This window comes from Coptis chinensis, chromosome 2 (assembly GCF_015680905.1).
Source record: "Coptis chinensis isolate HL-2020 chromosome 2, ASM1568090v1, whole genome shotgun sequence".
NCBI lineage: Eukaryota > Viridiplantae > Streptophyta > Magnoliopsida > Ranunculales > Ranunculaceae > Coptis > Coptis chinensis.
The window spans coordinates 93,159,549-93,230,030 of record NC_141457.1 but is presented as its reverse complement, the minus strand read 5'-3'; the positions used below and the strand labels follow the sequence as shown (position 1 = coordinate 93,230,030).

The window sequence follows — 70,482 nt, the reverse complement described above, 5'->3', positions numbered from 1 at the left end:
ATCTCTTATTTGAAACTTCTTTTTTGGTATTTTCAGTTCAGATTGTGGATTATTCATCATTATGTTCGTGAATGCTATAATATGTGGAAAAGCTATGCAAGATATAGCGGTAGAAGACGCGAGACAATTGAGGGTTGACCTGATATATGAGATTGTATCAAGCCAACAAGAAAAATGGGATCCAAAAGAAGAATGCAAGAAATGAAGAGCTGATTTTCCGTATTTCTAGTTGATTACGTTGTGTCTATTTGTGGTAAAATATTGGAACCATTCTAACTTGGGAGTGTTCGATTATGATGTACTATTACTGTTAATGTGTTGGAATTGTTTAGTATTCATGTTATGCATATTCAGTCTTTGCTGGATTATACTTTTTTGTATAATTACTTTGCCAAAACATTTTATTATGATGGATGAAATGTTTATAGCTTTTCTGGAAATATTATGTGTCCAGAGTCCCTTTCTCTATCAGGTTAAGCACCAATATAATTATCTATATTTGTGAATCCAAGATTACTTGAAAAATCACTTTTTGTCATAATAACATACTTCATTATGGTAGTTATTAAGAAGCTATTTATTGTCGTCGCAAACACATAATCTCCAAACAACCGATCACCATTTCATCCTCTATCGCTAAATTGGATAGCAAAGCTAGCTCAAACATCTACTAGTTGATGCTATGTAAATTTAACTAGTGTTTGATTTATATATATTGACTATGTAAAAATACATTTACATAGTTTCGCAATGGGAGTAATCCAGAAAATTAAAAAAATTATTATGTAAATTTAAGTTTTCATAGGTCAAGTTACTATGTAAATATAGATTTACATATATAATGACTATGTAAACATACATTTACATATATTCTGTCAGGTGTCACGACGCTAATTTAATTTCCAAAAGTTACTATGTAAATTTAAGTTTTCATAGCTTTAGTGACTATGCAAATATAGTTTTACATATATTTGCGTATGTAAAACTAAAGTTCAATTAAAACCTTAGGCACCCCACCAAAACTCACACTAGACTCCATTCATAGTCCATACCCGCCCATCAAAAGACATAAACACTTTACGACACATTGATACAAACACAACTACAAGTCATAACCAAGATCTTGCGAGAAATATCTTCACACATTAACATTCTCAGCCAGAAATTTCAACTGATTTCACTTCAGACTTCTTGACTTCTTCCTTGGGAACAGTAACAGTTAAAACTCCATTTTCCATACTAGCTTCACTTCATCAACCTTAGCATTTTCAGGCAACCTAAACCTCCTCAAGAAACTTCCACTTTTCCTTTTTCCTTGCAATGCCAAGTGTTATTTTTTTCTTCTTTCTCTTTATTTCTCTCTCCACTTATCTATAACACCCTTCCTTCTTCTACTTCCACTTTCACTTCTTCTTTCTTGAATCCAGGAAGATCTGCTTTGAATATATGTGTTTCTGGAGTTTCTTTCCAGTCAATACGAGTGTTCGCAAACTGGGTTGTCTTGTTTGAGCGAGGAAATGATAGTGATGATGAGTTGAATGGGAAGTTTTGGAAGGGGTCCCAAACATCAAGTGAGAATGGATCGTTTCTTCGACCACCAAAGAAGCTTGGAATTAGAGACATTGTGGTTTTTTGGGCTTGCAAGGAACTTTGTTTTGGATATAAAGAGTGTTTGAATTGAGATTACTTGACGATGAATTAATGGGATTTGAGGTGGGGTTTTTATAGAGAGTTGTGAAGTTGTGAGGAGCAGTTCAATTAGAAATCGGTGTGTTCTTTGTGTCATTGTTGATTAAAAATGGCGAGAATAAAACCCCAAAACAGAGTTGTGTCTTTGGAAAAGAAAAAAAGTAAAAAAAGGAAATAGATTTTGTTTGGAATTTAAAAGTAACCAAATTTTATTACTTTAGAAAAAAACAGGGAGTTTATTTCATAAAATCTTAAAAATAGGGGGGTTTAATGGGTTGGGCCGACACGGGGGAGGTTTTGAGTAATGGGTTAGGAAGGCAGGGGTGTGAGCCACATTTCTTGTTTTAACATAATTACAAAAGTCTATTTCTTTTATCCGAAATTAAATTATAATTGTGGGTTTCAGGCCCAATCTATCTGTAAAACAAACTGCTCGAAAGTCAGAATTACAAACCACAAAATCCAACTTATAATGACGTCAGCATTTATTTATCACTCGAAAGTCCCAATCAGAAAAAAGCAAGTGGTGCAAGTTTATTATCATTATGCTTTTCAAGTAGGACTGTTTTGATACCTCTTGTTAATCTGTCGGTAGTTGCTGCTTAGCTGTCAGCACTAAAGAATCTAGGAAAGACACATGGAAGATTCGAATTGGTTAACAATATTGCCAATTATTAATGCCAACAAGGTGTCCAAGAAGCAAATCAACCATATGTCAAACTGAAAATAAAGTGTCGGCAAGAAGTGCTATAGTTAATTCTGTTTCCCATTTATTTTTTCACACACACAAAAATGTTGAGGAGATCAAAGAACTCTAGTGATAGATTGAGTGAAAGTTCGACGAAAGAGGAAGAAATTGAATGGGAAATGAGACCTGGAGGAATGCTGGTGCAAAAGAGATGCGGCACTACATCTGATATTACTGCTCCTCCTCCTTTGAGTGTAAGGATTGTTTATGGTGCATTCAGATATGAGATCTCCATCAATTCTCAAGCGTCTTTCGGTAACTTACTCCTCATTGAATTCAATTATATTTTTTTTTTTTTTTGTTCAATTAAAATAAGGGGAGCTTTTGGACTTTTGAGCATTGTACATATGCTTCAGTAGAAAAAGAAAAGAAGTCGGGATCTTATTTCCACTGAAATGACAGTTGACTGATGTGATTTTGCCAGGTGAATTAAAGAAGCTTCTCTCAACTGAGAGTGGATTACAACCAGTAGAACAGAAGTTATTATTCCGTGGTAAAGAGAGAGATAATGGACATTATTTGGATAGATGTGGAGTTAAAAATAGATCGAAAATAGTTTTGGTTGAAGACCCGTCAAGCAAGGAAAAGAGATTTATTGAAATGCGGAGGAATGCAAAGATACAGAGTACCCATCGAGCTATTTCTGATATCACTTTGGAACTGGACAAGTTAGTAGAGCAGGTCAGTAAACCTCTGTATTTTCAAAGTCTCTACAAAACTGATCAAATTTAGCATTTAAAATACCATTACGGCCCAAGTTCTGGGCGGGATCCCCAAAGGTCAATTCGATAATGGGACACAAAAGCGCATTTTGATATTGGGATACAAAGGATCGTAGACCCTTATTTAGCAGACATTAAAGAGGACTGTTCAAGTGGGCACTTGGAACAAATACCATCTTCTTCTTGTGTCGGGTGCACAGTCAAGCTCCAAAGTGACATACCATCCTAATCACTTAACAGTTGATGTAATTTGTAGCCATGAACGTTACCAATCAGTCCTTAAACTTCTTGTACCGTCAGGGCCCAGCCCTCTCGCTACTTAATTTGCTTGCTAGTGTCATGTCATCCATCCGCATTATCTCAAATGTTTTCAACACTTTGGTCCGACATTCATACTATTGCCTACTTATAGTATAGTTATTAATTAGGTTTTTCTTTCCAGGTAACTTCCATTGAAAAATCCATATCCAGTGGGAAAAATGTACCAGAAGTGCAGATCACAATATTGACTGAGATGCTCATGAGACAAGCAATCAAACTAGATAGCATTTCTACAGAAGGGGAGGCTTCTTCACAGAAAAGTTTGCAGGTACTTAGTAATTCTTGGTTTTGATGACACCTTCTCCCATGCACACACCAGCATACTTAATGAATAGCACCAACTTAACTAATGAACAAAAAGCTGGTGTTAGCAAAATGAGGCGGGGCATGCATGAAAGACCTGCTCTGATGCTGCTGCTTTTGCTCTCATTGACGTACTAAGCGCACCCACATGCATGAAAAGACAAGAACATATGCAATGGATCACTGGTTTTGGAACTGTCCCTTAATGCCAACTAGAGCTGCATTGTTTTTTTGTGAACATGGTGACGTCCATTTAAGCCTCACGGCTTCACCAACCTTTAGTGTGTCATCTTCTTGTCTAATATGTTTTACCGCACCACTCAATTATATAGATTTATGAGGCATTCCTTGGGGAATTTGCGAGTAAAAACCCATTGCATCTAAGTCAACATGTAGGAAGCATGCATCTCTTGAAACAAGTACACCAGTGCAGTTCTTTAGAAGCGGTTGCCAAGAGACTGTGGCACGTAATAAAGTATTTATTAGAACTCTCTACTCAATAAGCTGGTGATCTTATGCAGGGAAAGAGAGTACAAAGGAGTGTTGAAACTCTGGATAAGCTGAAAAAATCAAATGAGAAGGCAAAGCCTGTGGTCGTCGTCACAGCTAACAAGTGGGAGACATTTGATCTTCCAAGTACAACAAATTGGGAACTTTTCGATTGATCATCCTTTTTTCTCTTTTGTATTGCCTTTTTATATTATTTATGATTTATGAACTACAATGAATGGCATAAATAAGCTACCGTAGTTGTAATTATAATCCCATATTTGAATACAATCATCAAATAAACGTAGTTTCTGTTGCACCTGATAAAATCATAGAACAAAATGCCTCAAAACTATGTTCACAATTTTGCAGTATCTTTCCAATTTTAGTTACTCCATGTGTTGAAATATTAAGTTTTTGAGGGTACCAAATATATCGACAGAAACAGCACTTTGTACCATAAGATATGAACGGGTGTCTTTATATTAAATTATTATAAAAAATATTTGTAACTATGTATAGCTATGAGATATGAAAATTATTTTAATCACTCGTTTAAATTTCTTGTACTATCTATAAAAAGGAAGTAGCAGACATTGATAAAACCCATTAGTTAATCTCTTATTTTAGTTTAATGCAGTTGCATCCAATTTATGATTTTCCGTTAATTATTCTTTGAAATTAGTTTAATGCAATTGCATCCAATTTCGATTTTATGTTAATTGTTTTTTATGGTGAATTCAATACATTTGCATTAAATTTCCGATTCAGTTCATTGTAATTGCATCCAGTTTCTGATTTCCCGTTAAATGTTTTTCTAGGTTAGTTCGATAGTTTACAATTTCTATACAATTTTCATACATGTAAGAGTATGTTTTTATAAACTCATTTTCGTTTTGGGTTCCTGCTTTCACTAAATTTTTTATGTGATTCCTATGAATATCATTAATCAGTATATCTCTCACGTTGAAGAAAGAGATGCTGAAATAACCTTAAGTTGAAATAGCTGTTATGTAATATTGCTTCAATATAATTATTAGAGAATGATACTGGGCTACACTATGAATAAATTATGATCGAGCATTTAATAATGTTTTGTTGCTTTTTAGCAAAAAAGTGTTAATCTTTTCAAGTTTACATCCATTATCAACTATATTTTGTGGGTTTATATGAAGGAATTGGGAAATAAGTGATTATGGACAGAGTAGAGGTGTAAATTGAAGGTGGCCGGAAACTGTAGGATTTGAGGAGAAAGGTTATCCTAGGTTGCATTATCCTACGACTTTTTTGTTGTACATAGAACTTGTTGTTGATTAGACATGATGTTATTTTTCAGTCTTTTAATGTAAATGGTGTAAATTCATAAAATTTTGTAATGGCAAAAAGTAAGAGCAACGAACAGCAGTTGCACGGAAGAAATGTTATTAATGCATCTCTGTTGCTATTTCTGATTATGTATTAATCTTATGGGATAACGCGTTGTAGAAGAGACAATAATTGATTTTCATATTTCACTTTTCAAGTGAATTGAAGCTTTCATTTCCTCTCTTTATGCATGTTTCATTGTTCGTTTCTATGATAAAATTAAATATGATGTAAGGAAACCAACATGAATATTTTGTGTCGTGGCACTTACCTTATAACCTTGCTGAAATCATTGGCCTCAATGTGTAGATGAACTTGGCTTGGGGTTTTATAAGGAATGGTGAATTTATAAGGAAGAGCGGGAATAATCTGATGCATTTTAGGCAAGTGTTAGCTCCTTGTGTTTTATAAACATAGTTTTTGGTGGTTCGATATACTTTACATCTATCTTTCTGCTTGCTTATGTTTGCCTATGGAGCAAAGAAGTATGCATTACTCGGTGTCATTTGCAAACAGGACAAAAATTTTGCACTTGGGAGCAGCATTACTATTTTCCTTTCTATATTGGTACTCAAGTACAATCTTGCAAGCATTGGGCCTAAGAGCATATATAGCTAATCAAACCCAGATGTTTGCGCGTGGCATGTTCCTTCAATTCTATGCTTCTGCTCTAATTTGGCAATGCAGAGGTTTCTTCAAGCACAGAACATTGTGAACCCCTTAGCTTACTACTTACATAGCTATTGGGATCTTTTTCTTGCATTTGCTTCTCACTTGTCTATGAGCTTTTAAATGGGTTATGATATATTGATTTGGTATCTGCTTACTTTCAATTTCGTTATGTTATACGAAACAGAAAAATGAGTTGTAACTTTTTATTTGCTCATTTTCATCAGTACTTCATCTTCTTCTCCCTATTATTCTTCTAAATTCTTCTTTTCTTCTTTTTTTTTCTAAACGATCTCCCTAAACTTTATTTTTCACTTCATCTGTCAATCATTTGTAGTCTTCATAATAAATAGTATTCCTGTGTATCCTATAGTAACAGAGTATGCTTTGCTCAATTATAATCCACAGATCACTTAATTTTTGAGTAATCATCATTCCATTGCAGTTGAAACTATTTTCGTCAACATCTATGCTATCCATGTGGTTTACATGCATTATTTTATAGAATTTTAGTCACAATTAATATAAAATTTGATTCATAAATAACATAAAATATGAATATGATATTAAACTATATTTTTCTTATTATTCGAATTAGGTTTTTGATCGTATTAGCTTGTAAAACATGCACTATTATTTCTATTGCTAATTAAGAACAAATACAGCGAATAAATACCATGGTAGATTATGAAATTACCTCGTAGATGATCTTATCTCTTATTAATAATCTGCAAAAGAAAATAAAAATTATATAAGTTTTAAAAAAATATTTATGATAAGCCTGTATAAAAATTGTTAGTATAAAAAGTTTTTTTTTACCTTTTGCTACTACATTGTGGTATACGGGAAGTTGTGTTGTTAAATTTATAAGGATCTATTATGATATGGTTTTAGAAGTTTAGCTAAACTCATCTTTATAGTGTTTCTCTTTTATGAAAACTCTAAGTAGGAGTCCATTTGATATGTGGGCTTTTATTGAAGTGACTTTCTAACTCTGTTCTTGCTCTCAAGTGGGCACTTCAAAGAGCCTTGCATGAAGGAATTAAAAAGTAATAGTATGTTCTGATTGCCACTCTTTGGTGAAAGGTGTAAATGGGTCTACCGAAGACACTTCATGGCTCGAGTCTTTTGTTAGAGTTGGTCACTATGCAACAATTTTTTTTTTTTTTTTTTTTTAGGGTTAAATTAAAGCAGACCCCACCCCCATGTATTAATATAATATATCCTTACATTTATAGTACCACTCGCATTCTCGTTTACAATGTTTTGTACAACAAATCACGAGGATACACAAGTGAACCGTGGAAAATTCAACATCTTGGTGCAATAGTCTTTTGAGTCTTGTAAAGTTGTCTTTTGTCCCTGAGAAATGATTCAGCATGCACACTTGCTAGCTGACTTAGGAAAGTCTAATATTGATCAGGGTTGTAATTTGGTTGTTCCCATGACTAGGGCTGTCAATGGATCGGTTTGGGTCGGGTTTTGGAAAATCCAAACCCAAACCGATAAGAAAGTTAGAAACCCAAAACCGAACCGAACCGATAAAAAAATTGAGAATCCAAAACCAAACCGAACCGATAAGAAATATTGCAAATCGAACTCGAACCGACCTGAACCAAAAACTATAAAATCAATTAAATTTTAAATTAAATCAATTAATTTCAATCACATAATTGATAAACATATACAAAATTAATTATAAATATTATTAAAATGTCATCTTATCGGTTCGGGTTCATATCGGTTCGGTGGAGTGCAAACCCGAAACCAAACCAATATCTTATTGGTTCGGTTTGATTTCGGGTTGGTAGAAAATAAATCAAATTACCCCAACCCAAACCATTTTTTATCGGTTTGGTTCGGATCGGTTATCGGGTTATCGAAACCCGTTGACAGCCCTACCCATGACAGTCCAAATCTCTTTGAGTCGAGTCCAGCACTCATTATATGAACTCCTTGCTATAAGCTAATAAATTATGTTTTTGGTAAAAAAAAAAAGAAAGAAAATGGGAGAGATCGGTCGAGATACCTTTAATACACATTACTTCTTTCTTTTATCAATCCTTATTCTTTCGGTTCCAATAAACATCATTTCCTTCATGAGCTCTGGCAGTCCAATTAACTCCCATCAGCCCATAGCCAGTATTACGTTTAGATCACGATGATGACCACGTATGGAAATAACACTGATAAACACCAAAACAGAGGACGTACCACTACTTTGAAAGTGATCTATGTTTGGCAATATCTATTAGCCTTGCCTTACCATGTTACAGATCATTTGCACAAAAAAACAGGTGAGCCCTGAAGTCAGAAGTTTAGGGCTTGTTTGTAATCAGAAGTTTAAATGTATGGAAGTTCCGCTAATTTTTGTTCAGGGTCATATTGGATTGAATCGTGGTTTCTAACAGATTTCTATGTTCGATATGTTCCAACTCCTTAAATAGACAAATAGGTGTAGCAAAGTTGGAACTGCGAAAAGTTTAAGATTGACTTATTATATGGATGTTGGCGAGCGAGCTTCCAAAGAGTAGAACCTTGGTTTAAAGACCCTTTAAACAATCCTAAATAAATTCAAAACAGAAAATTAAACCTATAATTCATTCTTTACACTCTGTTCTGTACTAAATAGAAGCTTGTGTAGAGTTTAGACTGCTTGTTAGCTCCAACATAGGCGATATTCTATCTTCTTGACACCAGAAATAGTGTGTTCTGCATAAAATTAAGTAGACCTTGTGAAAAATCTTACTATAAACATAAATAGTTATGTTTAGTGTGTGGTAGGGTTTTGCCGAACTTGAATACGGGATGTTGCGTTACATGGGAGCTATTGATGGCATAACTCTAGTTGTCACTTCTGCTAAGGATTCTGACTTGTAAGTTGTAATCCTTTCATGTATAGCTATTTCATTTTAGCAAATAAAATAAACTAAGGCAATCAATTATGCTGGAAACCTTTTGGTACTCGTCACACTACAAGTATAAGGTTACTCGTTACTGTTAACTTTCACTTCTTGAGCCACTTAGTTAATCAATAATATGAAAGACGCATCACATTTGCTTTCTCCGCTTGTATTATTGTTTCTTGTCTAACTGCTGGTATAGGTTCTTGATCAGGATGAGACACCTTTTCTTTACAGTAGGGTCTTTGGCGAAGGCGTTGGTAATGATGCCACATCAGTTAGCTTTTCAATGCAATCCAGAATTTCGATCTGACAAACATCAACTACAACACCGTCTTAAAGCTTGTTCTGAACTTTTTCTATTTATTTACTATGAGCACACTGTTGGGAGTATTTGTAAGTCCCTCTCTCTCTCTCTATTTCTCACACACACACACACAAACTTTTATCTCTTTCTTCCTGCAGGCTGGCCAGTGCTCAAAATTCTGAGGTGTCTCTTTCTAGGTATCTTACATTGATCTTGGCTCCACTTCCTACTGGTCTGTGGTCTGTTTATATATATATTCTTTTCTAAACCACTGTAGATCGCTATCAGTACTAAAATCTAACCTATCTCATAGAAAGAAAAAACATAAATAGAATAGAGAAAAGTACAAACCACATCCCATACTTAACTTAAACAAATAGAATCCTCTAACATATGTTGTCAAAAGCATGTTCGCGACACTCTCATAGAAAGACAAATATTTAATTTTGTTTATTCTTAATACACATATTTTACAGTAAGGTAAGTAAATGTAAGTTGAGGGAGCCTATCTCATAGAAAGAAAAAATAGAAATAGAACAGAGAAAAGTACAAACCACATCCCACACTTAACTTAAACAAATAGAATCCTCTAACATATGTTGTCAAAAGCATTTTCGCAGCACTCGAGCCACCAATGATTTATCAAGATTGTGCCAAAGGTACCCAAGGGGACTATTTTTTTATTTTATATATTTTTATCTATTTATTTATTTATTAACAGTTGAGTGTTGTTTTCGGAGGGGGTGGCAAGGTTCCCACTGTAGGAACCGTTATGGTTTCATGTAATGATCGACTACAAACCGTGAAAACCATGCGCAGCGGAATAAAGGTTCTCACAATTTTGTTTAGAATTCATACTTTTTTTATCAGCTGTGATTTCTCTGAGAATCCAAGCTCCACGAATCAGCAACCTCTTGATCTTCTATTGTATTCCTATGTTTAGAATGGACGTTGTGTGGGCAACGATCTTCCAGCCCCTTCTTTCTCTCTTAGCCTCTCTCACTCACAAAGTTGGAACCGAATTTAGGAACTAACTTTTCTTGAGCAAAACCTGAGTTTCTCTTAGTGTAAAACAACCAACAAAGAGGGGTTTCTTTTTATAGGCTACAACAGGGACTATGAGGAGAAATTAGGGTTAGGCCTCCTGACGGGCTTGGGTTTCCCATGTTCGCCCAGAACACACGGCCCAAGTCCGTCAACAAATGGCTTATGGGGTATTACATTTATGGGCTCCATATTACACACGACCCAAGTCCGTCAATAAAGGCCATTGTTGAACTACCGCCCTAATCCCAAATTACGTGTATTACATTTATGGGCTCCATATTATGTGCTCGTTGATCTCCCCGTGTTAAGATATCAAATGCCCGTTGATTAAATCAAGTTACTGACAACTACATTAATCAACTTCTTATGTCCTTGAGTAGTACCACTCAACCTCATTGTCATGTCGGATCAAATCTACCTGTAGGGTTTACATGACAATCTTTATGAGCTCCTCAAGGGGACATCATCAACCCTACTTTTTGCGGGTCACAGATTCCTTCTATAATCAACATCACACCTTACATACAATGTCATTACCCAATCCATCGAGTTTATTGATTCACAAATGAATCTCACTCATTGATGATTTAAAGCAATGTACAATACACGTAAGTGCCCGTTATTATATCCAGATTAAGAGGACAAACATCCATAATAACAGAGGTGTTTGTTCTTTTATATAGTCAGTATTCAGAGAAACAACCTCACTTGGTCATGTTCAATACACACAAAGTGTACTAGTGTAATCTTGTAGTCAAGATAGACTAATATCAGATTATACTACAACCATACCAATGGTTTGTCCAAATCCATCTAGGTTGTGAACGTTTACTTATACTTTATAAGGTATTGATGATATGATCTTCTGTGTGTCACCACACACCATATCATCTACAACATAAAGTATTAGACACATGCATATAACCAATAATATATATAATATGCATAATATTTGCCCATATGATTTTTATTCAAAATATAAAGAATTAGAGTTAATACAAAAGTAATGTTTTTAGTATATAACCCTATCACCCACTTGGGAAGCACAGTGCCTCGCCTTCCCCCTAACAGCATAGGCACCAGCTAAGTACAAAAGTCTGAAAAGAACCTCTTCCCATTCAATACATAACTTAGCCCAATTGAAGAGTGGTATTTAATTGCCAAATTCCAAAATGGGGTTCTTCACATCGGAAAAAATCAATTTGATTTTCTATTACTGACTCGAAGGTTAAGGCCACTGTAAGAAATTAGATAGATCCATAGTGGACTTCTCTCTCTTAACAAAAATCCCAGTTTCAATTTTCAAAAATAAAAAACTAATATGTATAGCAATGTGATGACAGCTTGGTTCCTATGACTATGTTTAACTTAGGGTACACTGCGACACAAACCAACATAATTACACCTGTGTCAGGTCCATTTGACTTAAAATAAACAAATAATGTCTATTAAAGCTATGTTTAATAAATTTAATAAGACAATATATAAATATAAAATTCATAATTAAATTAAACAGTCGAATGAGAATCGGTTTTTTCAGCTATGCATTGTTGTTGCTTTCTCAACTATGACTTGGTTTGCACAGTCAAATGAGAACCGGTTTTGCTGAGCTATGCCCTGCTATTCTAAAAATCATATACGCGGTCTCTTTGCTTAGTCAGTGCACCGTCTTTTCCTATTAACAATGTTAAAAAAAAAATCAGTGTCTAAAATATCAAAAATATAAGTCATTAGTTTTAGAAAATACCTTTAGTGTTAAAACCTTCAGATGGAATTGAACACTTCTTTATAGACAATGTTCTAAAAAATAGATTAAATTAATCTATTTTGTAATCACTAAAATAGTGATGTTATATTAAATTATTCTAAAAAATATTAGCAACTATGCATAGCTATGAGATATGAAAATTATTTTAATCACTCATTCAAATTTCTTGTACTATCTATAAAAAAAGAAGCAGCAGACATTGATAAAACCCATTAGTTAATCTCTGATTTTAGTTTAATTGCGGTTGCATATAGTTTATGATTTTTCGTTAATTATTCTTTGAGGTTAGTTTAATGCAGTTGCATCCAATTTCCGATTTTATGTTAATTGTTCTTTGTAGTGAATTCAATGCATTTGCATTAAGTTTCCGATTTAGTTCATTGCATTTGCATCCAATTTCCGATTTCCCGTTAAATGTTTTTCTAGGCTAGTTCAATAGTTTATAATTTCTATACAATTTTCATACATGTAAGAGTATGTTTTATAAACTCACTTTCGTTTTGGGTTCCTGCTTTCACTAAATTTTTGTAAACTCTAATACTAATTACAGGGGAAAAAAAATGAATTCCAAATTAGGAGTTTCCATTATCCACGTAACGTGGGTTCAATGAAGAGTCTCACAAAAACACTTTTTTTCCAATTTTTCTTTTAAATTATAAATTTTAGCTAGATAAATCCTAGAAAACCCACATAGAAAATAACCTCAAAGATTTCATTTTTTTGCACTAAAAATTGTTGTTAACAAAGTTGGATAAATTATAAACGAGTTTCGAGTACCCAACTTTTAAGTTCTAACAGTATTAGGTAATACGGTTATAGAAGTCAAGCAGTATGTTGGAGAGATATTCAACCCAGACAGTGTTCACTATTTAAATATTAAGGCCGAGTTCAACAAGGTAGATGATCATGTTTGTGACATGGTGATTTCACTGTCTTGATACTTATATTTTCAGTAGCAATATCATGCTTTATATCCTCAATGTTAAAGGAAAATGGCAATCACGTGTTTTTATATGATGACAACCGACACGATACTAATTAAAATGACTAATGATTTTTAGGAGAAAATTATAACTTCTACGACCTATAAACCTTGCAAAATCTATAGAAGGCCTAAATCTCTTTGTAATGTATAGACTATCGATACTAATCACTTGTTACTATGTATAGTGATAGTCCATAACCTATTAAAATATTATACCAAAAAGAGAACCATCACCTAATGCTCTAAGAATGTTCAGATTTACGTGTAAGGTGGAAGGGTTTCTTGGAAGATCAGTGAGAAAGGGAAGGGTTTCTTAGAAGATCACTCTATCAATGACATGAGCAAGCTAAGTAGGTGATGCAATTGCATTGAACTAATTAACTTCAAATCATAATTAATCGGAAATCATAAACTGGATGTGAATGCATCAATCTAACCTCTAATATAAGAATAATTAACAGGAAATCGAAAACTAAAAGCAAACGCATCGAACTAAACTAAAAGCATAATTAATGCCAAATCAGAAACTGAACCCAACTACTTTGAATTAACTTCAAAAAAATAATTAATGGAAAATCAGAAACTGAATGCAAATGTATTGAACTAACCTCAAAAAATAATTAACGGAAAATCAGAAATTGGATACAACTATGTTGAAATATCCTTATAGAATAATTAACGGTAAATAAAAAATTGGATGGAAATGCATTAAACTAACCTCAAAGAATAATTAACTGAATATCAGAAAATGGTTGGAACTACATCGAACTAACCTAAAAATAATAATTAATGTAAAATTGAAAATTATATACAAATGAATCGAACTAACCTCAAGGAATGATTAATAAAAAAATTGGCAACAAGATGCAAATGAATTGAACTAATCTCAAAGGATAATTAATGTGAAATCAGAAACTTAATATAACTGTGTTGAACTAACTTCAAAGAATAATTAACGGAAAATCAGAAACTTGATGCAGTTGCATTGAACTTACCTAAAAAATATTGGAAATTGGACGCAACTGCATGAAACTAACAACAAAGAATAATTAGCAGGAGATCAGAAACTGGATGTAAATACATTATACTAACCTAAAAAAATAATTAACGGAAAATCATAAATTGGATAATCTTTGATGATCACACTTAGTGAATCATGTATAATATATTTTTTTAATGTCAAGTTTGCAAGGAAACTAGATGTTGGTATTACACACTACCTTGAAATCTTGAATAACTAATAAGAAATCACAAATTGGATGCAAATATATCTAACTAACCTCAAAAAATAATTAACGGAAAATAAAAAAATTGATGCAACCACATTGAACAAACCTAAAAGAATGATTAACGATAAATAAAAAAAAAAAACTATGTGTAAATGCATTGAACTAACTTCAAAGAATAATTAATGAGAAATTAGAAACTTGATGCGAATGCATCAATTTAACCTAAAAGAATAATTAAAGAAAATTGTATGCAAATGCATCAAACTAACTTCAAAGCATAATTAACGGAAAATCAGAAACTATACATAATTGCATGGAACTAACCTCAATGAATAATTAATAGAAAATCAGAAACTAGATGCAAATGAATCGAACTATCCTAAAGAATAACTAACGGGGAATTGGCAATGTTATGTAAATGCATTGAACTAACCTCAAAGAATAATTAACGGAAAATTTGAAACAAGATGGAAATGTAATAAATTAACCTTAAAGAATAATTAACTGGAAATAAAAAATTGGACATTTTTTTATGATTCAACATAATGAATCATGTACTTGTATGTTGGTTATTTGACAAATATAACCCTGCTTTACATCACATTTAACTTGAATAGATTAATTTGAAACAAGCGTGATAGTTTGATTTTTGGTTTCAAACCAATTTTGATAATTAAAATATCAATTTTAGGAAACTACCTTAATTGGCGATGGTAGTGGTCTTAATAGCACGGTGGTGGTGGTGGTGGTGGTAGTGGTCTTAATATATAGTATAGTGGTGGTGGTGGTGGTGGTGGTAGTGGAGGTGATGATATTGATATTAATAGCACAGTGGTGGTGGTGGTAGTGGAAGTGGTGGATGTCTTAATAGTACGATGGTGGTGGTGGTGGTAATCTTAATAGTACTGTGGTAGTCGTAGTGGTGGTGGTGGTGGTGAAGGTGATGATATTGATCTTAATAGCACGGTGGTAGTGGTGGTGGTGGTGGTGGTGGTGGTAGTGGTGGTGGTGGTGGTGGTGATAGTCTTAATAGAATACGGTGGTAGTGGTGGTGGAGGTGATGATGATGGTGGTAGTTGTGGTGGTGATGATAGTGGTGGTAGTGGCGGCAGTGGTGGTGGTGGTTTTAATAGTTTGGTGGTGGTGGTGGTGGTGGCCGGTGGTGGCTAAGACAATGGAATTATTTGGAGAAGAAGATAATAAAATGAGAAGAAGAGAGAAATAAGGCTAGGGGTATATGGACGGGGGTGTTTGAGTCATTTTTTAAGTTATAAGACTTATAGAATTGAAGTAGATCCAATTTTGGTACTTATAAAATTAAAGCCTCTTATAGTCTTATAAGACATTTCTAGTAGAATGTCTATTAGAGCATCTTTAGGACTGATACCAACCTAGCATCAAACACCAAATTTTGAAAATTTGGTGTTTTTTTAACTTCAAGAGAGTCACATGTTGATGAAAATATCAAAAAAATACCAAACCAAACACCAAATCGGCCAATATTTGGTTTCAATTTTGGTGCTGTATCAAATTTCTCACGCAGTTTTGAAAAAACCGTGCGGTTTTTCTAACACCGCATAGGCTTGGGCTTCTAAGTGGGGTTCTATGGCGCAGTTTTGCCAAAACCGCGTGAGAGATTGGGAAAGAAAATAAAAAAGAAAGTTGATGTGCGACATATTGCGCGGTTTTCCCAAATTTGCGTGGGCTTGGGCTTTTGAGATGGGCTTCAGTGGCACAGTTTTGGGAAAACCGTGTGGGCTATATGGCGCGGTTTATCTAAAGTCGCGTCATTTGATGTCGAAAATTTGATATTGCTCCTAAAGATGGTTGGTATTTTTTTGGTTTGTGTTTGATTTGGTTCAAAATTTTAATATTTTTTTGGTTGCTCTCCTAAAAATGTTCTTATAAATTATAATAGGCAAAAAAACAAACCTAAAAAATGTCCTAAATCACTGGCCCATATCTTAAAGAGGTTATAAGAACTCAAGTTGTTATAAATTGAGGTATTATAAGAGGCAAAAACACGTTGCCCCTCTTTCTGTTACAAACACAGTTGGCAGATCTCTACTTCAAGTAGAGCAATAATGTAGTTTAAGAAACCAAGTAAAGTCTGTATGTTTAAATAGAACTATGGGGGGTTCGTAGATCACTGGCCACATCTCTCTTCCCTAAGCGTCGCATGTTGTTTATGAGAAAGCGAATTGATTTTCCCAAGAAGGTTGAAAAGCTTGGGTCGAAATGTTGTTTATGAGAAAGCGAATTGATTTTCCCCAAGAAGGTTGAAAATTGATTTTCCTTGGGAATATGAAATGGCGGAGAACTAGTTGCAATTTTGAGTACTTCACAGCTATAAAATGCACATAATTGAGTAGTTGAGTACGGGACCCATTGAGTAGGAACATCAACTAGACCTTAACAATTGCTAGCTATAAAGCTCCTTACTTTGTTTTACCTAATTTTACCATGTCTGATGCTGTAGAAGCCAGAAAGATTCTAGACACCTTTGCGGGGAATGCAGAACTGGTGAGTCATGGTGCTATAAACCCTAATTTTCAGAATTTATCAGATCCTATTATCGACATAACATCTCCGCTGGGATCCACTTCCGACACTATTGCGCATAGTATTACCAATGTTCCACCTATTCAGCGAAGGATGAGTTCTTCTGATATCCCTCAAGGGCAAGACAAAGCAGAAATAAAAAAGATAGCAACTCTATGTGCTGCCAACTTGGGGATGATACTTGACCCTGCTCTTATAGAGGATTTATATGTAGTATCCTCCATGTTTGGCATTCTAACTGACAGAGATATCTGGATGTATCTGGAAGGGGTATTACGAAATAGTCAGATATCAAATACTACCTCTCTGGCAAAACCGATTACTAGGGTGGAGTCAATACTTGCAAAAATACTGTGGGATAGTCACTTGGGATGAGTATAACCTTGTGTATCTGGTGCGGTTAGCTCTGCTGATATCAGGAAGATGATGTCATCCTGGAAGAAGAAGACCACACAGTAAGAGATTGAGATCATTGAGTATTATTTTCTTGTTGGTTTAAGTTGTTATCTTACATATTTTATCTTTTATGTTATCCCTGTTGTTGATTTAAGGACAGATTTGCTATCTAAATGATAGATATAAGAGTACGGGACCCATTGAGTACTAGTTCCATTGTAACTATGTAAGCATGAAAACCAGAACGGCTGGAATTGAAGTACTGCAATAGACCAGTACTTAATCCAAACCCAGGTTCTGATTTTATGGGTGTAATTTGCAAAAGAGGATCAATTATTACATTATTAAGAAGAAAAATGAAACTAAAATGTGTTCTGTGATTGTTCTGAGTCAGACTGTGGGTAGTTTCACTTCTGTTAAAGACTTTAAGTGAGGGCAGTTTGACTAAAGGAGGTATGTATATATTATCTGGGAATTGATCAGAACCAACTCGTGAACATGTATTATGGAAGCCAAAAAAACATCAGGTTTAAACCAACATACCTCAACCAAAACCAAATAACCAATTTCCATTTCTGAAATCTACACTAATGACTTTGCAGATGTTCCTCTTTTCCTGGCCATATACTATTCCAAGATACTTGTGATCAGCACAACTTTCGACTTCTCTAATATCCAACAAATCACTGAACGGGCATCTCTTGTCCTAAATTGCACTCAAGAAAACATAGAGGTAAAGTGAAAAAACGGTATTGGAAATTAATCTTCTACAATGTGTCATTCCATGGGTGGCCTGGTTTTCATAATAAATTGATTATGCCCGCCATACAGTAGTAGGATAAAAAATAGTATTCGGGCATCTAAATTCTATTTCCCGTTCCAAAATCCAATTAAAACACCAAAAATAGGATTGATTTGCCCAAATAGAGCGATTGGGAGACAACTAGAGTCAGTCTCATAGAGCGTGCACGGTGCATGCGTATATAGGCAGGGTTACTGAAACTGTTTTGGGCTGAAGCAGTTAGTACAGTAGCTTACTTGATTAACCGTGGGCCATCAGTTTCATTAGATCACAGGTTACCTGAGGAGGTCTGGGGCGACAAGCAAGTAAGTCTCTCTTATTTGCGAGTGTTTGGATGTAAGTTGTTGTGAATAAGACAATGCGGAAACAACGTTATCCACAACAAATAGATCAACCATACACAAGGATTGATCATTCTCTTTAGACAAGACTTCAACAATCTCTAAGTACTATCCCAACGCTTTTCATTAACAATTTAACAAGCATATAAAGTAAAGATAATAATGCAAAAGAGAACCAACCACAAGACAATGATATATCGTGGTTTGACAATTAGCCTACGTCCACACTGGCGAGATCCAAGCTTTACTAGATGTCTAGAGTAACATATTACAAGAGCTCTCAATTTACTCACAAAGAATGAACACTCAACTCACTAAGAATTTCTCTCTTGCAATTTCTCTCTTTATTTCTTTTTGGTTTAAGTTAGGTTTCTACAGAAAAAACATATATTTATACTGTTTCAGAAAAAACTTCCGAAATAGTCTTTTCAAGCTGAAATACGGTGGAGCGCGGGTCGCGCCCTCGGCCAGGCAAAATCGAGCGCGGGTCGCACCTTGTCCAAGTGTAATTCGAGTGCGGGTCGCGCCCTTCATACCAAAGAGAAAAAAATGTCCTTTATCTCTACATTCTCTACCTTGGTGAGGTTTTAACACATAAAACCGAGCTGAACACATCCAATAAGAACACATTCATCTAGAACTCGCAGTCAACCGCCCCGAACGTCCATGCCCACAAAGGCCCACCCACAAAGAGTGTCTTGCTCACAAAGAGCCACGCACAAAGAGTGTCATGCTCACGAAGAGCCACCCACAAAGAGTGTCTTGCTCACGAAGAGCCACCCACAAAGAGTCATGCCCACGAAGAGCACATCATGCCCACAAAGAACTATCTTCACAAAGAGTCGTGCTCACAAAGAGCAATCACACCCACAAAGAGCCATGCCTACGAAAGGCATCAATCAACAATGCATGAGCCTCCACCATTTGTGGAGCACCTCTAACCAATGTTGGTACTCAACTCCATAGAGAACTTTCTACAACGTAACCCAAAGCCCTTTTGCCCTTAGGCAATGAAACAAATTCCCAAGTACAAAATTTGTCACGAGCCTCCACCATTTTCTGCATATCCACCGACCAATCTCTGTAATGAGCATCTCTAACAGCTTCCTTGAAGCTATCTGGCTCATCATCTTCAATATTCAGTACTTAGGCAACCGAGTCCGGTTGACCATAATGCTTCACTGGCTTATCATGCCCATACTTCATAACTTGTTTCACACTTCTCTTAGGCTTTGATCTAGCCAAAGCTTGCTGCGGCTCAGGTTGTTGTAACTCTACTTCTTGTTGAATAGTTCTTTCACTAAGAACCTCACTCTCTTTAGCAGCCTCAGACGCTTCTATCTCAATCACTTGAGATTCTATAGAATCACCACTAATTCCAGCCTTCTCCAACCTGCTAAAATATAGCACCGAAGTCTCATCAAATATAACCTCACTGCTGACCAGGAACTTGAGGTTCTTTAGACACCACAATCCGTATCCCTTTCCTCCTTTTGCATATAGCCCAAGAATATTGCTTTCTTAGCTTTAGAATCAAGCTTACTATCCTTCATGTGGTAGTAAGCACTAGATCCAAACACGCGCAAAGTACCATAATCAGCTGGTTTCCCTGTCCACACCTCATAAGGTGTCTTATAGTTTATCGCCGGAACTGGTGATCTATTATACAAGTAGCACGCCATGGTCACTGCATCTGCCCAGAACTCTTTGGCAAGATTGGCATTGGAAAGCAAACACCTAGCTTTCTCAAGCAACGTGCGATTCATTCTCTCTGCTAACCCATTCTCACTGGGGTGCTCCCCATCGGTCCGGTGTTTGGCAATTCCCTGTTGCGCACAAAACTCTTGGAAAGGCCTATAGATATACTCAACACCATTGTCAGACCATAGAGTCTTCACCTTCCTATATGTGCAATTCTCAACCCTTGCCTTCCACTTCTTAAATGTCTCAAAAATTTCATCCTTGAACTTCAAGATATATACCCACACATAGCGTGTATAATCATCGATGAAAGAGACATAATACCGGTTACCTCCCTTAGAAGTCACTCTAGAAGGTCCCCAAACATCCGTATGCACATAATCCAGAATGCCTCTCGTCTTATGCTTGCGTGTACCGAACTTGACTCTGCACTGCTTGTCATAAACACAATGTTCGCAGAATTCCATACTTGGTTTCTCTAAGTCTTCCAGTAGCCCTCGCTTGCACAACTCAGACAATCTCTTTTGGCTCATATGCCCAAGGTGCATATGCTACAATTTTGTGCACTCAGAATCATCACTACATGTACCCACTACTACATCGCCTATCACTGTACTACCCAACAAAGTATACAAGTTTTCATGTCTTTGACCCTTCATAATGACTAAAGAGCCACTAAGGATCTTTAGGACTCTACCATTTCCCACAAACTTGTGGCCACTAGCCGCTTAGTTTGGGTGTACACTGTTACTTATTTTATTATTAGTTGATTGTCATCAATAGTTGTCTCTTCACTAAAAGGTTTTGGATAGAACTTAGTACACTTCTTCTCATCCATGCAAGGGGAAACTGGGTTTTCATCACCACACGGTTCGTGAATCATGAATTCTATAACTGATTCATATGCAATTTTGTCCTCAATTGGGTCGGGTAACTCAACATATATGAGCTTATTGATTTGAGAAGGAGTAGTAGGCTTTGAAGCGTTGTCCAAAAAGAGTAAAATGTGAGCATGTGGTAAACCTCTCTTATGGAATTCAATAGTGTATAATGCTGCAAAACATTACTAAAATTATATCCAAGTAAAATAAGTATTATTTTGTTTTGTTAAGTATAATTATACTTATTAAAAAAAAAGTAAATCTAGGATACCTGCCCAAGCTTTTCCAAATCGTTTGCGCTTTTGTAAGTCTGTCATCAGTTCATGCAATTTAATCTCAAAAACTCTTGCAACAATATCGGGGAAATCATCGGGTTTATAACCAGGAGCTATCATGTCTATACATCTTTGAATTTCTGGCCATTTGGGGTTGCATGTAAAAGTAATGAAAAGATCTGGTGCACTAGTGTGTTTGCATATTGCAATGACATCTTGATAGTTTTGTACCATATAACGGGGGGATCCTCCTGTGAAAGATGAAGGAAGAACTAATTGTTTCCCTACACAACCAGGCTTCGCATCGCCAGCAACAACAACATCTACTAATCCTTGATACAATTCTGCATGAATTGTTTGTTGATTATTTCGAACCCATTTCATTCTACTTTGTTCAGTAGCTATATAAGAATCTACACAAAACTGTTGTCTCAACTTCTTTCCATGAACCACAGTTTGGCCTTCATTGTGTCTCAGTTGCAATCTAAAAGCATAAAATTCTCTCATGCTAATATTTTTTCTTTTTCCAACTACTTTATTGTTTCTATATGGAATGTCAATTCTATATCCATCTTTAGCATGGGGGAACAAAAGTGGATATTGCATTGCCATGAAACTTGGAAGTAATTCATTGATTCTCTTCAATCCAAATCCTTTCTTGTCCACAATAACATCTCTGTGCTCATTAAATTCATCACCATTACCGACAATTAAACCAGCAACCTCTGTTGATAATGGTAAATTATAAAGTCTTCCATCTTTTTGTCTTCTATTAATCAATTTTATGCTGATGTCTGCTACATGACATTCTTTAAATCTATCCCTTGCCATTCTGTAAGTCTCAGTGAGTTTGTTGGTAACATTCAACATATCTATCAGTCCTTGAATAATGCTAGGATCTAACTCGTCTCTTGCCCTCTTCTTTACAATTTTCTTACTGAGTGAGTTCAACCTGTGTGAGACTTCATTTTCAGTATCATGTATGTACAACTGTGCAAACCTTTAACGCACTCCTTCGATCTGGTGGAAGCAAAGTCCTATTATATGGTGATTTTGTCCTTTTATTTTATAAACAAAGGGCCCCTTTCCATCGTTAATTGAACTCTGTACTGCACCACCAATGGATGCGAACGCAAACATGGAGTTGTAGATGCTGATGTTTTCCATGTAATTTGAAGATTTCTGTCCACCTTTGCAATCCAATAGATTTCTCAAAAATTAAGGAGTTTCTTTTAGAAGAGGCAATTGAACCTTGCCGTTCTGACAACATATTGAGAATTTAGGATTCGTAGGTTTTTTGCTCATATCATTCCTTTCTTCATACCAGACAATAGCTCCACAATGAGAACATATTGAAGTTGGACAACCAATATCTAAAGGCTCAAAACAACTTCGTGCAAAACAATTATTAGATTATTTTATTGCATACACTAAAATAGCAATACGGTATAATTTAGTGTCAGAACACTTACTTGTATGTGAAACTTCCAAATCACAAATACGTGGCACTTATGGATTCAATTCATTGACATCGTCATCTTCAAAATCAGTCCCACTAATCTGTGAGAGGTAATCGTCGTCATTTATATCAACATCATCCGATTGATATGAATGGAACTGATTTGGAGAAATACCAAGTCTCTCATTTCTTAATATTTGACTTCATTTAAACCGTCGTTCTCTAGCTCTTTCTTTAGTAATAACTGTTTAAAATTTTTAATCAGTCACGAATAATAAACTAAAAGGTAAATTATGTGATATTTTGATCATACCTTTTTTTTTTTTTTTTTTATGGATTAATCTTGCCAGATGGATTTATTTTCGTCTTCTTTCTAGCCTTTTCCTTCGTTGTGGTACCAAAAAAAAAATACCCCTTAATCAAAACAAGAGTCTGCAGCCCAATAAATGTAGAAACAATTTGTTTAATCTTCAAAATACACAGGGCTACTAATTTCAGTACATAGACAATTAAATATAAGTTGTATACTGATACTTTTTTAAGAAGTTCTAATGAGTGCAGTTGCACCCTTGGCAACCCCTGAGCTGGTTCCCCATCGCAATGACCGTCTTCCCACCTTGTTTCCAACACCACTGATCCCACACAACAGTGAAGGAAAAATGTTTAATGTATGATTTAGGGTAGTACAGATTGCTAATGTTTCCATTAAAGTCATGGTTTTAATTTAGGAAAGATGTGATGATTTAATCTCTTTACACCAAATGGCGCACTCATTTTGTCTTCCTTGGCTTGTTCTATGACTCTGTCACCTGCACTTACTGTTTGTTTAAGGTAATCTATTTGATGACTAATTTTCAAGTTAAGTTCATCTTCACCCTTATCATGTATATCTAAATCAATGACTTATCCTTAATAACATAAGGTAAAGTTTACTTTCAAGCTTTAGAATTATGTCTGTAAAAGCATACATATTTCACTTGTTTGGTTCTCCTGACACTGCAAAAAATTAAAAGTAAAATAAAATAAGAATAGGAAATAAGATATATATATATATATCAGTGAAAATAAATAAAAGAATACATACTTCGCTTGTTTGGTTCTTCTGGGCATGTGACCATATCTGTTTGTTTTCTTTTCAAATTAGTTCTCTTGTTTTTGAACCAATTATTTATTTGTTTTACAGAAATAGGACCATGTTGTATGAGATCATTGGTAATATTTTGTATTCTATCTTTACTTGGATTGCAGGTCTCTCCATCAAAGATTTCATTCAAAATTTTTTTTGTTTGAATTGGTTTTGGTGTCTAACGCTTCATGATGGACATGGAGGAAGAGAGGGATAAAGATGAAGAATGTGATGAAGATTTATTGTAAACTGCCGTGAACTGGAGATGAAGAATGATTGTATAGAATATTTTTGGTGTAAGAGTTTAGGAAAAAAGTTGACACTATATAAGTGCAAATTGAGTGTGTTTAGGAAATATTAGGTTTTGGGAAATATGTGACGCGACACTCTTTCTCGAAACTTTCAGTTTTTCGCTCTGATTTTTAATAATTAGTTGTATGACGTGGACACTCTCTAAAGGCTCAAAAAATAGAGCCATGAAGGTACCAACTATAATATGGATGCAAGTTGTCAAGAAGCCAGAGTAAATGAAGTGGTTGCTGCTGGAGAAAAGAACAACACAAAAAAAGCTGAAGACGCAAAGAAGGCATTAGAAAATAAAAGTCTGAGGGTGATGAGGTGGTTGTTGGCTGGAGAAAAGAACAACACAAAAAAAGCTGAAGACGCAAAGAAGGCATTAGAAAATAAAAGTCTGAGGGTGCTGAAGAAACTATATAAAGAGAAATTGGCAAATGCTAACAATGTTAAGATTGCAGCTATTGGTGGAGAATTTAAATATTTATGTACTATAATGTGCAGATTTTGTAGTTGTGAAAATATAAATACATCGCTGTTTTTTGTCTGTGCAGGAAGAGTTCTTGGAAAAGGCAAGACCAGCCCTACAAACCTTGACTGAAAACTGCTTGGACGGTAGAGATAATTGACTGCAGAGCTTTCGCACTACATTGATCACTACATACCAACCTTGACTGAAAACTGCTTGTGAACTGAATGCATAGCTTTCGCATTTTGTTGTTTGTGCTAAGTCAAGCATACGAGAATAGGAATAAGAAGTGGAGGGGGGGTTATGAAAGATAGGATCTGAATTGTGAGAATCTGATCAGAGATGACAGGCCAGGTTGCAGGAGGAAAAAAGGTGAATACCAATAAGGCTAAAAATGTTTATGGCAATATCAATTTGATGGGAGCCCTTGTTGCTCCAAACATTGTATCATCTAGGATTATTTTCAGCAATGCGGTCTTAATCATGTGATTCATCATTTGCTGTTGAATCCAGTTGGATTTGATCCACATGTATTGTGAGGTTTATGGATGTTCGGACTTCGAATGTTCTCAGTGATACTTTGGTGTAATCTTCCAGGTTGCCAAGGAAGCATCAGACCTGGTTCTCGCAGATGATAATTTCAGCACCATTGTTTCTGCTGTTGTCGAGGGTCGTGCGATATATAATAACATGAAAGCGTTCATTAGGTATGTTTCTGAGTTTTGTTATCTTTTGTTTCTCAACTCGGTTACATAAACATTGTGGTTTCCTATTGCAGGTACATGATATCGTCGAACGTGGGGGAGGTGATATCTATCTTTCTGACTGCAACCCTGGGCATACCAGAATACTTGATACCAGTTCAACTTCTCTTGGTCAATCTGGTTACTGACGGCCCACCTGCAACAGCTCTTGGTTTTAATCCTGCTGATGTTGATATAATGCGAAAACCACCTCCAGGTACATGATAGCGTCAAACGTGGGGGAGGTGATATCTATCTTCCTGACTGCATCCCTGGGCATACCGGAATGCTTGATACCAGTTCAACTTCTCTTGGTCAATCTGGTTACTGATGGCCCACCTGCAACAGTTCTTCGTTTTAATCATGCTGATGTTGATATAATGCGAAAACCACCTCGAAAAAGCAACGATGCTCTCATTAATTATTGGGTTTTCTTCAGATATTTGGTGAGTATTTTGTACAGTTGTCACTCCAACCATGCCATCTAATAGTAGTTATACTTGTTGCCACATTTAATGGCGTTCTGTTAACCAATATATGTGTTTTTTTAACCATATATGTTGTGTCTTTATGTGATGCATCTTGCAAGTGAATCCAATGAATTACATTGTTAGTGCGTTTAAGCAACAAATTTTGTTATTTAATGTTCCCTTTTAGTCGAAAATTGTCTTAAGGTACCAAAAACAGTTTTATGCACCGTTGTTCCCATGAGGAGGTTCTTTTTCATGAAGATCTTTCTTCCAGACAAATTGTTGGGCTCAGATCTTTCTTCAGTCATTCTGAAAAACTTTTTGTTTGCTTGGTGGGGACTGTAAATAAATATTTAATCGGGAGCTTTTGCTGGTAGAAATAGATAAAAGTCCATATTAGTCTCCTATTTTTTCGTAATTAGCCAAAGAGTTTTACAAATATTAGAGACTTTGTGAATACTCAAAAAATATAATCAAGAGGTACAACTATAATATATCAAGAAAATAGTCCAGAGGACCAATTTGGGGAAAAAATAACTATAGAGGACACTGTTTTTTGTAAGTAACTCATAAGGACAAATTTTGGGGAAAAGTAACTCACGAACCCACTATTTCAAAATTAGGAACCCTCAAGAACAAAATAAGTTGCCCGGCCTTTTTACATTTTTTTAAATACCTTTTTTACCCCTCCGTGTTATTATAGATATAAAGTATAGATTTTTTTTAAAAAAAAATACCAGTTTTACCCCTCCGTGCATGAACAATGATTATTCATACTCCAGCAGGCGTTCTTACTAATCATATATTATATTGAGGTATGAACAATGATTGTTCATACCCCAAATAGGTATGAACAATTAATGTTCATATGAACATTGATTGTTCATAGCTCAAACATAAGCTATGAAACTATGAATAATATTGATGTATGAACAGTGATTGTTCATACCCAAATATGGGTATGAACAATAATTGTTCATATTCATATTTGAATGTTCATACCCAATAAATGTTTATACCCAAGGACTATGAACATCGAATGTTCGTACCCAATCAATGTTCATACCCAAAGGACTATGAACATTCAATGTTCATACTAAATACACCGGGTTGTTTCAATGTTCATACCCTAATGTTAATACCTATCTATGTATTAATATTAGGGTATGAACATTGAATGTTCATAACTCAGTGTTCATACCCAAAGAACTATGAACATCGAATGTTCATACCCAATCAATGTTCATACCTATGGATTATATGAACATTCAATGTTTATACCCAAATGACTATAAATATTCAATGTTCATATCCAAAGACTATGAACATTCAATGTTCATACTAAATACACTGGGTCGTTTCGTCTGGGCCGGGCCGTTAATTATTTCGCGTTAGGAGTATACTTGACATTTCATCTACCCAATCCGTTTTTTATTTCGCGTCAAGAATATACTTGACCTTTCATCTACCCGGTCTTTGTGAGTTACGCGAAAAAAAAAGTATCCTTGAGAGTTATTTTTTCTACAGTTTTGTCCTTGAGAATCATTCCCTGATAATATATATCTAAGGATCCGGGGATTGCACTTTCGAGTTTCGACTAAACAGAATTTTCGATGAGCTTATGGGGCAGGCTATAACTGTGCGCCTGCTTGTGCTTTTATGGTTTTACTGCGGCTTTGGAACTAAAACATGACTCAGCCACTTCAGGTATAACTTTTCGCTCCGAAATCAAAAGCGTGATCTGTATCAATGCATGTATTCTTGTACCGTCTCCGATGACACTTTGGTGGTGCCAAGTGCACTACTACTCCGGTAGTCCCCTGTTTAGCACGTATTGTAACTTATAAATAGTTTTCAAATTCACAATATGAGATAATGTAAAATTTTAAAGTTAAAAACTTGTCCAGCTTATTCGGCACGATTGCTAAATGCTAACTATAGCTTATTGGAGACGCTGTGCACACTATTACATGGGTAGTTGCATGGTACAACGCGTGAAAACCACTCATTCGCCGCGAAAACACTCTAAAATTTTCAAACTTTTCAAATCTCCCGCCACAATCTTTTAATTTTATTAGCCAATTTAGATTATATTTTAGATTATATTTTTCACATTCTCACTTCCTTCGATCCAAACCCTATAACATTTCGATCATTGTATTCAAAATCAAATACAATAATTAAAATGGTGGATTCAGCAGCACATTTAGAGAAGATGGGTAGAGAGCTCAAATGCCCAATATGGTAATAATTATCTCTCCAATGGCCTTTTCAATTTTCTCTCAAGTATTTTGTTCTTGAATCTTGGGATATTCTTTTTTCTGTTGCAGTTTGAGTCTATTGAAATCGGCAGTATCGTTAACATGCAACCATGTCTTCTGCAAGTAAGTAGAAACAATCAATTTCCCTTTTTTTTGTTTCTGTTTTAAGATTCTGTTTGTTTTAATTTTCTTTCCTACTATTTTCAGTTTATGCATTACGGAATCCATGAAGTCAGATTCGCATTGCCCAGTGTGTAAAGTTCCGTATCGGCGAAGGGGTCAGTGTTTTTCTTCTTCAGTTTTTATAATTTACACTTTAGCTTTGATTAGGTTAACACAACCCAGAATGAATTTTTGTGCTTTGATACATGCATCACAGTATTATAAACTTGGAATGAATCTAAAAGATGGACTTTACACTTATGATGTGGTTCACTCTTTTGATGTTTGGACTCGAGACAGCTTCTCAAAAATTTGTCAACCTACTTAATGACATTATGCCTATGTTGATATACCACCTGTTAGAAAGGTCATTGCTGTTGATATATAGTTCACAAACAAATGCCTTACACAAAATCTTTGAGTTTTGCTTAAGGATGTGTGGTAAACCATTTATGAACCAAATTCAAAGATGCAGAAGAGGGTGTTTTTTGGCTTGTTTTCGTCCCTCAATGTAGATAGTTTAGCTGAATGACAGTGGTATGTCATTTGAAAGAACCACAGCATTTAGCTAGTCAAATTGTTGCTGCAAGGGTTAAATGGTGTTGTATGTACCAGTGTAGGATTTATAAACCGGCACAGAGATTTGGACACGGCATGGTCTAAAAAATCAGATTCGTGGATATGTCTAATGTATAATTTAATCTTATTACTTTTTATTGAAAAAATTATATAACTAGAAGGATATTGAAAAATATATGTAAAAGTTTATAGTTGCAGGAGTTCAATATTAATATTTGTTGTTTCTTTGGGTCATATCTTATTTAAGTTACATTTTCCTCCACCTTTTCACCAAGAAGTGTCGGTGTTGAATCTGAGTCGTGTGTTGGTGTCAGACACAAGACATGACACAAAATATGAAGTACCCATGCAACATACTGCAACCTTTTGCATTGTTCTTCCTCTCTGGATTTTCTAAATTTCAACGTATTTTTGTTTGGTTTTTCATTTCTGATAAGTGATAGAAATAATTGTTTCTCTTCAGAGATTCGGACTGCTCCTCACATGGATAACCTAGTAAGCATATACAGAAGTATGGAAGTTGATTCAGGACTCAATATCCATGTCACTCAGAATGCACCTTCTTCCAAAATATCAGGTAACACAGAAACCACTTCTATCTCCCACTCTATTTATCTGTCTGTTTGTCTCTCAGTCTCCTTCACTTCTGATTTTCAATACATTAGGAAAATACTTGGTTGGTAGCGCTTAGCTCACTTATAATTTGCAAAGTGTCCTCTAAAAGAGTGTTCTCAAGGTTCTCCCTCTCAGCAAGATGCTAAGAATGGGAGTAGCCTTACTTATTCTGTGAACAAATACACAGCACTCATATAGATTCCACACCCACCCATGTGAACATGAACTTTCTATAACCATATAGCTTTGCTTTCTTGCCCATTCCGTGTTACTATATTTTAATTGTATGTGCATCATTTCTTGTTTTATGACTTTCATCTTACTATGTATCACAACATGGAATCATGTTTGCATTATGAAGAACATCAGCATCTAACCCCATAGTTTGTTCTTAAGCAATTTCCACACCTGGTCAAATATACCCATCATTCCTTATAGTTTCTAGCTTTGTGACGTTATTGTCAGAGTTTAAAATTTTATTTTCTTTTTTCCTGCAGATGGAGAAAACCAACTTGAAGGTAATGGCAATCTTGGGAGATCAGATACTGGTGAAGTTTCTCATGGAAAACCAAAGAAGCAGAGAAAATTCAGGAAGAAAGGGTCAAAAGATTTAGGGAAGAACATTGAAAATACATCTGATGCTCATTTGTCTGTGAAACCTTCTTTTCCAGCAAAGAAAAGGGTTCATGTGCCGCAGTGCCTTCCATCTGAGACCCCATCACCTGCACAGAAGTATGAAGAAAGATTGAGTAAAAAAACAGAAAAAGGCCCTTGGGATGGTTCAAATGCACTGAAGGAGAGGCCTTCTTTTACTGCAAAGGGAGAACCTGTGTTTTCACCTTTCTTTTGGTTGAGCAATGAAGCTGACAATAACGAAGATATAGAGAGATTGAGTAGTCAGGCAATGGACATTGATCGTGTAGCAGAGACTCCACCACAACAGCATCCTACTTTTAGTGATATCAAAGAATCAGACAATGAAAGCCCTGTCCAAATGACCAGTAATGTAAGTATTTAATCTAGTCAAGTATGAATAAAATCCTGCAATAACTTTGTCAGTTTTCACTTCAGTTATATAAACTCATAATCCGTTTGATATCTACAAGTGGTTTAGTGAGAGTATCTGGCCATGGTTATTCCTGTTTGATCCCCTTACTTTCTTACTGTTTCATTCTTGAAGGAAAAAATGGATATTCAGTCCAAACTTGCAGATGCTTTTGATAGTGAGATGTTTGAATGGACACAAAGACCATGCTCTCCTGAACTTTGTTATACACCTGTAAAAGACAAGGTATTTTATTCAAACTGCTGATACTTTTCCTCCATTATTAAATTATTGTTCATCTGCTAAAGAACTGAGTTGTTTGCTTCCATAGTATTAAAACCAATACATGATTGAAATGCAGGTTTCATCTCGAAATGAGTTCAAAAATGTTCAGGAGAAGAATGAGGTGGGTTCACAGTATTTTACTCCTAGCAGAGAGGAGCCTCTTTCAGACGGCACAAAAAGTATAAATCACAAACAAGGTAATGAGAGCACAGAGATGGATTCTTTGTCCACTCGAAAAGCTAATACCAAAACTCCAAAAGAGAGAAAGAAGTCTAATAAGAATGGAAAGCCCAAAAGGAAGAAAGACAGCATTTGTGTAGATAAAAGTCATGGAGATGCTAAAGGTTTATGTAAATCAAGTGAAGATTTTAGTAATGATGGAGTTCCAAATATGAGGAAAGAAGTTTGCAGGAGGAAGAAAAATACTACAGCTGGTACTGATACTCTGAAGAAAGCAACAGAAGGCGCTTCTCAGGTTGATGAAGGAAAATTGAAGAATCAAGCTGATGAGAACATGGGGACAAAATTGATTGATTTGTCTAGAGAACATTTTGGAATTGATGAAAATCTGAAAGCCAGCTCCAGCAAGACCATGAAAAACAGAAAATCTCGGAGTAAAAGGTGTAATATTCAAAACCAGAATGTGGATACTAGTGTGGAAGAGGTACTTAAAGAAGTTTCAACAGATCAAGAACAAAGAAATGAGAATGGCAAGAATCAGTTTGCTTTGTTGGCTTGTCAAAAATATGACAATAGGAGAACCTATTCGGATGGAAAAATCGGTACATCATCCAAAGAAGGTGATGTTCAAGTTCAGAGGAAAGATGATGTAAACCCGAGAAAGAGGAAAGGATCAAGAATCTCCTATGATGATACTGGAGATCTGTTGGCTGGTGAAGTTGTGAAAGGATGTAGCAAGACTGCTGCAAATAAAACTCACATGGTTGCAAGAAGTAGTAAAGTTCCTGAAAATAAAGTCCTAACTGTTGCTAAGGGTAGGTATCTCCAAAAGAGAGAGAGCATTCCAGGTCAAATCTGCTGTGCTTTCTGTCAGTCTTTCACAGATTCCAAGGTATCCTTAATCAACAATACCAACCCCTCTCCCTCTCCACTCGGCGCACATACACACACATCTTGTATTCCTAATTTTCTGTCATATAATTTGCTATATTTAGTTGGATAGTCTGAAAGAATATCTTAATCTTCCATTTACAGGTTTCTGGGGAGATGATGCACTATTTTAGTGGCAGACCTGTTGCTCCAGATTATAATGGAGGGTCAAGGATCATACATGCACATAGGAATTGTACTGAATGGTATGTCCTGAAACCCCAATATATAAGTAACATAACAAAACAGCACAAAAGAAAATGACTTTTGCAAGTAGTTTTCTTTGTGCCTAAGAATAGCTGGTTCGCTAGCTGACTGACTGACTTATTTTCACATGGAATAACTGGTCTTAGTGGGATGCCCTAAGCGCTCCTAGTCCTTCACTCTAGGACCCCACACCTGAGGCCGGCCTACTCGTGCCTTGAGTCATCCAGGCTCCAGTCTCACCGACCAGTGCCTGCACCCTCATAGAAACTATTTTAAGTTTGTCCACAAAATGACATGGTTTTTGGTTTGGAAATTAAAAGATTTCCAAGTTCTGTCAATTGTTGTATCTTTGCTTGACCATTGATTAGACAGTGACTTGCTTTTGGAGTCACTGACAGGATCTATGAAGTAATAAGGCTAATAGAATTTAATTATATGCATTCTGTGTCCATCAATGATTATTGAAAAAAATTAATGGCATCCAAGGTATATTAGTATTTTAACAAAGACTACTCAAGAAGTTCCTATTTTATATATGTCAAAAGTCATTATCTTCTAAAATAAAATGCAGGGCACCCAACGTGTATTTTCAAGATGAAATTGCAATCAATCTTGAATCAGAATTAGCAAGAAGTAGAAGGATTAAATGCAGTTGTTGTGGAATCAAGGGGGCAGCTCTCGGGTGTTATGACACAAACTGCCGCAAAAGCTTTCATGTTCCCTGTGCAAAGTTGGTACCCCAGTGTAGATGGGATACTGTAAGTGATTCATCCTAGGTTTTTATTTCTCAATCTGAATTTGAATCAAGTGTTTTTGCCCTTTTTCTTATATACTGTTTTTCATACAATGCAGGAGAAGTTTGTGATGCTATGTCCTCTTCATCCATCAGCAAAATTGCCAAAAGAATTGCCTGAATCTCAAAAGAAAAGACAAAAGCAATATATTTCAAAAAGGTTTTAAAGCTTTGATTTGTTCTTCAACTTATTATGAGCTATAACGAATAAAAACTGATATTGTCTAGCTCTCTATTCTTTTTCTTTCCTGTGGTTCTTCAAATGATGCCAGAGAATCACAAGCTCACCAAGCGGAAGTAGTGATTCACCATGGTGTCAATACAAATCCTTTGTGGAAAGGATTATCTAACAAGTGGGTTCTTTGTTGCTCAGGTCTTACTATAGGAGAGAAGGTAAACAGAAATGCTTTGTTGTTGGTAATTGATTAGACGCTGGAACTGATATAAATGTTCTTATAGTGACAAACTTACAAATTCAACTGCAGGAAACTGTTACCAAGTTCACGAAGACGGCTGGAATTTCATTACTGAAGACTTATGGTCCCAGTGTCACTCATATCATTGCATCAACAGATGAGAATGGAGCATGTAGGAGAACCCTTAAGTTTTTGTCTGGTATCTTGGAGGGAAAATGGATACTGAAGATTGACTGTAAGGAGCATTGTAGTTAGACATGCTGGCTACATTAAGCTAGAGAAGTTACATTTCTTTTTACTTCATGGATTGTTTTATAACATCTATCATCTATGTGTATCAGGGGTCAATGCATGCATGAAAGCAATGGAGCCTGTGGCTGAGGAGGCATACGAAATCAGTCTTGATATCCATGGAATCAAGGATGGCCCTCAACGTGGAAGGCTATCTGTCCTGAACAAGGTTAATAATTCTTCACTAAACTAGTAGATATGAGTAATTGGAAGGCATGCAAAAAGATAAACCAAAAAAAGAAAATTTAATTGCTACAGTATAGTCTCATACTTCTCTCTCTCTCTCCTTAAGTCTGAAATAGCTATGTAAAATTGTAAATTGTAGTATATATTTTGAGTGGACATTGTGTCCTAGGATATGATTAATTATTTGGAGGTGGACTGCACTCAACATTAAATATCCCAGAAACACAATGTTATCAACTTATAATTGGCAATAAGAACTGTAATTGTTAATTTGTTTTTTGTTACTAATTGGTTCAATAATATCTCTAAAATATGTACAACTGAATAGCCCATTATTTGATACCAAATACCATTAACGTTCCAATAAGAACTGTAATTGGAAGGCATAAAACCTGTAAAAAGTTACACCTTGGGAAGTTTTTTTTTTCTCTTAAATAGTACTTGAATATGCCTTCCAAGTCCCAACACAATGCTTTTAGGAGTTCAAACATTTCATCATTATTGTAATAACTCTTATTAGAACAAAATTGAGAAGGAAGCTTGTCTAGTAGTAGAAGAAAAACAACTTCTTGTTTTCTTGTTTTTTTTTGCAATATAATTGAAAATTGAAACTAAGTTGTGGAAAGTGGAATTTTTGGAAAAACAGCTAGATAAAGAAAGAAGGAATTTCAGTTGAACATAATCGTATTACTATTTACCTATTCTATATTCTAACAAACAAACCTTTTTTTTTTTGGTTGAATATTGGATAGATACCTATCAGAATGTTTTGCACATACTTCAAAGTTCAAATGCTAATGCTATGCCTGTTTTAAAGTACTTGCTTACCTAAAATTGCACTAGGTCCCGCTCGTGATATATTTTGCCTTTAGACTACTCTAGAGTAAGAGCTTTCCAAGATCTTGTATTTCAGTTTTGTTGTGGCTCATGGTTTGTAATTTATGTTAACTGATTTCATGATCATGCATCACACAGCAACCGAAGCTTTTTTACTCGTGCAACTTCTATTTTATGGGAGAATTTGTGCCTTCGTATAAGGGGTATCTGCAAGACCTGGTTGTTGCTGCTGGGGGAACTGTTCTACAGAGAAAGCCCATCTCAGGAGACCATTGTGAATTGCCATCTGCATCAACAACTTACGTTATTTACAATGCTGAGCTACCAGATCAGTGTGGTTCAGGCAAGAAGTCTCTTCACAATCGTAGGCAAGCAAGGACTCTGGCAAGTTCAACTGGAGCCAAAGTAGCCGGTCATTCATGGGTTTTGGACTCCATTGCTGCCTGCAAATTGCAAGCCTTATAAATCCATGTTAATCTGATAAGTTTATAATGTAAATGTTTTGTTCCTTCGGATAACTTCTGCTGCTTGAACATCATAATTTAGCAGGGCGTTGTGCTTTAGATGTAAACATGTAAGTTCTTGGTTTTACATCCTCTAGCTTTGATGATGATGAGAAAAAGGCTATTACGCGAAACCAATGAATTTGAGAGCTGTTTCTATATAACCTGTTCTAAATTTGAAACAATATAGAACTAACATTGGTCCCCGGTTCTGCTGATGCGTGTCTAAAGTACATATCATGCAGGGTCACTTCCGTCATGTTGAAGAACAATTCGGGGTAGTTCTGTAAAATTCTGTGGCTATGTGATCTAAGTTATAACAAAAAGATTCCTGAGATCCACTTATCCAAAACAGTCATCCTCCTTCTGCTATCAGTTCACTTTTTAGTCAACACTCACTCTAAAGCAGAAGACTCATCAATGGAATCCCATGACCACACTCACGACCATGCTCATGACCATCATCACCATGACCATGAATCTCATGGTGAGGCATCCTCATGGGTGGGTCCAGGTGGGAAGGTGTATCATAGCCATGATGGATTGGCACCACATTCACATGAACCAATATACTCACCTGGTTACTTCACCAGAAGAGCACCACCCCTTTCTTCAAGAGACTTCAATGAACGAGCTTTCACTATTGGTATTGGTGGTCCCGTTGGAACTGGGTATACTTTCTCTCTATTTACTTTTCATGTCTTTTTCATATTTATTAATTTGATGAGTTTTGGTTGTTTTGCCATTTTACTTTCTGAAAATATGAAATTGCATGTGGGTTCATACTTTTAAGACAGGGTATATATGTGCACCTACATGAGAAAATGTGGTTTATGTAATGCTTGATATAGAGATTAACAGAAAAATGGATGTTCATATGTGATCTTTATGCTATTGAAAGTCCCAACCTCAATTTCTGAATCCAATGTAGTAGACTAGTAGAGGGCCTTTTGTTATTTAGTAACTATTTTCAACTATTCTATTTATGAAAATGGTTGCACTTGATATAAAAAAGTCTTTGAATCTTTAGTACCTGTTCAATTATAAATTCGGAATGTTGGTATCCTTACAAACTTGTGATTATTAAGTTGGTAATTTGATAGGAAAATTCTGATTCTACATAGGTAGTGCTTTTACACTTTGTAGTCGTACAGTCCTATGAGTTGAAAAGCCCTCAAGATCATCAAACTTCCCAAATTTCATAACATAATGGTGTATTCAATGTTTTCTTCCTTATTGATATATCAGATGAGAAATTCTGAAAGGTTCAACCAATACTAGCTGATATGGACAAGATAGAATTATATGTCAAACATAAAATTATCAGAAATACGAATATGGTAAAAATCCAATATCATAGCGTAACAATGATCAAGGAAAAATAAAAGATACTTTACAAATGCAGACTGCAAAAACCAAAAATAAAGTCTGAAGGAGACCAAAAAGGTGTAAATGTTGCCATAAACATGTACTGGTATGAATACAGCCGGATAAGCAAAATTCTCTGTTTGTCCATGTCTTACATAGTTGTCCGCAATATTGTTCAGTTTTTCATCTCCAACTGTTGTATAACTCTCTAAATTGTAGGCTTCAATCGTGGTTATTGGAAAAGGTAATTTGTATCATGCTTTGGTATTTTATTCATCATTTTCATTGACTAGCTTTTATATCATTTCCTTTAAATTTCATTTTTTAGGGTTTTTGATTTTGTTTTATGGAATCTTTTATTCTCTGTGAGGCTCTGGTCATAATTGTGAAGAAGGTTTAGCTTTTGTAGTACAGAGTATTCAGCATATAGAGTCTGACAAAACCCTGTTTATGTTGTACAGGAAAACTGCTCTGATGCTGTCATTGTGCCAATTGTTGCGTGACAAGTACAGTCTTGCTGCTGTAAGTATTGTTTAATGCAATGAAATTGTTATAAAAGTAAGATTTTTCTCAGTGAGTAAGGTGTACTCCTTTGAGGTAAGAGAACATCACCTTTCACCTCGAGGTATTTTAGCGAGCTCTCATTGCGACCTTAGGTCACAAGTTTTCAGTGCGCATGAAAACATTGTTTTCAATGAGTACTTCTTAGACTCAAGGATACTTTGTGCAATTTGGAACACAATGGTCTTAAATGGAAATGTTTTCAGGAGCTGACATAAGTTTGTTCCAGGTGACAAATGATATTTTCACAAAAGAGGATGGTGAGTTCCTGGTGAAGCATGGAGCACTTCCCGAGGAAAGAATACGTGCTGTGGAAACAGGAGGGTGCCCACATGCTGCGATCCGGGAAGACATCAGTATAAATCTGGGCCCTCTCGAGGAGTTGTCTAACTTGTACAAGGCAGACATACTACTTTGTGAATCTGGTGGAGGTATTTGAACCCCCGTTGCTTATATCTGTTTTCCCTGTGATATATTTATAATCAATATCAAATGGATATGAGATTATGAGCTGCTAAGTTGACATGTCGGCACGTTGGAGTCAACATCCCCCCATGGTGATGAAACAACAGCTTGTGGAACTAGATTGGCAAGCTTAACATTTTGGACTTGTTATGATGCAGATAACCTAGCTGCTAACTTTAGCAGGGAATTGGCAGACTATATCATTTACATAATTGACGTCTCTGCTGGTGATAAAATCCCTCGTAAAGGCGGACCAGGAATCACCCAAGCAGATCTTTTAGTATGTGTTTCACTAATATCCTCCCTGCTTTTTCTTGGCCTTTTCTTATCAAGTCTACTAATTCCCATTTTCCTTTCCCAGGAAAATTTGTGTCAACTGTCTATATAAGCTTCTATGTTCTCCTTCGATGTATCTGAACACTATGTTTATGAAAATTAGGTTATAAATAAGACTGACCTTGCATCGGCTGTTGGAGCTGATTTGGCAGTCATGGAACGTGATGCCCTTCGAATGCGAGATGGAGGGCCTTTTGTCTTTTCACAGGTCAGTTAAGAGCCTTATCATATCTACTACCGTCCATGTAACCTGTTGCATAATCAGGCTTGTCCACAATCCTATCCCAGCTTAGAAATCATACATTATTTTTCCCAGAAATCAAGCTGGGTTAGAATACACCTACGTATCCACTTTCCTGATGCATGTCGCCTCAAAAGATAATTTTGAAAATTGAAATAGAAGAAATAAGTATTTTTTTTAATTACTGCTTGCTGTTCAATAAGAAATCACCCCTTTGGCACTGCAAAATTCTGTTTAGATTCAGCTGTTTTGAAATTCAGAATAAATAATCTGATCACTCCATATATGATTTATTACATGCATCATAATCAAAATCCATTTATGCAGGTTAAGCATGGAGTTGGTGTAGAAGAAATTGTGCACCATATTCTAAAAGCTTGGGAAGTAACAACGGGAAAAAATCGGCGCTAAACCCTTACAGGTGTTTGCAACTGACTGCTCGGGTCAACTCCTCTATCTTGCAAGATGTTGTATTATGGTTTTTAGTCGTAATAAATCACAATAAAATGTAGTTTGTTATGGAGGTTAGCTGATCCAAGGTTTTTTGTTCACACGGCCAAAATAATGAAATCAGCGACTCCATGATTCTACATCGTGGAGAAGAAGACCTATTTCAAGCTCTCCAACTAGATGCTTTCCATTTCTTTCTTAAGCTCTTGCTGCTTCTGTTTGAGACAACATTTGAAGCATGTACTTTTTTTTGGTAATTTCTGAAGCACGTACTTGGTAGAATGAATACCTTGCATTTATTTGGAAATTTTATTTGTAGCATCATAACATGACCAATGTACAACAAATTGAGTTGATCTATTACATAGTTAATTGAAACCATAAACTGGGGTTGGACGGTTCAAACTCTGGACGTGGAGTTACTCAGTTAAACATTCATAAGGAATTTTGATCAAATCATGCTGGAAGTTTCGTCAGTGAAAAATGGTAAGCCGTTCACACACACACAAGTGACACGTCTTCATTCCTGAAAGTAGAAGCATTTACCTTAAAGAGTAATTTTGTCGGTGTTTACCCTATTTAAAGCACAACAAAAATGACTACTTAACAGCAAGTCCAATGGGGGTTATATGGGTTGGTAAAGGCAAATATAGCACTCTAACTACAAAAATATCATTCCAATGGGGCTGCTAAAAAGGTCTTAAATTTGGAAAAAATAAAAAACCCAGCCAAAGTTAAGACTTTTGCTAGCAGTTCTGCTGTCCGTGTGTCCGTCCAAAAAAATTTCAGCTTAAGTTACAAACTGCCGGTCCGTATCATTTAGCACTTCAAAACACTTCAAAACGAAAATATACTTGGATTGGTTTTTTTTATTTTGGGGTGCCAAATTTAGCTGGGCAAACTAAAAAGGCCTATGTAGCACATTTTAACAGCTTTCCATTGGAATTGCTCTAAACCTTGAAAACAAACAGGAAACTTTTCTTGTGTCGATCTCAACTCTCAAGTGGTACTGAACAGCCGTGTAAAGACAGAAAAGCCCAAAACTGTAGACGCTGTCGCGACCTCGTATATAAAAAAGGCCCAAAACCGTGTATTAGGAAATAAAGCCCAAAATCATGTATAACCTCTACGGCCTTTGTACAAAAAAGGCCTAAAACAGTGCATGGGCAAGAAAGCCCAAAAATCCAAAATCATGGAGACGGGAAATTAAGAGACTCCCTATCAATCCTATGATCCCAAGTCGGATTGCTTATATATTTCTCCATTCACTACTACCATTTGGGGGTGCCTGGAAGAAGTAATTTTATGCTTAAACACCGTCTATCTATTAAATAATCTAGTAAACTTTCGATCAAGGACTGAGAGTGAACCCCTTTTTACCAGGTTACAAAGGAAATGAAATGAAAGCCGAGGTGGAAGGTCTCCACAGTAAACAAATTTTCTTTACTCTTTTCTTTTCTAAATCAGTGTAACTCAGCTTCAAAATTTGTCGTCACAGAAGTGATTGTAAATCAAGATTAGATTTGGCTGACATAGATAAAACTAAAGGTTACAATTGCATATTTATGCATTCAGCTAGCTCTCGTGTACTTTTAACAGCTTCAGATTCTCCTGATCATGGCCAACAATCAATAGTCAACAGTATAGAAGGTATCAACATTATTTTGGGAAGTTTGTTATACAGAAGGCCCATTGCGCAAGCAACCCATATCATGCTCACAAGATAATTATAAATTTCCATATATCAGGAATCTTTCTGAGCAACCTTGAATTTGGCAATGAAAAAACCAATTGTATCAAGCGAAGATGATGGATCAAATCTCTGAACAAGTTCTTCCTCACCTGGTCTTAGCCACTCTCTGTGAAACCAAACATTGCAAGTTAGTAGTCAAGATTACAAACATCCATTAGTCATTATTTCAACAAGAAATCACGTTATGGATTTTTACAAAAGGCATCATACTTTCGACAACAGCAACCAAAAAAAGGCACCACCACAATGCGAAGAATCCAGCTAACAAAAAATTTCTCAAACAAGCTGTTGTTTACACTCCAAATAAAGGACAAATGCTTTGGTGATGCACAAATAAGTTGAAGGCACATCCACTAAACCACCAAAAAGATCCAGCAAACAAGAATTTTCCTGCAGATGTTGTTCTTCACATTCCAAAGAAGGACAAATGCTTTGGTGATGCACAAAACAGTTGAATGCTAACATTCACCAAAGACAATAAGCAAGATATTCTCACAGAGATCGGTTCTTCACACTCCACACTATATGATGTTTATTCGTTTCAATAATTGGTAGGTTGACCGATTCAATTGCAGGTGAATAAACTTATTGCCTTATTCACACGCTAAAGATGATGACTAAGAACATATTTTCTCAAACTTACAATATTCAGCACTGTTAAATCATTGGGAAGTTCAAATAAACAAAGTTAATTTTTTTGGCTGGGCTAGCAAAGAAAATATGAATATGAACAGTAAGACGAGTACAGGTTCTACGTGACAGAGTAGGGGACTCTTCAATGCTCGAGCCAAAAAAAACTCGGTCTATAAAGCATCAAAGTCTGATATTTGGGAGAAGCAACATTTGGTGTGTTATATCCTCACTCCCAAACAATCTAACAAAGACGCAGAGATGTGACTTTTAGACCAGATCACCAGACGTGCTGACTTCCATACACCTCATTTACAAAATCTATTAGAGCCTCTTTGTATGTGTTTGACATGTTCGTTAAGAAATTTTGTAAACGAAAAATCCTACAAAATAGTGTCAACAGAAAAAACCAGGTGCAACAACAAAAGCCTATCACAGGTGCATGCATGCACACATAATGTTGAAGGAATGAATATCTTATGTTTGTGCCATAACGAACAAACCCTAGGGTAAAATATTCCATGGTTTGTCAAGTTAAATCAAGATGTTTAATAAGCTGATCAAAAGACTTACTCGGTGATTTCTCCATCAAACAATTCACAGTGACCAACTAGACCAGGCCCTCCAATTCGTGGATTCTGAAATGAATCAGAAATGTGCTGTCAGAAACTTGAGAAATTATATTTCTCTCAATTGACAGCTTTTGTTGAAGAGCTGACTTTAGATTTAAGCACAAAACAACAAATTATATAAGATGCAAGAGAAGAGCATAAGTTCTTGAGAACTGGAACAAGGATCCTCTACATGTTTTGTGCCTTGAGCATCTTCTAAAGTAACTCAGTGTTTGGATACAAGAATAACTAATTTGTTTACACTAAGACACTAAGTAGCTTGTAAATGACAAGGAAGCCACAGCACTTGTCAAGCCAGACAGGATTTTGCTTCCCTATCCCAGCAAAGTGTATTTGACAATGTTCAACTTTGTTGCAAACTGCAATTGTGTGTTAAGGGGACAGGATGGAAAAGTTAAATGTGCTGTTTCTAACATTCTATAATTATGAATAATGGGTCTCAAGTTGAAACCAAAAAGTAGTCATGGTTTTGTTTTCTCATGGCCTGAATTTGGTAGCATTTGTGGTGCGACTGATGGGTCGCTAAAGGTGATCACCCTATAATGAGAGGATGTTATGGATGCGACATTGAAATTTTTACCTGTGGAGCTAATGAGAGGAACTTGTATGTATCCAATGCATAACGAACTAGCGCTTCATTCTCTCCAGGGTTTATCGTGCACCTATAAAGCATAAACATATCAGCTTCAAGAAAACTGCATAGCGTGTTTCATGTTAATAATTTTCATGTGTCAGTAAATTAGTGGAACCAAAACTTACAATAATCACATACAAGAACGATGATAGATCGACGTAAAAATCACACTTACAATTTGAGTAGTTGATGTAAGTATCATAAAAATGAACAAATCTCTAAACCATCAAGATAATGGAAATGCTGAAAAGTGTACTTGCGCAGAATACACGATAATCAATGGAAAAGCTGAAAAGTGTACTTACGTGGAATACACGATTATCCCACCAGGGCGGACTAACTGCACAGCTTGGTCAAACATTTTTCTTTGATACTTCCCGTGTTTCCGCAAAGATTCTACTGATTCCTGACATCAATGACATACACCATTCTATATTAAAGTCACAGAATGAGAAGGGTAAAAAAGCACCAGCATGTCAATAGCATCTGAAGAAGATGAACTGGATTGAAAGATAACATGAAAACACAAAGCAAAATGATTCAGTTAAATTAACACCAATCTTACAATGTTTGTATTACGTGATGAAAACAATATGTCCATTGGGCTACATTTTACTGGTCACCCACTTAATTCAAGCTTGGTCACAAAAAACTGACTGTCATAGAAATCACATACACATGTTTAATTGAAACTTGCTCCACCCCCTCTCTCAACCCTTTTTTTTATTTTATTTTCTTTGTTTTCCTCCAAAGGGGTGAAATGATCTAATTAGTCATTCATGAATTTCTGTGGGATGTGCATGACGTGTTCAGTTGACCCTAAAACTGGAGAACTGTGATTGTGTTTTGGTAAGATTAATGCTTAATCAAGACGAAACAATGTGTTTTTGATTCTGTTAAGATATATAGCCCCACCTCAGGCATCTAAAGCCTATCACCGCTGCATATAAGATTCTAGGGTCGCTCTGATGATCCAATCATCAACAATTGGTTTTAGATGCTCCAAATTAAAAAATATCACCATCAGCTAAGTAAGTTAATCCTAGACTCCAGTCGTTAGCCAATCCAGATTACAGACATATATCTAGCTTAGTCAATATTATAATGTGATACATCATACATATTAATCAACTTTTCTTGATGCCCAGTGGACACGTACAAAACAATGTGCATAAATTGTTTTATAGTTTTAAAACTATTTGATGTGCAAATGACGGGCAAAAATTGCAAAACCAAAAACAAAGAACATGTTTCACACATTGCAATCTAGAAAATTATACCTCCCCAGCAAATAATCGAGGTCTCAAACCAAGGGCAGAACAAGGAGCGTCAAGGAGAACACGATCAAAACTACCGGGAAAAAATCCTTTTTCTTTTTCAACCCTACCACCCACGCTATGACTTCTCCCAGGGCCATTTTTCAATCTTCGGATATTCTTCCTGGTTTCAGCCTTGCTGAGATATTTACCTCCACCTTCATTGCCAACTGAAAGATTTTGTTTGTTAGAAATAAACCTCTTCTGAGAAGAGGTATAAGTGCATTTACTAAAATAATAATAATAACACTTGAAAATAATGCCTATCAAAATAAACTTGTTAATTGTCCATTTCAAGCAGTGTCATATTATCAGAAAAGTGAAACGATTTCTAACTTCTCCAAAAAAAAATGTGATAAAAGAAATCACGAAAAGAATGGTAATATTGGATTATTTTAACATACATTTGACAGGTTGATTGTTTCATTTAACCAATTCCGAATCTTCTCAATACACAGCTAAATGTTTGAACTGGTTAAAACTAATTTCTTCTAATTTAATTGATTCCATATATGCTAGGAATGGCTTTTGATAGATGCCACCATCTAACAATACCTAGATTTAGATAGAATGTGATAAAACATTTTCACAAGATTCCTCTATACTGAAGAAAGCTCAATCTTTTGAGAGTTTAGAGTTCATAATATATAGATAGAAAAAAGTTGAGACAGGGTTTACCTACCATCAGGTTGGCATTTTTTTGTAGCAATAGATGTCATATCTCCATTGGGGCTTTCACATAAACCTGTACAATCACATTTTGCACCTACTGGTTCCTTGACACAGTGCTGAGTTGCAAACTCAATTGACTCATTGTTCTGACAAACGGATTTAAGAGCATCAAGCCTATATGGAGTTATGCAACTTATGCCCATCTCTGCAGCCAACTTCTTTATATCCAGCACCTAACAAAATCAACATACATAACACTGATAAGCATGATGTAATTAATTTAAATTAATCTGACGGTTGTATATTTCTGAAATAATGCCCTCGAAGGGCTTACTTGTGAGAAACTATGGGCAAAAGCAAATGGGTATTCATTGGGCTACTGTCTACGTCTGACAAGTATATGATGGTAGGTGGAGCGTACTGACTTGGCATGCTAGAAAGTAATCAATTCACACAATTCAATTATTGGAAGTCCTTATAACTGCACCCAAAGGCATTACTTGCACCATCTTACTTCTATAATGACCCTATCATTCCAATGTTTCATTATCTAGAAATAAAATTGTTGAGATGTTTAGTTTAGTCCCATATATGACATTGAAAGCCTTCCGTAAGTTTGTGGGACTCTCCACTCATCACCAATTGGTTTTGAGTTGGAAGCTCACCAATTTGATATGGTATCAGAGCAGTCTATTATGTTTCGGTCAAAGGACCCGTTTACTCCAATTTGTCCACGTGTTAGGCTCAAGTAACACCACCCGTGAGGGGGCGGGTTGAGAGGTTTAGCTTAGTCCCACATGGGGACATTGAAAACCTTGCATAAGTTCCTGGGTATCTCCACTCATCGCCAACTGGTTTTGAGCTGGATGCTCACAAATTCTGATATTATAAATAGAAACAATAAACAATGTCCGCATCATATACCAAGAAAAATGTTGAGATCACCTTGATGAGAAAATTAAACTATGGTAACATACTAACATGATAAATGTGAGTCACAAATAAAAGAGAACTCTAAGCTAAATCATGAAGCAGATATGCCAAAAAATGTCAATGGCTCATTGCAGTCCCAATTAATTGACCCTTTTGGGCATTTCTGCAGCACGATCAATACAGTACTCATTAGAGATTAACTTAACTTTGAATTCAATATAAATCTATAACAGATCTCGAGCTATCTGTTTTCTCTTACTTTTGTAGTGTATTGTTCCTCAGCAGCATTGTTGTAAGTCACATTTCACACCATATACTAAATTACAGATAAAAATATGCAATGTCTTCAGCTAGCCTGGAAATGCTTTTCTCAAGCTTTTTTCTGGTTGATTATTGCTGTCTTGTATTCATTGGTGTCCTAATGTGATTTATTAATGAATACACAATCTGAGTTAAAGTTCATAGGGTACATTTAAAAGTTGCTTACCGGATTAGTGGTTACTGAAATGTTTAATGTTTAATATAACTTTCTTTTCACGGTTTTCATAATTTATCCGAACGAAACAGAGGGAGAGAAAAGAAAATGTGCTCCACGTGTAAGATATCAGTTGACCATGTAGAGTAATTTTAATACTACTATGTACCTTGTTATGAGATCTATCCATGGCAATAATCTCTCCTTTATCTCTCATTAGAATTGCAATTGCAGTTGTTTTCCCTCCTGGAGCAGCACACATGTCCAATATTCGCTCTCCTTGTTGAGGATCTATAACAGAAGCGGGAGCAGGGTTAATACATATGTCGCGTAGACCAACAAATCACATGAAAGACTAAAAATAGCTAATAATCAATTGCAACTATTGCAGGTGAGATCTTATGGTGAAATTTGATCCAATCAAGAACCTCCAGCATACAATTTTAATTATGCAAGCTGTAGATAATACTTGTTTGTTAAAAAAAATAGAAAAATACAAAGCTCTCGCCGATGTCTAAGAAACATGTTTTATAGGGTGTACAATAGGCTTGAAGCCATGGTCTCGCGAGAGACAACATATTCCAAACTTTTATGGTCCTTGGTCAAGCTAACTTCTAGTATTTAATGATGTAAAACACCAAAATATTTCCCTAACCCGGCAATTTGAATTGATGCATCTGTACTTCAGCCTCTGACTTATTTAAGAACATTATAGTTCCTACCATCAATGTTTTCTTTTGTCAGTCCAAATAAAATGTCAAAGGCCGCTTGGATCATTGTAATTTTGATGAGTTCTGATAGGAAGGCAAGAAATTAGCCATAAATCCTCCATACTCTATTTTTGTTATTTGCATTTTCCAAATTCTTGTTTGGATTTGGTAGGACATTTGACTTGGCATGGTTTCTATCTTTAACATTTCTAGTATAATATAAGTTTCTTGTACTTGTCAAATAACTAAAATTAGAAAATGAGATACAAAAAAGAACAATTAAAGACTAAAAGATTAGTAACAGTCATTTGAAGGACGACAGGAGTAAACAAGATCCAGTTGATACCTAGGACATGTGCAGTGATGATGCTCGGCAAGTTCTGAAGAAAAATTTCTCCCTCTAGCAAAGCTGACAACCAAAACAAAAGGCATATGAACAGCTAGTTTTTTAGCAAGAATTTAACACAAGATTCAAACCTAGCCTAAAAAAAAAATCATAATGAAAAAAATAAAAAAAAAAAATCATAATAATAAAAGTCAATAGCAGATATCAAAGAATATAGATATTTAGCAATCAACAAAACAGTACCAAGGGGGGGGATGGCAAGTATACTCCTGGCGATCAGAGGTAGGGCGACTTTAAATGATAAAAGGACTGACAAATTTATTTGGTCATGATATTGTGATCATACTCAACGCTTACACCTTTAATGAGAAATGGTAAAGCAAAGTACAAAAGAACCCTCACAATACCAAGACCTGCACCTCATTGAATCTTGATGATAGGTTAACTAGAACTTGTGTAAAAACAAAACCTCTGTTTAATTGTGCAGTTCTTATGGTAATATAAACTTGGGGTACCTGATTTAAATGTGAAAACAAAATCACCTTTACCATAGTTATAGATCCGCATTCTACTATGTTCTTTATTAATGTCAAATAAGTCTTCAAAGCTTGGGATGTGACAATTCTAATAGAAATAGCTAAGAAGCATGTAGTAAATAGCTGTTACTTCGTGATTGCTTATTCTCATATCCAGAAAATCCACTGCCATTTCTTATAATTAAACTGATTAAATTTGCTTCACCATCCTATACCTAAAGTCCACTGTCCACCACTACAACTAACTTCCGCTTTCTTTCAATAAGTTTGTGCTAATGTCAATGTTGAGAAGTTAAATAAAGTCTCACATGGGATCTTTAAAGCCATGCAGTATAGTACATAATTCCTACGCCTCTCCACTCATTACCAATTGATTTGGATTTGGAGTTGGATGCTCCTAAAGTTTATGATGGTTTCAGAGCAGGCCATTGTATATGGCCCAAAGAGCTCGTTTACTCCACGTCACCTAAGTATGCAAGTAACGCCACACAAGAGGGGGCATGATGAGATGTTTAGTGTATCCCACATGGGATGTTTAAAGCTTTCAAATATAGTACATAAGTTCTTGGACCTCTCCACTCATTTCCAATTGGCTTTGTGTTAGATATTCCTAAAGTTTAAGAGTCAACAACATTTGAACTGAAAGACATAAATTTGTTCCCAAAAAGCCTATAACAAAGTTTAGGGAAAGAAAAGAAACATACAATGGAAGGAAGGAAGATCAAACACTCTTTCTGTCATTTCCACAGCAATTCCTTCTGAAGCACGGAACATCCCAGCCCTTGACATATGGGTAGTTCCTTGGCCAATATATAGGCCACTTCTTTCAGAATAATATGGATCTGGCATGTTAAAAGCTATGTCAGTACGTAGTGCCCTGTAAAACTCCAAAAACAATCTAAGAGAAAAAGCAACTGAAGAAGCATGTTGGTTTAAGAAAGCCTTTTTAAAAATACCACACAACAACATATTTGCAACACGTATGGATTTACAGTGAACACAGCAATCCAGCTCACAGGAAAATGTTCCACAAAATGGTTTTTGTTTAACAGTTAGGAGAGTATTAAAAAGGCACTCCTGGACATAATTCTAGGTATACGTATGTTTGGGGTCTACTTTGCAGATGTTCAAACATCAAACATGGGAAAAAACACCAAAAGGTAATTTATACATAAAATAAATGGATGGTTATTAAGGTGTAAGAATGGTTGTCATACAGGTTTAGATTATGATTTATGAATGTAAAACTATTTCTTGTTTCAATATCAGATTTGCTCTATCACCTCCGTCTGTTCAATAACATGCAATCATATAAATATATATGAACACGAAACCTAAAATATCCAAAAAATCTCTAATTTTGTGTCAATGAAAGGTGCCACACGTTGTATTTCTTGCCTGTCAGTGTTCCTTGTAAAATAGTCCCGCGGGTTATCCCAACACCCCATTTATTTTCAGACCCAGGCTGCTCCACAGCAACTGAAACAGAAACCCTATCTCCAATTTCTACATGTGCACTGCACGCCAATACACCTGGAACAAAAACCTATAGTAAACCACCAACGAAGAGAAAAAAAAATTAATATTTGGCCAGGATTCTATACATGGAACAAATTGACTACTAGTGTAAGTTTGGCAATAGCTAGCGGGTCCTCTCAAGTGAAAGACAACTTAAAGCAATTGAATGCAATTATACCTGAGCACCACGAAGAACAGCTTCAGCACATTTGCGACTAACGAGGACCTCCTTAGGAGGCGTGCTAGCTGCATCTCCATACGTAATGGTGTGAGGTCCTGACCCTTTAACAAACAGAACATAGTCCAATCCAGGTATCTGACACTTGGTAATAAGGTTATCTTGTCCATATCCTAGGACAGCACTTCTGAGCTCTATTTCCAATAGCTTCTCAATGACAGCATCACTTGTTGACTTGAGTGTATTCACGCGAATGCAAGAGTAGCAAGATGGACGCCTAGGTAAGATAAACATGGTCTAATTTCAAAATCACATCTTTAACTTCTCTTAAAAATTGAAAATAAAGTAACTTACGCTAAGGCTTTGGAGATTTTAGAGAAATGGTCAACTCCATATGCTTTGATGAAATATTCTTCAACCTTAGAATTCCATTTCAACTTTGGGTTGTAACTATATCGCTCGTCCATCTGCAACACCCACACACACACAGAAAATAAAATAAAAACTATTAAACTTGTTAGTTTGTTTAAAGAAAGTGGACAGAGAGAGAGACCTTCGGCTTGTTGGTTTGGTTGTGAAGTGTGGAAAATAATGTGCGAATGGTTTTGAAGAAAGGCCTCCCTCCTCCTTTCTTCATTCAAAGAGAGTCTCTGCTTCTGCAATATAAGGGGCCGAAGGAAGAAGAGGAGTGCTAAATGGGCCGGGCTAGGCCCAATGCCAGCTGGATTTGGTAGACCAACTAGTAGGGGCTGTCAATGGGCCGGGACAAATCGGAAGCCCGATTGAATCTGAGCAGATAAAATAATTAAATTTAATCCGATAAGATTATTGGGCCAGGTCTGGACATACCTATGTCTGATCCGATAATCCGAAATCTATAGTAGTTTTGTGTATTTTATAGTTAATATTATTAATATATTAAATATATTTACTAAAGTTTACATGGAAAATTGGAAACCTTAGAGCATTCACAATGCAAGTGGATTTATTCCCCTCCCCCCTATCACCTCCACGTAGGCAGTTATTCTCCCTCTTTTCACCGTTTTGGTGAAAAACAAAGTGAAGTTGTGCAATGCAAAGGTGAAAAAAAAAAACTCGGACGGGATGTTGGATTCCGTCTAGAGGCTTTTTGATTGAGACGAGAATGTAATATCCCGTCTGGTATTTTATAACGAGACAGAATGTAATATCCCGTCTGGTGAGTCAAATATCACAAACGCGAAACAGGCCCATTTTCACTTTCTTCCCAACCTCCATTTCGATTTTCTTGCCGCCATTACCAACTTTTTTTCAATTTCTTTAATTCCTAATGACTTCTCCACCCCCCAATGATTCCCCACCAACCTCACCACGTGAAGAGCATAGTAGATGGTTTGGAAGTTATAAAATATCCAAAAAAAAGGCAAAAAGGATCATCATCAAGAACGCAAAATGTGGGCGAGGGGGACAAAATTGAACTTGGGTTTAATTTTCTACCGCGTTGTGAAATCGATGAACACCTACCATTAGTGTCAACATCGGTCCAACACGTAGCAAATCGAGTGGCGGAGTCTCAAGTAAGTTTTAAAATTTTTTTATGTTAATTATTATTATTTATGTTAGTTTATATCAAGTTTGTTGTTGTGTAATTAGTTTGAATTTGTTGCATCGTGTTAAAAAAAATTGAGTTGAAATTATATTGTATTGAATAGTTTGTTGTATTGCGTGTAATATGAATGTAGAAAGTACACCTATAGAAAGTACGGTGTGCACTTTCAAATGTTATGTCGTGGTGGCGTTGTTTGAAATAAAAAACGGATCCTAATTTTGTCACAGTTACCAACATTATATTATAGCTGCCACACCATTTGGGAACTTTTTGAATTCTAATTTGGGACAAAATGATCAAGCATTGTTGTTTGGGATAGTTGAGCGGTGGTGGAAATCTACCCACACATTCCATTTCCTATGGGGTGAGCTTGGGATTACCCCTCTTGATTTCACAATGCTCACGGGTATCCCAATTGGTTATGGAGATGTCGTTCCTTTTGATAAAAATTTGGAGGTTTTTACTACGACAAAGAGTTTCTTTGAAGGTTTTGATTTGGTAGAAGATGATGAGGAAGAGTGGTTCTTGAGATTATCGGCTGAGCAGTTTAAGGGATGACCTATAAATATGAGTTGGTTTACTTCGAGATACTTAAATAGGCTAAAGGAGAAGCCGAAAGATTATCATATTGGTGATGAGTCGATCCAAGAATATGTACGTGCCTTCCTCTTCTACTTTGTTGGTGCGGTATTATTCGGATATCACTGATAATTTTTTACATATCAGGTGGATGACCGTTGTCTCAGACATAGAGAGGATGTGGGATTATGACTGGGGTCAATCCATCTTGGCATATCTTTACTGCTGGCTAGACCTCGCAGTTGAGATGAAAGCCGCTAAAGGCAATTTGTGCGGCTTTTAGGGTTGTTCATGAAAACCGAGAAACCGATCCGAACCGGCCAGTTTTTTTGGTTTTTAGCATACCCGGTTCGGTTTTTGAGTTCTAAAATGTTAAACCGATGTCAATCGGTTTGGTTTACTGTTTCTACCTTCGGTTATCCGAACCGAGCCGAATAGGTGTCCAGTAATAAATAGAAACATATTTTCAAGAATTAATTATTAGTTGAACCCTTAGATCTAAGAATGAGTTTCTGGCCATTGATTTAGAATGAGCTTATTTCGCTTTGATCTAGCAAACCCTAAGTCGCTTGTGCTCTCTAAAACTCTCTTCAACTAGCTGCAGCATGCATTTCTCTCCTTCCCTCTCTCAATGGCTTCAAGGCAACACCCACTTGTATTTTCACTATTTTTATTTCAAATCAAAGTCTCTTTTTCTCACCCTAGCTTCTCTCTTTTTCGTTTTTGATATTCTTCTAAGATTCATCATCAATTAATTCATCATGAAAAAAATTATATGGTGTTTTGGATCTAGATTATTAGTGGAATCTTCTTTGTGCTCTTTATACAATCAAGCCAATTGCTTATATTCTTTTTTCATCTTAATTTGATTTTTCATACTGAGTATAATATTTGATTGGAGTTGATCACTGCTTACTTTGTAATAATTGGATTAATTGGTAACAAAAATCAAATTTCCAGATCTGTTCTTGTTCTTATTGTTTTGTTTGATATGGTGAAAACCGAAAAACTTAACCAATCCGAACCGATTTTTCGGTCTGGTTCAAAATCGGTTTATGAGATATATCAGTTTGGTTTCGGTTTTGTTTTTGAGAACCGATGACTTCAGTTCGGTTAGAATTTTCAATAGGAATCGGACCGAACCGAACCGTGAACACCCCTAGCGGCTTTGTTTGGATTATACCGGTAAGTCTTATTTATTAAGTTATTGTTTTATTTCATCTATTTATCTAATTATTAATGTTGAGATGTTTATATATATATATATATATATATATAGAGATATTGTATTTTATCTATTGATTTAGTATTGGTGGTACGAATATTTTCGTGTGATGCATCATGTGTTGAAGAGGTTGGAAGAGAATGAGACTTATGACCTGATTCCACGTATTCAAGCATGGGGGATTCATCGTAGGCAAAGGGGGTATGGGGATCTATCGCATAATATTCATAACACTCGTCAATATATTGAGCTTTTAGGAGCTACCCGAATTGAGTGGCAACCCTGGGCCGAGTCCTTCACATTTCAGACTCCTTATGCGGATATTCCAGATGTTTCAGAGAACACTAAGTACCGTAGACTATCCTATATGTGTCATAGAACAAAGTTTCTTTCTCAGCGGCGAATGATACTTGTAGGGTCAGTAGCTGCATGGTACCTTGGGGACAGATGTCGGCGTCAAGTATCTGGAGAGATTGTTGTACCTTACCCACCACCCATAGATATGACAACCTCTGATATTCTTCCTGCAACTCTTTCACACTATAGAGCAAACCCAAATGATTGGCCAGACGCATCAGTGTGCTTTCATTTTTACGGGAGACTATGACTTGTTTTGGAATAGGGGGTTGAGGTCTTTTGCTAGGTGCGTTATACCGGGGCACCAATTTTGAAGGGGTTACTTCTGAAGCATTGATGCATGACATTCATTTTCCAGAAGGAGTGGAGCTGCCACAATCACAGCCCAGGGTGTTTCATGATATTGAGATGCCGCAAAGAACTCCACATATATTTGATGAGTCTAACATTTGGCACTGGAGCATGATTACTTCTCAGGGGTAAGAGATGAGCATACCTATTCCACCAGCAAATGCCGCATTGGTCACAGATTTGTCAGAACAGTTTGAGTAGTTAGCCGTGGTTAGTATGATTTAAATTTATTCATGATTTGTTATTATTATTCACTATAACATGTAACATGTATTTGTTTTGTTAAACAGGATGAAGTAAGGTCGAAGCTCCTTAACTAAAGCTCTATTAGTTATGTCATGTGTGTGTCGTTCCTGGAGTCCTCTCATCAAAGTTTTGAGTACTTACAACAAGAGCGAAATCAAACTTTGTAGCTTCAGAGACGTGTGCAAGAGTTGGAGAATGCTGAAAGTGCCACACCTCAAGCTCAAGCTCAACCAAAGAGGCGACAATGACGCAGGGGGGAGAGCTCTTCGACCGAGCCTTCTCGTAGGGGGAGGAGGTCTCAGTAGATATTTTTTTCTAGTTTGTAATAACTATGCACCATTACTTGTAATATGGCGTTTGGGATTATTGTTTGTAACGACTTCTTTATTAGCAGGTTTTTCTTTGATGAGTTTTGGATATGAATATGTCATTAAACAAAGGAGGTTATGGCAAAAAAAATCAAGAATTATAAGTTAGTTTTTTTACCGAGTTTCTGTGTTAGACTTGGGTGTTGTTCAGGATTGTTGTTTGTCTTATTTATTATTTCCAAATTATATTAGCAGGTTTTGGATATGAATATGTCAATAAAACAAATGGGGTTATGACAAAAAAAATTCAAGAATTATAAGTTAGTATGTTTCCAAAATATACTGTATAATATTTTCAGTAAGGAATTTTAAGTTGCATTTCACTCATTTTTCAGGCTTGGTTCTGACAGAAATTATTTCAGGAAATATAAATTGCATTTCACTCATTTCCTATGTCTTGGTTTTGACAGGAAATTTTTCAAGAATATCACTCATTTTTTCAGGTTTGGTTCTGACAGGTTCTGACAGGAATAGGTCCATACCACTGCGCCTTTTCTTCATTCAATACATAAGAATTATTGATGGTGGCCCATAGATTGGAATTATTGAAGGTACATTTGGATAGATTGTGTTGTCACTTGGAGAGTGAACAAAAATCTGAAAAAATGTGTTGTTAATTGGAGAGTGGACCAAAATCTAACTATCACATGTGACCTTATCACATGTGACATTATCTTTCATATTTTGTTTTACTCTTCTTTCTTTTAGATCAAACAAACAAACATCCATCTTCTTCCCCACAACCAAGCTAAAAATTGAAAAAATGTCTAGAGAAGATAGAATTGCATTCAACCAACGTTTATGGAGAGGATCTAGTAGTAATAGTTCATCTTCTAGTTTTATCGGGTCGTCTTTTGGTACTTCCGATGAAGATGACTACATGGAAAAAGTAAGAAATGAGCTTAATGATATGACGAGGTGAAGGAGGAGGAGGAGGTTGCAGTTATTATCCACTGCTGGGGCATTAATGACTCAAGCAGCTATTGAAATTGAAAATGTGGATACAGACAAACGCGGTGGATTTATGATGGGCAGAGAATATATGTTTAGAGATGGTGGTGATTTCACTAAGCAAAAGATACTAAGGGATTACTTTACAACACCTTTTAGGTGGCCTCCTCATAAGTTTATGCGAAGGTACAGGATGACAAGAGAGCTTTTTACGTATATGTTGAAAACTGTTACTGGATTCGATGACTACTTCAAAGACAAGGTGGATGGATTGGGTCGGGTTGCAATTTATGGGTTGCATAAGGGATTAGCTGCAGCTGAGCAATTAGCAACTGGTTGTTCATTTGATTCAATAGATCAGTATTTACAAATTGGATATTCCACAGCAAATATATCTATGAAGCGTTGGTGCAAGGCAATAATCACAGCGTTTGAGGAAGAGTACTTGAGACGACCAATTGAGGCAGACACTACTAGGATATTAGCTAAAAATGTGGCAAGGGGTTTTCTAGGAATGCTTGGATCAATCGACTGTATGCACTGGGTGTGGAAGAATTGTCCAACTGGATGGGCTGGAACATATGTAGGGTACAAGAAGGAACCAACTTTGATACTTGAAGCCGTTACAGACAAACATTGTTGGATCTAGCATTGCTTCTTCGGCTTACCATGTTCGCATAATGACATTAACGTGCTTTATCGTTCTCATGTTTTTAATCATTAGAGCAAGGTGAGGCTCCTGCTGTTGCATTTAATGTGAATGATAATGAATATGATATGAGATATTATCTTGCTGATGGTATTTACCCAAAATGGGGCACATTTGTTCAAGTCATTCGTTATCCAAGAAATAAGCATGAAAATATCTTTACTCAACGTCAAGAAGCTGCAAGAAAGGATATTGAAAGGACGTTTGGAGTTTTGCAGGCACGATGACATATTGTTAAAGCTTCTGCGCGTTGTCATAGTGTTGTTGTTCTTGGAGACATAATGAAGGCATGCATTATAATGCATAATATGATTATTGAGAAGGAACGTGAAAGTGGAGTGTGGAATTGGAAAGGTCAGAGGAAACAATACATGCGCTCTTTCAGGAAGATGATGGTTTTCATTTTGTCTATCAGATGATTGAAGCAACAAATAAAATCAGAAATGAAATTACACATACTAATCTTCAAAAGGACTTAGTTGAGCATGTTTTTAATTGGACTGGTATTGAAAAAATAGTAGATCCGGTACCAATTTATGATCCAAATTGGTCGGATCCAGAGGAGGGAGAAGGAGGGGAAAATTAAAATGGAAATGAAAGTGTATTTCCTATGTATTTTCTAATGTGAACTATGAAGTTCCAAAGTATTTCCTATGTATTTCCTAATGTATTTCATATGTAATTCCAATAAGTTCTTATGTGTTTAATGAGTTGTGTTTTAATGAACTATATTACAATGTATTTTAATTTTATTGTAATTGTATTTCTATGAAAATAATTATATTGGAAATAACATACATAGTGCATTAATTAAAATAAAATACTATATATTACATAAGCTTAGTTAGAGCTAGAACCACCTCTAGCCCTTGCCCATTCAGCACGTATTTCAACTTGCTGTTGCTCGATTATAAAAGCTGTATCGGGATGGAGGACACTTGTATCGGTCGCTAAAATCTTAGCTTCATATTGTATCTTTTGAAGCCAATTTTTTTCCAATTGAACTTGATTTTTTTCCATTTGAATCCAATTTTTTTTTCTCTTGCCATCACAGTTCTTTGACCATATGCAAGTTCCATTTCCTTAAGTTCTAAGCATTTTTGTGTTTCATTTGCATCCTTTACAAATGTATCCTCTAAATGTGTAAAGTAACCCTCCAACATACCAACTGATTTTTCTTGGTTCCTCTTGGACTTGGCTTTCTTCGATCCAAGAGGACGCTCCAATTCAACTCCACCAATACTTGGTGAATTAGAAGTTGAATCTTCACCATCACTTTTGCGACTTTTTCCCTTTGTGGGGTGGCTTGACCTTGTCTCAAAAACACTACTCCACTTTGGATTATCCTTGAGTATCACATAACAATGATCAAGTGAAAAAGACGATTTTTCTTGTTGTTGGTACATCATCCTTGCCTCGGACAACTAAAAAATAAAATGGTGGTAATTAGACTAAAATAATCACTAAAACTAAAATAATTAAACTAAAATAATAATTAGACTAAGATAATAATTAGATTAAGACTAAAATAATTATACTAAGACTAAAATGGAAATAATAATTACACTAAGATAATTAGACTAAGACGGAAATAATTAGACTAAGACTAAGATAATCAATAATTGACAAATTGACAAAGTTGTAATTACCCGGCTTTGTATTGTTGTACTACTTGCATGTCGAGCCTCCACCGCATTTACAATTGCAACAAACTTGTTCATCATCTTTGAAATATATTTTTATCTACCGCTAATTGAATCGGAAGACCTGTCTGACCCACATATTTGATTGAACTCGTTTGTTATATGATTCCAAAATCCTTTTGCATTTTGGAAAGCACCAACAATAGAGTCTTCACTAATTTTTATCCAAACAAGACATAAAGCTTGATCTTCGGACATGCTAAAATGAGTATTTGTTTTTGCTTGAGTGCTACCATTTGCTTGAGTTGTTTGAGATGCCATTTTTTATTTTTTTTATTATTTTTTTTTTTTGAAGAACTAATTTTGAAGAAGAAGAAATATGATTGTTGGAAGTGAGTGTGAGTTACGTTGTAATGGAACAAATGTTGTATATATACAAAAGTTTTTATTTTTGACCATTTTTTACCGTTCTGACTTTCTCACCATTGGTGAACTAGCCGTTCAGGACTATGAACGGGATGTTAAATTCCGTCTGAAAAATAAAATATAACGAGACGGGATGTTGGATTCCGTTTGATGAGTTTTGTGATCCAAACGGAATCCAACATCCCGTCCGAAGTTCACAAGTCAGCCACTATCTCGGTCTCAAATTTCACCTTGGTTTTGACTTGGGAAAATAGTCACCACATATTCACCTCTGCACTGGACAACGATTTTGAACCAAAAGTGGTGACTATTTTCACAAACCCCCCAAAACCACCTGCATTGGGAATGCTCTTATTGGTCAATATATTTGCCACACAAGAGATGTAGGTTCGACTCTTGCCACTTACAAATTTAATTGAGTTTTAGAAAAAAAAAACAATTTCCATGTATTGCTAACGGATTTAGGTCTGGCCCGAATCCAAACTTACCCAATAAGACCTAGGTTGGATTTGGACTCGAACTATCAAATAGGATCTAAACCGGGCCAGGACCTAGGTGTATCATGTTCAGGTCCGGCCCATTGACAGCTTTACCAACTAGGCTCGAAAGTTGGAGTAGGTCGGTTGGACGAGCGGGAGGAGACAGACAATTGCAGCAAGTTTAACTGGGACCACAAGCAACATTGCTGAGAAAGTGAGAAGTGCCTCTGTGGCTCTGTGAGTGAGACTGTATCGGCTGAACCCTTTCTTGCACAGATATATATACAATTGAACCATCTTTACAAAAGTGAAACAGCTCCAGAACAGTAAAAAAAGCGTACTTGAAAATTTCAGAGATCAGGCTGATCGTTCTTACAGACTCTGTATCCATAAAAAACGATATTCTTTCACTTTTCGTTACATGTGAGAGGAAGGGTTCACTTACAAAAGTTAAAAAGTACCCGCACAACGAATTGACTGGTCGACATTCTCAAATATTCAAGCAGCAGCAATTGGTCTGAAATTCATACCTTCTCCTTGTCCAATGCAAACACAGTAAAAAGAACACGGACCAACTAATGCACTGCTTTTTTTTTTGATAAAGAGCTAACGCACTTTTCCTAGCCTCTTAGGTTGTAAAATAAAAGTACGCCAATAATGAAGATGCAGACTCTTTTCCAAAAGCTTTCACCCATTTACACTTACTGTTCCTAAACCCTTAACAATATGGAGTTAGGGACAATTGTTCCCACCGATGTGGACACAGGACATTAGAGTATATATCTAATCTTCGGATTGCACTAACTACATCATTTAGTTGGAAATGTTTCTATAGTGCAAGCAAATTTTGCCTTCTGTGTTGAACTGAACCACTGAAGTACTGATGCTCACTTCATACCACTTTTAATTCGTAGATAACCATCACATACAGTCTTTATCACTTAGATTAAGTTTTTTTCTTCGGGATCATAGGATTCATAGCGATTATAATTAGTTATTACATAGCTATTAAAAAAAAAAAACTGAACAGTACCACGTTACTGCTTGTTTTACTGCAAACTGTTGCATAGTGCGAAAAAAATGTTGCAACTGCAGCCATAACTTAATTTAAGATTCTAACGGATCACTGAAAAGAACCTTTCATTATATTCTGTCTGTTACACCAATAAAGGTTTTTTTCTTACATAATCAACGGCAATAAAGAGTAAAAGACCAAAAATGTATAGTTTACCACACGTGACATTAAACTCTGACCCAAGAAGACCATTAGATCAATCTATATTACTTAATATCGTAATATGGCATTTCCTAGACGCAGGTCTACAGATGAAGCAAAGTAGCAAACATTCAAACGGAAAGAGACAACTACAGTCTACAGATCACTGCCAACTTTCATTTTTCTTTGCTGGAAAGATCACTACCAACTTGCAGAATCGATATTTTTCAATTAATTTGTTTGACTAAGACGTTAGCAAACAAATATTATTTCAGAAGACCTAATAAATACAAGACAAATAAACAGTCATTTTGATCTATTCACATTCCACCCTGTTTCCCGCCAAGGACATCAAAGCAAACACATACAAAGAATCTATACATGCTAAAGAAACACAATTGTTCACATTACTGTGAATGACCCACAAACCACCATATAACCATGGACACTATGGTCTTTTGAAATGATCCTGCATTAATCCTAATAAGGATAATGTGCACATCTCCTAGATAGATAAACAAGACAATTATCTTTAGGACAAATGGTAGGGACATAGATGATATCATCACAACCACTAGATCTATGCCTCTGGAAATCAATCAAAGATGTGAACATCGCGATGAAAAGCACTAGATGATTAATAGCATAGCGTTGTCCAACACATTGATGTGCCCCAGCCCCAAATGCCAAATAATTCCTCTTGTAAATCCTATCTTCTTGTCGATCTTCCGAAAACCGGTCTGGGTCGAATCGTTCAGGGTCACTAAATCCCTGAAATGAGGACTCAAACACGGATGGAAACACAATGGTTCCTTTTGGAACTGTATAAGATTCCGTCAGGGGAAAATCTTCTCCAGCAATGTGAGGCACTAGAGTTGCTGGGGTACGGTATCTAATAACCTCTCTAGCTACAGCTTCAGTGTACTTCATTTCCCTCAACTGTTCTGCCGTTATGAGCGAGTCGGTTTCAGGACACCAAATACGTCCTACTTCTGCTCGAACCTTGCCGAGAACGTCTGGGTGTTGATCTAGCAATGTTATAGCCCATAACAAGGACGACGTCGAAGCATCTTGTGCTGCGAAAAGGAAATCAAATAAATAACAACCCAGCTCAATATCACTAGAATGAGTACTTGAATGTTCCAACTCTTTCAGTGTATCTTGCATCCAAAAATCAATCAAACAATCCGGTTCCTTCCCTGATTTGAGTTGAAACTTACTATCTCTAGCACAAACAGCTAAAACTTCAATCAACCTGTTAACTGCCAACCTTGCCTTTCGAAAACCAAACCCAGGAAGATCAATAGGCAAATTCATCAAACCAACATTGAACAAATTGTAATCTCTATTAAAATCTTTGCGAGCTTTAGAACTCAAATACGGCCCAACGAAGACCGTTTGAGAAGTATCAAGATTCATATCGCGAGCAAGAAAACGAAGCTCAATAGGAACAGCTCCATTTCTTGTACACATACCTTCCCATTGCTTAAGATGCTGTAAAATTATGTTTTGCTGCAAAGCTATGTAAGTTGAGAGAGCTTTAGGAGTGAAGTTAGGAGCAATTCGACGTCGAAGATCTTTATGTTCTTGACCAGTCATGTAGATAAGATTATGTTCACCGAAGAGTTTTTTACCAAAAGGGTGTCCAATAAGGTGGAAAGCATCTGGACGTACATTTGCAAATACTTTGTGAGAGAGTTCTGTGTTTTGAATGAAAACAATGAAACGACCAATGATGTAGTTGGCTGAAACACCAAGGTTTGAAGATTTAGCTGAAATTGCTTGTTCTTGCCAAAAGGAGGTGGGGTTCTTAATAAGAGAGATAACGTTGCCTAAGAAAGGTACTACTAGAAATGGACCTGGAAGTGAGCGTTTTTTCTTCAAGTAAGTGATTTGTTCTAAGAACACAAGGAAAACTATGAGAGTAAGAAGATATGGGGTTGCTGATGCTATCTTGTTCCATACGGTGCTAGTACTAGAATCCATCATCATGATCACCATCAACATGCAAGAAGAAACTATACACGAGAAGTAAGAGGGGAAATAAGTTTAATACAGAAATGAGAAGGTTATGGTCAAAGAGTTGACTTCTATTTTCTTGGTGGTAGAATGCAGAAGTTGAAAGCAGCTATATGTGGAAAGAGAGTTGTGTCAGAGTTTCTCTCTCTTGTGTTGAATGGGGAGGTTTTGTTTGCAAAGCAGAGTGGTGGAGAAGGAGGTGGGGAGCAAATTTCAAGGGGAGGACACTGAGGAGAAGATGGGGACCTATATCCAGTTTGGCAAATTATATTATTGGCCAATTACATTTTTGCTTTTAATCTTGGACCATAAATATTATTGAGAATAGAAGAAGAATTTGTTATTGTTCAATTAATTGAGTAGAGAAGAAGAATGAGATAGAGGAGTGTCATCAGCTTGTCTGCTTATGCACAAGTTATCATGGAGAACACAGTTTTTTTTCAAACCTTTTGTATACATTAGGGGCAAAGTTCCTACTTCTATCCAGCAAAACAATAAAAATAAATCCAAGTTCAGAAGCAAACTTTATGTGTACAACAATATTATAGAACGCTCTGCTATCAATTTTCAAATAAATTTGCTAGTTCACTAACACTTCACTGGACAACACACTGATTTCATAGTTTTCTACCTTCAAAAGAACAGTACGAGCTACGGTCATGTCATGCGTCCTTCTCAACAATATCTTCAATTTTATTTCTCAGACAAGAATTGGTTTATGCGTTTGAATCGCCACTTAGAAAAATAATAATATATATTGGCTCTCTCAGAAATGGTGATTCCCGGCACAAACTAGTTTTGCTAAGCAGAATTAGAATACAACTTCAGTATAGTTAAAAATAAAACAAACTATATTGGCACCATCGAGACATAGACACTGTCCACGCCTATCAAGCATCAGCACTTGGCCTGCCTTTGGCACATATGTATGTACACAGACTTAAAATATACAAATTTGGTCGGAGAGGCGGAGAACTCAAAAAACTGACGGGATAATTTACATTTTTGGCTTTGCAAAAAGTACCAGAAAGTACAAAAAGTAAAGCATTGGTTTCCCTCAGATACTCTGATTTATTTTTTATAATTATTCTTTTAAGAGCATGATGTTCATCACTAATCAAATTTGAAAAAAATACAAAGCAGTCATCAATATCTACTGATGTCAACGAGAATCAACTTTTAATATTATCTAAATAAGTTAAACATATTCTGTCAACCGACTCTAGTTATACGTTCACCAATTCAAACATCAAAAGTCAAAAACATTTTGTGTTTCTTTTTCCTTAGCTTCTTTGGACAAAAACTGAGGTGTTGAACAAGGGGAAGGACGGAAATTAAGTTGTTCTTAAGATTTGAGCTTCTGGCTCTGTAGAGAACCATCCTTAATTGATCCCAGACTCTTAGCTAGTTAGCTCAGCACGCTCCGTTCGTATTTGTTGCATTGCATTTTGGTTGCTAAACGGCCTACCTTGTATCAGGACAAGCTTGACACCGCCACAGTAGTACGATTAAACTTCTGACACCATCAGACTCCACAACCAGTAGGAAATAAAACTTCACATACTTCATGATCTTTATAACAGAATCATTTAATGTACAACCAAACTAGGAAAACGCAATGGCAACATAAGAACAAAAATGCTTCCATGGGGATAGAGACTGTTCCATATTAACTGGGAAAACACAGGACCAACTAGGAAAACGCAATGGCAACATAAGAACAAAAATGCTTCTATGGGGATCGAGACTGTTCCATATTAACTGGGAAAACACAGGACCAACTAGGAAAACGCAATGGCAACATAAGAACAAAAATGCTTCTATGGGGATAGAGACTGTCTATGGGGATAGAGACTGTTCCATATTAACTGGGAAAACAGTAACAACCAATATCATGGCATAATAAATGCAAAGAAAGGGAAATCGAGAAAAATGCTAGGATATATTGCTATTAAAGGTTTCTTGCATTTATGCCGAAATAAGACCTACATAGCCTGCATATATAGCCAAAATGCATGATACAACATATGTGCAAGCAACAATGTGGGGTTCTTTGAACCCACATAATTCAAAATGGTGATGCAAGGGCGCCATACGGAACAAGCGGCGACCCACTCCATAGAAGCATTTGGTTGTCTTGAAGTAAAGTACCTGACCCATATGATTAACCATTTCTCAGATGCAAGGAAAAACATGTACAGAAATTACAGGGTCCGAAAACTATTTAATCGTAATAGCATTTAGAAGGTTTGTCACGATCGAGAACAAACCAAGTTTACGCAAGAGACCTAAGGTGCCACATAAAATACGAGTCTAAAGCAAAATCTTATAAGAAAATTATATACTTTTTGTGTTATTCAGGGAGGCATATACCGAATTAACGTGATATGCTTATATATAAGGTAGATATCAATTTTAGAATGAATTATTCTTATTCACAGGGCAGAGCACAATCTGAACCAAAGTTCGGGTCAGATTTCACTATATGTGCTTGTACAGGTACCAACTAGCAAAGTTGGTAAAACCTTTGGGTGATGATACCAGAGGTTTGGGGTTCGAACCCCACTGCATCAATGAGTTACTGATCCCGTTTAAATACAAGCTTGCCAATCAAAAAAAAAAAATAGTTCATACATTATTCTTCTCGTTGTGAACTATGTATTTTTATTTTCTATAAACAACATCTTATCAATCCTTGCCAACCATACACTTTGCGTCCTATCCGAATTCACTCAATTCAGTGTAGTGCCTCACAGATTCACAGTATATATAACTTTTAAGCTGCGGAAGCATATTGACTTTATTTAATTTTTACCTTTTCTGATATTTTTTTACCATAATCAAATATACCCAACGCAAATACTTAATAAAAAGAAATGGAAGTAGTTAAGGATCACAAACCTGCACTATAACAGATAATGCTTCGATGACAAAAACTCCAGATGCGATAAATAATGGAAAGAACATTCCTGTACAAGCAGCCATTGCAGCAAGTGCTCCGCCTAGGGCCAAAGATCCTGTATCACCCATGAATACAGAAGCCTTATAGCGGTTGTGCAGAAGAAAACCAATACAGGCACCCGCCATGGAGACACCAAATATAGAAAGGTCTGTTATATACAAAGAGCAAATATTCAAGAGAAACCCACGTAAACATCTTTAAATTTCTTTCAACCTCATCATAGATCAGTAAACAGAATTATGAAAGATAACATACTAACCAGAAGATATAGGAAGAACGGCGATGGACATCCCTATAAAAGCCAATGCAGCTGTCCCACCAGCAAGCCCATCAAGCCCATCTGTTAAGTTAATCCCATTTCCCATGGAAACGAAACAAAATGATGTCAAATATATGTAAAGTTTTCCAAGATATATAAGGCCCAATGGCGCAGGGAGAGGTACCAGCATTTTCCTACAATGCACAGGAAAAAAGTGGATAAAACTTAGAACAGGACCAATCAAGTTAAAATTTAAAAGTGTGCATTAAGTTGAAATGTTCTTATGATGTGTAGAAGTATGCAACAGGGTTTTTTTCTTTTTTCCCAGTAATTATGGTTAAGGACTTACAAATTTAGCATTGAGCGCCTAGGAACCAGTGAACCACTATACCAGATCTATGTTTGATCCAGGATAGAGTACGAATCCAGGAATTTTACTAGTATATAGAAAGAAAACATATATTTAGGTATTTACGCCTGTTAACTAGACTGGGTTTAACTATTTTTATGAGATCAGTATCACTTTCTCCTTTTAATCAATGAAACCAAAGCAAAATATTAGGTTAACAGCAAAACCTTCGAACTAATTCAAAAAGCAAAGAGTGATTCAAATATATATCTATATGGAATACAGAGAAGAATAACAATGAGTTTTTTTACCAATAGACTAAGCACTTACAATAACTCCAGTACTTGAAATCTGTCCAACAATTATTATACCATATGTAGTTCCATTTATATAAGAAGAGTATGGTCGGTCGATGTGGTCTGTTTCTTCCTCTTCTTCTTTTTAATCTTTTTGCTGCCTTTCTCCTTTGTATCAATAGGTTTCCCCTTTTCTCAACCTACTCACTTTCAGTCATCCTTTCGTATTTCAAGATCTCTATTTCGCTGCTCTATCTCTATTCAGTCGTTTATTTTGAGATACAACCATACTTCATCTGATCTCATGCTGTTATTAAAAATATTAATACATCTTCTTTTTGGTACACTTCGTATTCTATTTTTTCTACTTAGTTTTTATCAGGCATCACAATATCACATTCCACTATGCTTAAATTCCTCTGCATGCATGCACTGAGTGTGTGTGCCCATGTGTTTGAATGGGTGTGTATAATGACTACCACCAAACTACTACGCATTATGAATTACAAATATGACATTTTTCTGAATATTGTCAAAAGAACAAAATGGTGTTACCATCAAACAATGTTGGTCAGACTAGTTACAAGAAGCTATACATGCTGTAGGGTGAAGATATATTTGCCGAGTTCAACCAAAATGAAAACCATGACCCAACAGCTACCTGTTAATTACCACCATTTAATGTCAGTCTAAAACATGTGGAGTTATCGCTTGAAAGACAGAAGAAGGCATATCAGCAAATTAAGAAATACCTCTAAAAAAATCTTTATCCATGCAGGTATCCCATGATTATGATTGTTGATAAGACTATAAAAATCGTCAAGCACCCCGATTGCAGCAAATGCTAGAGTTGCTGCTGCCGCTCCTAGAATAACTACAGAAGAGAAGCCAGCAACAACACCTGCTACAGTAACACCAATTGGAATGAAAAACAATCCACCCATTGTTGGAGTTCCCTTCTTCAAAGAATGAATACGTGGACCTTCTTTCCTTATAGTTTGATGAATCCTCAAATTATTAAGTATGGGGATGCATAAATACCCCGCCAATGATGCTAACACTGCAGATACTAGAAAAGGCCGGCTCAAGTAAAATGGTGCCAAGGGTAGTCTGACGATCCTCCATGAATACCAGTCCACAAGTAAAAGAAGGACTATCAAGAAGGCTATCAATCCTGCATTAATTATATTTCCAGTTTGAATCCTGCAATTAGAGTAAATAAAAGATTCAAGTTTTCAACAATAAATAACAAGCCAAACTGTAAAATCTGTTCTACCGAGAACTAACATTTGCTTGTGTTAGAATCACTATTTTTAACCTTCTCTTTTCATTGTTTGCATTAACCAGCCAACCAAATGTTAATGTATACAGAAAAATATAAACTCCCCACCCCCCAAGAAAAATAACTCCCTGTTGGTCCTAGCCTAATTTAGCTAGATATATATTTTCTTTTCCCCCCTTACTTTCAGTCAACCAATATAGTAAATTTCTGCCAAACAAACAATAACAAAAATAAATGAGATGCTATTGTCAATTTTGTTTTCTTATAATAGAAGAAACTAATTGTTGTATAGGAATAAGACGCAAATGTTTACACTATAAGCTCTATCTGTAGGTTTTTGATAAGTAAAATTTTATTCAATTGGTTGCACAATGTGGTACAAGTGTGAGAGAAGCTCACTTACAACTTACAAGGTGCAACCAGTGCACAAGCGGACTAGATACCTCCTAAGACCTCTTAGCAATACCCATTACCGTAAAGCTCTTCTAAAAGAGAAATTACGTCCCAAACGACGACTTGTAGGCCCCAAGATTCCACCCTATCACTAGCAACAATGTTATTGCTAAAGGTGCACCTAGTTAGTCAACATGATCATCTTCATGTTCCCTCTCTAGGATAGACTGAAGCCCCATAGTTTGTTCATTCCCACAGCTCTTAGTGTTATTCCCATGTATTTCCCCGAAAAGCTTTTCAAGGCCCATTCTTCCTGATCCAAATGTTATTCACAAGTTAGTTGCCAATGGCATGACCATGTATTTGATCCAATCGCGAGAGTCGTCAGTGTTTTGGCACTTGTACACTCTTTTCGCAATATCACCAACATTCCCTTCATTAAGACTTTCGTCGTGCAAACTCCGATCGCAATCTTCTGATACAGTATTGTCAATAGAGGCACTCCCAAAAGCACTCGCTTCTTGGAGTCGTGGTGAATGCGGTTGATATAACGAAAGGGATGAAGGTCCGGGTCTAATGTAGCCTTCTTGGTCTTGCTCTAGTTATCTTTTGAGCTATACCTCACCTTACCATTACGGACTCTAAAAGCACTAAATTGTCTGCTGAGCCTATTGGGCCAAAAAGTGCCCCCCCATATACCTGCCAAGTCTTTTTTCCGATGTCTATCATAGATTTTTTTTCTTTTCTTTTGGATTTCGATGTTCATACCCGAACTAACGGCCCTATCCTGAAAGACACCTAAATTTGTGTTCTAGGCCTCCAAAGTTGGAGTACGCACCACTTCTGGAACAGGAGCATGTGACACTGACCCCTCACAAACTGTGTTATAAACCTCGACCCCATTATTGGCAGGTTCCTGATTAACCTGATTAGAAGATTCAAAATTTGAATTTTGAATTTCGTCCACAACGTCTCTAAAACCAGGTGGTCTACTCAACTCAGCTGTGACGTCAGCAAAGCTTGCTACAAAATTTTGGGGACAACTCTCGGAATGAAACTGAGCCACAGGAGAAGAGTTGCTACCTTGATTTGCTATGTCTTCAGCTACGCACGCCGGCCACTCTAAGATTTCTTCTTCCTCCAAAGCATCAATCTCGATATCAATCTCCACCCACACAGGAAATGCATATCCCCTTTCTTCCAAGCTAATGATTCTTGGAATGGCACCCAAGTCAGTAACTTGGACTTTAACCCATGTTTTCTTACCACAAGAGTTCAGAGAATACTCATCAAGCTCTACCAAGATACCAAAATCTTTTATGAGGGAAAGAACTATTTCTTTGGTTCTGAGATGTAAAGGAATGCCCGAAAGAGCCAATGAGACTTCTCTGGTTTTAAAAATGGAGTTAGAGATACTGCCCAATTCTGGATTCCAGCGCTTAAAGATAACTTCCCCTTCTCCAAATCGAAGAGTCGGCATCTTCATCAATCTCTCCACCTCTCTCTTAGACCGGAGAAAAAGTAGAGCTCCTCCGGATTCCATAACTCTAACATCCACAATACCAAACACAGTTTCAAGATTACGTTGCACCCAGCCCCAATTTGGACTAACATAGCACCGTTGTCACCCACCATGATGAATTCAAGACAGCACCTTCTGAGTTCACCACCACTTTAGGATTACTGTGACCCCAAGCACCCGTCAACGACCGATATTGGTTGTTCAAAGGAGATGAGCTCCTTACCCCTTGGTTCAACTGATGAGAAACGTCTGTGCTTGGAGTTTGTCTCGCTATGCACTGATCTTGGGCAAAAGAATCAAGCTTTTTCAGAAATTTCAACCCAAAATCAGCAAATGCCCTTTTTTTTTATCTATGCCTACTGCATACCAGCAAATGAAGGAAGTCCCCCTTTCCATTCTTTTGAATAGTACCGATTAGCTTACCTGAGCTGTCAGTGTGGTAGATCGGCACCCCATAGCTCAACAGACCTAGTGAACTTTGACAGAGCAGGTTCCCTAACCATCTTCCACCCCCAACAGTGGTGGAGCAAACAAAAAACCCCCTACTGCCTCTTTCTGTTAGGCTCAACTCCTCCCCACCACAATGAAGTCCCTCTCACAATTCATCTCTCAAATTTTGCATCTCTCACGTGGTTTTTCAACTCACTGTGCATGATTGAGGCTCTATCTGTAGGTATATCAATGCAACTTTCATTTTCCTTATAAGATATTACCTCAAAGTGATTAGTTACTTGGATTTGATTTATACTTTTAAGATCTAGTTTACGACTCACATATATTAAGGACTGAGCCATGTTTATGATACATTCAACCCAGGTAACTTGATTGATATGGGTTATGTTAATATCACAAATCTGTGATAACATTTCTGTTGATAGGTAGCCTCCAATAACATTCAGTACTAACGAAAAAATGACCAACACTTACGAAACTAAAATTTTCATCGCATTCTAACTTATCCGTATCCATTTATATATTTACATGGAACAGACATATCCGCATATAAGTGGTTATTGAGATTAATACGTATCAAACATCATAGCCATGTTGGATAGACCAAAAATTGTGTACTAATAATTTCTCAGAGTAAACCTTGTGCATTCCTATAGAACCACATAAAAAGCAATTTCAAGAACAAAATAACAAACTAAACAATTTACATAAAAGAGAAGTGGGACTCAACGTCCAAAAATAAGTAAACCCCTTACCTATTAGTCTTGCCCCTTCTTCGAAGCATTCCAAAGCGATGAGCCGTCACAGCTAGAGCCCCGTCAGACGATTCAAAACGTTCATTGGTACTAGGCAAATCAACATCTCCAATAGGATTCAAAACAACATCTGCATCACTCTCTTCACCACTTGACGACATTATGTAAAAATTTCCCCCACTAATCCCCTCACTATCCGCGTAATCATCAAATGACGAAAACCCAGAAAATCCATCTGAATCCTATATAACAATATCCCATAATCAGTTACAGGGCCTGGCCTAGTTGTGTACTCGTTTCCATACAGTACAATGCTAAGCTAAATTATTACCTCACCCTCACCCATAGTAGCCTTGATTGGGACAAAATTATAACGTTTACGCCTTCTAAAATGCAATCCAGAAAACTACACAATAACAAACCAAGACTCATATATGACAAATTAAATGGGAATGAGTAAAAAAAAAAATGGTTATTACTGTTTTACCTTGAGATTGTAATAAGGCAATGGATTTTTACTTGTTGTTTTTAGAAACCCGAAACTAGTAGATTGGTGAAGAAGGTGTAATGAACACATGTTCGATATCGATTCAGAGAAATGAGTCAAATGTTTTGTAATTGTGGGTCAAAAGTTAGTGAAATTTGTAAGTTGGAAGACTCCGTCCAATTACGTGTGGACTTGCATGACCGAAACTATGCCAATTTATCGGTGAATATATTCTCGTATATGCCGAAAAGTATCAATAGTCTCCGATAATGGCCCGGCTCGAAATCTATAATTGTTTATGTATTTTATATTTAATATTATTAATATATCTATTTTATTATATTTATTGGAAGTTGACATAGAAAATTGGAAGTCATATTAGTTAGTATTATGCGTCACACAAGAGTTGTCGATGGGCCGGACCTGAATAGGACACACTTAGGTCCAGGCCCGACCCAA

At 36.2% G+C, this 70,482-nt stretch overlaps 7 protein-coding genes and 1 pseudogene across 8 annotated transcripts; 4 read left to right on the top strand and 4 right to left on the bottom strand.

The window, feature by feature from the left end:
- Positions 1 to 1,154: 1,154 nt before the first annotated feature.
- Positions 1,155 to 1,806, bottom strand: LOC147519054 (18.2 kDa class I heat shock protein-like; annotated as a pseudogene).
- A 428-nt stretch (positions 1,807 to 2,234) lies between these two features.
- Positions 2,235 to 4,579, top strand: LOC147519053 (BAG family molecular chaperone regulator 3-like). Its single transcript, XM_086590719.1, has 4 exons — positions 2,235 to 2,692; positions 2,862 to 3,118; positions 3,602 to 3,748; positions 4,305 to 4,579. The coding sequence occupies exons 1-4, from the start codon at positions 2,482 to 2,484 to the stop codon at positions 4,446 to 4,448; spliced, it is 759 nt and encodes a 252-aa protein (XP_086446845.1). The 5' UTR covers positions 2,235 to 2,481; the 3' UTR covers positions 4,449 to 4,579.
- Positions 4,580 to 24,935: 20,356 nt separating this feature from the next.
- Positions 24,936 to 26,329, top strand: LOC147519052 (calcium-transporting ATPase, endoplasmic reticulum-type-like). Its single transcript, XM_086594832.1, has 3 exons — positions 24,936 to 25,223; positions 25,449 to 25,558; positions 25,630 to 26,329. Exons 1-3 carry the CDS (start codon positions 25,194 to 25,196, stop codon positions 25,817 to 25,819), a joined length of 330 nt encoding a protein of 109 aa, XP_086450958.1. The 5' UTR covers positions 24,936 to 25,193; the 3' UTR covers positions 25,820 to 26,329.
- Positions 26,330 to 28,174: 1,845 nt separating this feature from the next.
- BRCA1 (breast cancer susceptibility1) lies at positions 28,175 to 35,515 on the top strand. The gene is made up of 14 exons (XM_086590717.1): positions 28,175 to 28,308; positions 28,395 to 28,448; positions 28,533 to 28,603; positions 29,530 to 29,643; positions 30,179 to 30,687; positions 30,862 to 30,972; positions 31,088 to 32,083; positions 32,227 to 32,327; positions 32,900 to 33,086; positions 33,181 to 33,281; positions 33,394 to 33,514; positions 33,607 to 33,772; positions 33,879 to 33,997; positions 34,990 to 35,515. Exons 1-14 carry the CDS (start codon positions 28,250 to 28,252, stop codon positions 35,314 to 35,316), a joined length of 3,036 nt encoding a protein of 1,011 aa, XP_086446843.1. The 5' UTR covers positions 28,175 to 28,249; the 3' UTR covers positions 35,317 to 35,515.
- A 177-nt stretch (positions 35,516 to 35,692) lies between these two features.
- On the top strand, positions 35,693 to 39,057 carry UREG (urease accessory protein G). The gene is made up of 6 exons (XM_086590718.1): positions 35,693 to 36,025; positions 37,184 to 37,244; positions 37,513 to 37,714; positions 37,907 to 38,028; positions 38,188 to 38,292; positions 38,653 to 39,057. Exons 1-6 carry the CDS (start codon positions 35,775 to 35,777, stop codon positions 38,734 to 38,736), a joined length of 825 nt encoding a protein of 274 aa, XP_086446844.1. The 5' UTR covers positions 35,693 to 35,774; the 3' UTR covers positions 38,737 to 39,057.
- Positions 39,058 to 40,197: 1,140 nt separating this feature from the next.
- LOC147519049 (NOL1/NOP2/sun family protein) lies at positions 40,198 to 49,773 on the bottom strand. The gene is made up of 13 exons (XM_086590716.1): positions 49,662 to 49,773; positions 49,463 to 49,575; positions 49,109 to 49,385; positions 48,811 to 48,958; positions 48,117 to 48,254; positions 46,877 to 46,939; positions 45,990 to 46,111; positions 44,423 to 44,645; positions 43,705 to 43,910; positions 42,730 to 42,830; positions 42,371 to 42,452; positions 41,732 to 41,796; positions 40,198 to 40,634 (listed from the first exon to the last, which is right to left on the bottom strand). Exons 1-13 carry the CDS (start codon positions 49,743 to 49,745, stop codon positions 40,520 to 40,522), a joined length of 1,737 nt encoding a protein of 578 aa, XP_086446842.1. The 5' UTR covers positions 49,746 to 49,773; the 3' UTR covers positions 40,198 to 40,519.
- A 9,682-nt stretch (positions 49,774 to 59,455) lies between these two features.
- Positions 59,456 to 61,851, bottom strand: LOC147519048 (cytochrome P450 710A1-like). The gene has a single exon (XM_086590713.1). The coding sequence runs from the start codon at positions 61,251 to 61,253 to the stop codon at positions 59,727 to 59,729; it is 1,527 nt and encodes a 508-aa protein (XP_086446839.1). The 5' UTR covers positions 61,254 to 61,851; the 3' UTR covers positions 59,456 to 59,726.
- A 1,337-nt stretch (positions 61,852 to 63,188) lies between these two features.
- On the bottom strand, positions 63,189 to 70,206 carry TRANS11 (translocase 11). Of its 2 annotated transcripts, none has more exons than XM_086590714.1 (8): positions 70,024 to 70,206; positions 69,868 to 69,942; positions 69,537 to 69,778; positions 65,884 to 66,334; positions 65,728 to 65,792; positions 64,487 to 64,680; positions 64,167 to 64,375; positions 63,189 to 63,416 (listed from the first exon to the last, which is right to left on the bottom strand). In XM_086590714.1, exons 1-8 carry the CDS (start codon positions 70,111 to 70,113, stop codon positions 63,234 to 63,236), a joined length of 1,509 nt encoding a protein of 502 aa, XP_086446840.1. In that variant the 5' UTR covers positions 70,114 to 70,206; the 3' UTR covers positions 63,189 to 63,233. The 2 variants fall into 2 exon arrangements, with proteins under 2 accessions (XP_086446840.1, XP_086446841.1); XM_086590715.1 differs by having other exon boundaries at positions 69,537 to 69,780; positions 69,876 to 69,942; positions 70,024 to 70,201.
- Between the last annotated feature and the right edge of the window lie 276 nt (positions 70,207 to 70,482).

What these genes read in the sequence shown, in the direction of transcription:
- LOC147519053 (XM_086590719.1), top strand. Translation starts at nt 2,482, where the DNA reads ATGTTGAGGAGATCAAAGAACTCTAGTGATAGATTGAGTGAAAGTTCG. An exon ending in CAATTCTCAAGCGTCTTTCG is followed by an intron (nt 2,693 to 2,861) that starts GTAACTTACTCC and finishes TGATTTTGCCAG; the next exon opens with GTGAATTAAAGAAGCTTCTC. An exon ending in CTTCACAGAAAAGTTTGCAG is followed by an intron (nt 3,749 to 4,304) that starts GTACTTAGTAAT and finishes GATCTTATGCAG; the next exon opens with GGAAAGAGAGTACAAAGGAG.
- LOC147519052 (XM_086594832.1), top strand. Translation starts at nt 25,194, where the DNA reads ATGACAGGCCAGGTTGCAGGAGGAAAAAAG. An exon ending in AGGTTGCAGGAGGAAAAAAG is followed by an intron (nt 25,224 to 25,448) that starts GTGAATACCAAT and finishes GTAATCTTCCAG; the next exon opens with GTTGCCAAGGAAGCATCAGA. An exon ending in AACATGAAAGCGTTCATTAG is followed by an intron (nt 25,559 to 25,629) that starts GTATGTTTCTGA and finishes TTCCTATTGCAG; the next exon opens with GTACATGATATCGTCGAACG.
- BRCA1 (XM_086590717.1), top strand. Translation starts at nt 28,250, where the DNA reads ATGGTGGATTCAGCAGCACATTTAGAGAAGATGGGTAGAGAGCTCAAA. An exon ending in GAGCTCAAATGCCCAATATG is followed by an intron (nt 28,309 to 28,394) that starts GTAATAATTATC and finishes TTTCTGTTGCAG; the next exon opens with TTTGAGTCTATTGAAATCGG. An exon ending in AGTTCCGTATCGGCGAAGGG is followed by an intron (nt 28,604 to 29,529) that starts GTCAGTGTTTTT and finishes GTTTCTCTTCAG; the next exon opens with AGATTCGGACTGCTCCTCAC.
- UREG (XM_086590718.1), top strand. Translation starts at nt 35,775, where the DNA reads ATGGAATCCCATGACCACACTCACGACCATGCTCATGACCATCATCAC. An exon ending in TCACCCAAGCAGATCTTTTA is followed by an intron (nt 38,029 to 38,187) that starts GTATGTGTTTCA and finishes TATGAAAATTAG; the next exon opens with GTTATAAATAAGACTGACCT. An exon ending in GGCCTTTTGTCTTTTCACAG is followed by an intron (nt 38,293 to 38,652) that starts GTCAGTTAAGAG and finishes CCATTTATGCAG; the next exon opens with GTTAAGCATGGAGTTGGTGT.
- LOC147519049 (XM_086590716.1), bottom strand. Translation starts at nt 49,745, where the DNA reads ATGAAGAAAGGAGGAGGGAGGCCTTTCTTCAAAACCATTCGCACATTA. An exon ending in AAAATCTCCAAAGCCTTAGC is followed by an intron (nt 49,386 to 49,462) that starts GTAAGTTACTTT and finishes TATCTTACCTAG; the next exon opens with GCGTCCATCTTGCTACTCTT. An exon ending in TCCTCTCATTAGCTCCACAG is followed by an intron (nt 41,797 to 42,370) that starts GTAAAAATTTCA and finishes GATTCATTTCAG; the next exon opens with AATCCACGAATTGGAGGGCC.
- LOC147519048 (XM_086590713.1), bottom strand. Translation starts at nt 61,253, where the DNA reads ATGTTGATGGTGATCATGATGATGGATTCTAGTACTAGCACCGTATGG.
- TRANS11 (XM_086590714.1), bottom strand. Translation starts at nt 70,113, where the DNA reads ATGTGTTCATTACACCTTCTTCACCAATCTACTAGTTTCGGGTTTCTA. An exon ending in CTACTATGGGTGAGGGTGAG is followed by an intron (nt 69,779 to 69,867) that starts GTAATAATTTAG and finishes ATTGTTATATAG; the next exon opens with GATTCAGATGGATTTTCTGG. An exon ending in CATTATCTGTTATAGTGCAG is followed by an intron (nt 63,417 to 64,166) that starts GTTTGTGATCCT and finishes CATATGGGTCAG; the next exon opens with GTACTTTACTTCAAGACAAC.